Source organism: Moschus berezovskii, chromosome 2 (assembly GCF_049115385.1).
Source record: "Moschus berezovskii isolate FMDL1 chromosome 2, NW_MosBer_1.0, whole genome shotgun sequence".
Lineage (NCBI taxonomy): Eukaryota > Metazoa > Chordata > Mammalia > Artiodactyla > Moschidae > Moschus > Moschus berezovskii.
Genome location: NC_142461.1, coordinates 38,304,695 through 38,376,783, shown reverse-complemented (window position 1 = coordinate 38,376,783; position 72,089 = coordinate 38,304,695). Strand labels below are relative to the sequence as shown.

The window sequence follows — 72,089 nt, the reverse complement described above, 5'->3', positions numbered from 1 at the left end:
CCGCTCCAGCCAGCGTGCTTGTCACAGATAACCATCATGGGGCTCGAGCCAAGGGTGCAGCTGGATGTGGCAGGTAGGTTTGATAATTTCTTGGTTCACACTGGGGCTACCTACTCTGTCCTGACCTCCTACTCCAGAGCCTTCTCCTCCAAAACCTGTCCCATTTTGGGTGTTACAGGAAAACAAATACAAAAAGATTCACCTGAGCACTTCTTTGTTTCTGGGATGGACAAATATTTTCCCACCAGTTTCTGGTGGTCCCTGAGTGTCCTACTCCCTTATTGGGAAGAGATATCTTCCTGCCTTCAAAACCTTGCAGCTATTGCAGTACTGATAGAGGATGCTTTAAAACTCTTTCTTGGGAGCAAACTAATTATTTTTACCAGTCACCAAGTGAAACAACTCCTGAATTGGAGAAGCCACTTATGGAAGTCTGATCAAAGGATCCTCAGATAATCAAGTAGTGCTCTCTCCCTTTTCACTCTTAGCTAGAAACTTTGGATCATTGGAAAAAACCCTGAGACAGATTGTCAGAAAATCTTCTGACCAATCCTGAGGAAATCTGGTACACTGATGGAAGCAGCTTTGTCTTGCTTGGGAAAAAAAGAGCTGGATATGCAGTAGTCTCTAATTTTGAGACCATAGAGGCTAAACCTTTACCACCAGGTCCTTCAGTCCAATTAGTTGATCTCATAGCCCTGACTAGAGCTAGAGCTTGGAAAAGAAAGAGTATCCATTTACACTAACTCCAAGTATGCCTTTCTGGTGTACATGCACAGGCTGCTACTTGGAGAGAAAGAGGCCACTTGACCACCCGAGGGTCCCCAATCAAACAGGTGATCAAATCCTTAGGCTCTTGGAGGCAGTCCATCTGCCCGCTGAGGTTTCAGCCTCCCATTGTAAAGACACCAAAAAGAGAGCAGCATTACAGAACAATGACCTAAAAAGGGGTTGCCACCTTAGTTCTACAGACTAATTTGATAGAAACTCCTTCATATACTGAAGGTGAGACTCTTAAAGTTAAGAGTGAGGGCTTTCAAGAAGATCATATGGGGTGGTTCCAAAGGGAGGGACTCCTTTTTCTTCCTGGGAATCAATGGAAGTTGGTTAACTCCTTACATGTCATCACTCTTTTAGGAGAGAAGGCCCTCCAAAGATTACTAGAAATGTCCTTCAGAGGAACAGGGCTCCAAACGACTATAAAGCAAGTGGTCTCCTCTTGTCCCACGTGCCAAATAAACAACCCCCAAGGAGCTCGAAGACCCCAGCTGGTCCAGCCCATCCACCTGTGTGGGACCTTCCCAAGAGAGGACTGGAAGATAGACTTCACCCAGATGCCTGTTTCTCAAGGGTATAAATACCTATCAGTCATGACAGATACATTCATAGGATGGATTGAAGGCTTTCCCATCCAGACTGAGAAGGTTGAGGAGGTGGTAAAAAGCATTGCCCCATGAGATTATTCTAAGATTTGGTCTGCCCAGGTCATTACAAAGTGGCAATGGGGCATACTTTACTTCTAAGGTCACCCAAGGGTCTCCAGAGCATTGGGCATTACTTATTACTTCCATTGTGCCTGGAGGCCTCAGTCTTTAGGAAAAGTAGAAAGAGCCAACCAATTCTTAAAACCAGAAATAAAAAAGATAACCCAGGAGACCTCTCTTGGTTGGAAGGAGGCTTTACCAATGGCTTTCCTCTGCACCTGTATTGCCCGTAAGGAACAGGTTGGTCTTAGTCCTTATGGGAGGCCTTTTGTTTATGTCAATGACCTCTTCCTAGACCCAGAGGCTCAGACTCTCTGAACTTATACCGTGGCCATTGGGCAATTCCAACAAGAAATACACTTGTGGGGTGTCAACCAGAACCCAAAAGATTCTAAAGAGCCAACACTATGTGCCTCAGGGACTCAAGTCTTAAAGTCTGGAAAGATGGGTCCCCAAAGGCTGAAGTCCATCCCCCATGGAAGGGCCCCTACCCTGTAATATTTTCTACCCCCACAGCAGTCAAGTTACCAGGACATGACTCCTGGATTCACTACTCATGAGTCAAGTCATGAAAAAAAACGGAAGAGGACATTCAATACACCTGTGAGCCCCTGGGAGGTCTCAGTTACCTATTCAGGACTACAAATGAGTGCCATTCAAATAAACACCCCCAAAATTAAGTTTCTGGGGATAAGTTTTCTCAGGATAGCTCTAAAGAGCCAACATAACTTGGCAGGGATTGTGCTCCAAAACAGATAGGAGATAGATCTCTTGATCCCTGAACAAGGAAGGTCTTGAGCCATCTTGAATGAGATGTGTTGTTTCTGGGTAAATACCTCCTGCTGGCTTCCCTGGTGGCTCAGAGGTTAAAGCGTCTGCCTCCAATGCGGGAGACCCGGGTTCGATCCCTGGGTCGGGAAGATCCCCTGGAGAAGGAAATGGTAACCCACTCCAGTATTCTTGCCTGGAGAATCCCATGGACGGAGAAGCAGAGTCCACGGGTCGCAGAGTCGGACGACTGAGCGATGGAACAGAACGGAACGGAAGTTAAAAAAAAGTCTCACAGTCCTCAAGATAAACATTCAAATCGTATGGAATATCAAAGAATGAGTTGGAGAGTTCTCAGGGTGGCTACTATCTCTCTTTGGGGGATCTTTCTCCTGGCAAGGGGGTGGTTTGGAGTTGGCTAATTCCCCTACTAATCCCTGTTATCACCATATTGATGCTGCTTATGATTGCTCCATGTATTATCAACTGTTTAGCCCATTTTGTCTCTCCCCAGGTCAACAAGCTACAAAATGCAGTGCTAGTTCAACAAGGATATATAAAACTACACCCAACCACAGAAAATATTCCTCACCCTGAGATGCATGCTGCTATAAGGACTCTGAGGCTTGAGACTAGCAAGAGGGGGAGACCCAGTGACCCTCACCCTCCTTGCTCAGCAGGAAGTAGCCAGAGAGACTGACTGTAATGCCCCTACTCCCAAAGATTTGCCCTCCCATCTCTTGAGGGGGGAATGTTAGGTAGTTAGAATAGGAAAAGTGAGTCCAAAATGGCAGTGGTTAAAAGACAAAGAAGGGGGAAAGTCTGGAAAACAGAACAAAAGAAAAATCCATGGACTGGAGTGAGAACTTCAGGTGAAACAAACATGCCCTCTTCTTGGCTAGCCAAATTTTCATAGGGCAGGCTCAAGGAGGGAGCAGACAAACAAATAAAAAGAGGAAGCCAAGATGGATTGAGGCCTCTCCTTTGGGGTCAGTCCACCCTCATGCCTCGAGGGTATACTATTCTTTATTTGCTAAATAAAACTGAGCTGTAACAGAGCTGTAACACTGGTCTATAATTTCAAATCTTTGCTGTGGCAAGACAGAACAGAGGAAATTACAAACTCCCCCAACATATATACTTACTGGCAACTATGTATTTCATATATCTATATATACCTCTATCTAGCTTCCCTTGTGGTTCAGCTGGTAAAGAATGCCTGCAATGCGGGAGACCTGGGTTTGATCCCTGGGTTGGGAAGATCACCTGGAGAAGGGAAAGGCTACCCACTCCAGTATTCTGGCCTGGAGAATTCCATGGACTATCCATGGAGTTGCAAAGAGTCGGACACGACTGAGTGACTTTCATTTCATTCATCCATTCCTATATACAGAGAATAACTGCTACACATGCCAAATTTAGACAAGGGCACCTAGTGGATAGGCTGTCTAATCTCTACCATAGCTGGGGAGATGTTTTTAATCCCTGTTTTTAAAGAAAAGGAAAAAGAAATTCAGAAGGATTTGAGTGGCTTGCCTATAGTCTCATATCTAAATTTTTCTGACTTTTTAGCACATAACCTTCTATCATAACAGTCTGCTCAAAGAGCAAAACAAATGCCAATAACTTTCCTCAGTACTTTATGAAATGGTAAGCAAGCCATCACTTATTCAATAAATATTTAATTTATAATTGTATGTTCTACCTCATTCCAAAAAGAATGAAGAAGCTTATTAAAGCAAATAAAGTCAATAGACTATAAAAGAGAAAACAAAGTACAGAGAAAATAAAGGCAAAATATGTGAGTCAAGAGAGAAAAAATTACTAGAAGGTATGCAGAAAAGCTATATTGAAAATGTGGACCTAAAGACTTACAAAATAAGGGGAATCCTCCTTACCTTTTAGTCACAGTGTTAAATTATACATTCCCAGTATTTCATAAAGGTTCTTTAATTTTGTTCTTTTACTGTAATTGAATAGCTAGTCAAGCAACACATGAATAAGGAATTGAGGCTGATTTGCTGCTTTGATGTACTTGATTATTTCCATCCCTGTTGATTTGTTTTGGATTTATGGAAACTATGCTTCTTATCAAAATCATAAATACTTTCAGTTTTCAATTCATTTTTGTAGAATATGTACAAAATGCAATACATATTCAAATAATTTCAGAAAGACAGGTGCAATCCACTGCACAAACCCAGATAGTATGGCTGGACAAAGGGGAAGTGTTAGCTGGTAAGAAATGGCACAAAAAGAATTGGAAGCAGTGATTTAACTGGAGGCAAAACAAAGAAAAACAACAGTATTTGGTATATGAGGAGTGATAAGAATGTCACTAAATGGTGTCCAAAAGAATAAGACATACAAAAGGGGAAACAAAAACTCATACACAGACACTCATGTCATAGAATCCTGCCTATGCAGATACTAGAGTTAGGTTGCAATTGTGTCTAAAAGATCACAGCAAAGAGTAAAGAACGTTCATTACAGATTTTACAGTAAACTGGAAAAACATATCCTTTGTCCTAGATAAATTTTCCTGGTTTTGCTCTATTTGGAGGAGCAAACCTATGTGATATGAATATGTAATTTCTCTCCCTCTAAGAATCAAGAGTTTGCCATTTGGAAAAAATGTCTTTAATGTGTGTAATTGACTTTTGTCCTCCACAACCTCTCTGTTACAGCTCAGAAATTCATCAGGTGACAAGAATGACCTTTAAGCCTATCCAAGATTTTGGAATAAAGATTATGTTAGGTACAGATTTTCTGTTTGTATTCAAGCTTAGAGAAGTTCAAGAGAAAAACAACCTTCATGAGGAAGTGATGGTGCCGCAATCAAGGAAAGAAATGACATGGGATTTTAATTTTAATTCCGGTTACATATAGGTTATTATGAAAGGACCTTTCAAATGCCAGTTTGATCTCTGAAGGAAGGAAACACACAATAAGAGAGTCCATTTTATCGTTCTTACTCCCGTGAGGGTCTTCACATTTTACATTATTTTATTGTGTCACTTTTCACTTTTGATCTTTTCTTTTTAAGTTGGAACAGGAAAAAAAATGAAAATTTTTATTGTTTACAAAACTTTAATTCTCCTTTTATCTAGGTTTAGCAAACTCAGCAAATAATATGTTAAACTCACTCTAAAACCATGTGAATTTCAAGGGACATTAAATCTTTCTGATTTAGTCATACATTACTCATTGAAATATTATTTGTTGGAAAATGCCTGATGTCTAGAAATCTTATGCACCATTTTATCATCTTTTAAAAATTTGATTCAGCAAGTTGATTTTCATGGGTAGTAAATAAAGTTTATACCTGGAAAGGTGAAATCACAAAGTCTATCAATATGGTTATTATAGCTTATATCATCTGCTGTTTCCAAACAGACTTGATATGCTGGCAATAAAAGTGCTTTCTGTAGGGCTGCTGCTGCTAAGCTGCTTCAGTCATGGCTGACTCTGTGCGACCCCATAGAGGGCAGCCCACCAGAATCCCCCGTCCCTGGGATTCTCCAGGCAAGAACACTAGAGTGGGTTGCCATTTCCTTCTTCAATGCATGAAAGTGAAAAGTGAAAGTAAAGTCCCTCAGTCGTGTCCGACTCTTAGCAACCCAGGGACTGCAGCCTATCAGGCTCCTCCGCCCATGGGATTTTCCAGGCGAGAGCACTGGAGTGGGTTACCATTGCCTTCTCTGTTGAAAAGGGCAGTTAAAAATAAAGGCAAAAATTGAGGTAAAAAATTCACAGAAAATTTTTCTGATTTACAGAAAAAATAATTATATGTGGAGATTTATAAATGTATTAAATTTATTCAGCAATCTTGATTCCAGCTTGTGCTTCATCCAGCCCACCATTTTGCATGATGTACTCTGCATATAAGTTAAATAATCAGGGTGACACTATACAGCCTTGACGAACTCCTTTCATGATTTGGAACCAGTCTGTTGTTACATGTCCAGTGCTAACTAATAAAAAACTATTTTTATCCATGATTTCAAAAGGCAGAAATTAAACTATTTCTGTTAAGAAGTACTTTATAATAAGGTTCAAGTTTTCATTTATTTTGGAAACTATTGCTAAGCAAGGTAACCCTGGTTTGTTGGTTTCTTTGCTGTTAGCTTTTGCTCTCATAATATGCATGTACTATCTATCCAAGATGAAGATAAAACCAAGTGTCAGACTTCTTCCAAGTAAAATCATTTGATTTGACTTTTGCAATTTCCAGTGGTCATGTATGGATGTGAAAGTTGGACTGTGAAGAAAGCTGATCACCGAAGAATTGATGCTTTTGAACTGTGGTGTTGGAGAAGACTCTTGAGAGTCCCTTGGACTGCAAGGAGATCCAACCAGTCCATTCTAAAGGAGATCAATCCTGGGTGTTCATTGGAAGGACTGATGCTAAAGCTGAAACTCCAATACTTTGGCCACCTCATGCGACGAGTTGACTCACTGGAAAAGAGTCTGATGCTGGGAGGGATTGGGGGTGGGAGGAGATGGGGACGACAGAGAATGAGATGCCTGGATGGCATCACTGACTCGATGGACATGAGTTTGAGTGAACTCTGGGAGTTGGTGATGGACAGGCAGGCCTGGCGTGCTGTGATTCATGGGGTCGCAAAGAGTTGGACACGACTGAGTGATTGAACTGAACTGAACTGAATGGTGGTAAGAACAAAGCTATTCATTGCAGAATAAATTTATTCTGAGCTTTCTGACCACCAAGTCAGATTTTCCAGGCAAGAATACTGGAGTGGGTTGCCATTTCCTTCTCCAGGGGATCTTCCTGACCCAGGGATTGAACCCAGGTCTCCTGCATTGCAGGCAGACTCTACTATCTAAGCCACCAGGGAATCTCTGAAGTTATATTGTGTTGTGTTTTATTTGTTAAAACTAATGGAATTTGAATTTGGAATATTGAGACAAAAATCAACTGCAGAGATGCACTAATTTTACTGGTTTAATATTGGTAGATTTTATTTGCCATGTGATATTCAAGGACTACAACTTAACAAACTTGACAGATGAACTCTGAACTCATGTTGGTGAGGGGAAATAATGGAATGACTTAGATTACTATGGAGAATAAACTCTTTTTGCAATTAAAAGACATTCAGTCACTGGGTTAACTTACTCTCAGCTTTTCCCTCAACTTTCTCTGGCCTTCCCTACTTTTCTTGTCCCTACCCTTCCTTTCTCTTGGGGCTTTCTATTCCATCTCCCCTAATTTATGTTTCTTTCTAGTATTATCACTTTCTAACTTCCTATGATATTTACTTGTATATTTGATTATTTTTTTCTCCATCAACAGAGTATAAATCCATGAAGAATACTTCTTTTAAAAATATTTCGTTCACTGATGTGTCTAAACATAGCAGAGACCAAATAAATGATTTTTAAAAAGTGATAAGCTCAATAGTGTCTTTATAATATTTAATGTTATTGAAATAGACTCATTTGATGAAGAAAACTCCCTAGGCTCTTAAGAGCAGGAAATTCATGGCATGCATGTCACTATTTGCCCCTCCTGATGCTATAACATTCACACACTTTCTTCCAGTTCTAATCAAGAACAACATTCTTTTCTAATAAACATGGGCTGTATAATGCTGGCTAAAAAAAAAAAAAAGTGTTTCAGACAAACACTACCAATTGAAAAGAGTTTGTACCCATTTGCCATCTGGTTCTGAAAGAAGAGACATACTTCAAGGTTATCTTACCTGTAACTGTGGGAGTTTTCCCTTTATTAATACATCCCTATATTTGTTGGTTCATTAATACATTTGTAAAACTTTTATTGGTTACTTCAGTTCAGTTCAGTTCAGTCGCTCAGTCGTGTCCGACTCTCCGCGACCCCATGAATCACAGCACGCCAGGCCTCCCTGTCCATCACCAACTCCCAGAGTACACTCAAACTCATGTCCACAGAGTCGGTGATGCCATCCAGCCATCTCATTCTCCATCGTCCCCTTCTCCTCCCGCCCCCAACCTTTCCCAGCATCAGAGTCTTTTCCAGTGAGTTAACTCGACGCATGAGGTGGCCAAAGTATTGCAGTTTCAGCTTTAGCATCAGTCCCTCCAATGAACATCCAGGATTGATCTCCCTTAGAATGGACTGGTTGGATCTCCTTGCAATATAAGGGACTCTCAAGAGTCTTCTCCAACACCCCAGTTCAAAAGCATCGATTCTTCGGCGATCAGCTTTCTTCACAGTCCAACTCTCACATCCATACATGACCACGGGAAAAACCATTGCCTTGACTAAACGGACCTTGGTTGGCAAAGTAATGTCTCTGCTTTTTAATATACTATCAAGGTTGGTCATAACTTTCCTTCCAAGGAGCAAGCGTCTTTTAATTTCATGGCTGCAATCAGCATCTGCAGTGATTTTGGAGCCCAAAAAATTAAAGTCTGACACTGTTTCCACTGTTTTTCCATCTATTTCCCATGAAGTGATGGGACCAGATGCCATGATCTTTGTTTTCTGAATGTTGAGCTTCAAGCCAACCTTTTCACTCTCCTCTTTCACTTTCATCAAGAGGCTTTTGAGTTCCTCTTCACTTTCTGCCATAAGGGTAGTGTCATCTGCATATCTGAGGTTATTGATATTTCTCCCAGCAATCTTGACTCCAGCTTGTGCTTCTTCCAGCCCAGCGTTCCTCATGATGTACTCTGCATATAAGTTAAACAAGCAAGGTGACAATGTACAACCTTGATGTACACCTTTTCCTATTTGGAACCAGTCTGTTGTTCCATGTCCAGTTCTAACTGTTGCTTCCTGACCTGCATACAGGTTTCTCAAGAGGCAGGTCAGCTGGTCTGGGATTCCCATCTCTTTCAGAATGTTCCACAGTTTATTGTGATCCACACAGTCAAAGGCTTTGGCATAGTCAATGAAGCAGAAATAGATGTTTTTCTGGAACTCTCTTGCTTTCTCCATGATCCAGCGGATTATCGGGGACCAGCCTCGATATGGCCCAGGGTATCCTCGGGATGAACGGCGTCGGCGTCAGAGAGAGAGAGAGAAAGAGAGAGAGAGAGAGACAGAGGCTGATGATTCCTTGGTTTACGCAGGAAACCAATAAAACCCCAGCACGGGGTTTGCTCTGTTTACGTAGGCCGCAGGCACCCTCTCGAATCATTGGAGGTACCCCACTAGGGCACCCCCTCGAGTGGGTCTTAGAAGCCCAGGCAAATAAGTAAACGCAGAGGGCCCAGCGCTCCAGGGATCTCAACCAGAAAAAGGAGAATAGAGAAAAGGACGGAAAAAGAGAAAGAACGACATGGGGAGACCAAGCTTCAGTGAGCAAGGCCCAAAACTTTATTTTCCAGTGCTGTTTTTATACCCTAAGTTGTGCACATAAGAAATAGAGAAAGAGAGGTATAGAGTCACGCCAAAATCACGCGGGGTCAGCAGTCTTGACCCTTATCAGGATCAGGGCTCATTTTTGTATGTCTCGTGATATACAAAAGTTTTAGGTGGTTTACATCATCTTCTGGCCAGATGGCCTGCTAACAGTTTATGGCCCTTTCTCCTAACAAAGGTTAGTTAGCTAGAAAAAGTCTTATATTCTTTTAAGATGATTTTCCTAAAGTCAGGTGCTATTCTCCAAAGACACATGACAAAGTTACATTCCTATAAGGCAAGGGTGTAGTGAGCTACAAGAAAGGAATTTATTAACTTAAGATCTGATGTGGTTAAATCAAAGGCTACTACTTATTTTCTCTATATGTGATTAATATATTTCCAAGGATACAAATGATAGAGGAAACTTTGCAGCAAGCATTGATTCAACAATGAAATCTTTTTTAGTACTATTCTAATGACTTTAACTTCTTCAACAGATTTCTGTATTTTAGAATATTAGTCTTTCTGTCCTTGAATGGCTGGGAGGCTATAAACAGTCACACTCATAGTTGTAAGAGCCCGGACAAACTTGTCATGCAAGTTAGAATGCTATCAGAGGGGCTTGGATTGGAACACTCCTATTAAGCCAAGGAGAACTTTTTAACTACAGCTCTGAATTAATGTTTTCAGAGAAACGTGGTTGGGGGGAAGCCCCCGTAAGTATTAGAGGACTTGGTAAGAGGCGTAAGATAGTAAGGCAGTCAGACTCCGGTTTTCTTTGGGGTAGATGCTCAGGTAAGTCCAGGGGGTTCCTCGAGTCCTGATTAGCCTTTGCCCGTCAGGACTCTTCCCCAATTGACCTTTGCCACGGGTAGGATTTCCCTCGCTGGCTCCTGGCAGCGGATGTTGGCAATTTGATCTCTGGTGCCTCTGCCTTTTCTAAAACCTGCTTGAACATCTGGGAGTTCACGGTTTACATACTGCTGAAGCCTGGCTTGGAGAATTTTGAGCATGACTTTACTAGCATGTGAGATGAGTGCAATTGTGCGGTAGTTTGAGCATTCTTTGGCATTGCCTTTCTTTGGGATTGGAATGAAGACTGACCTCTTCCAGTCCTGTGGCCACTGCTGAGTTTTCCAAATCTGCTGGCATATTGAGTGCAGCACTTTCACAGCATCATCTTTAAGACTTGAAATAGCTCAACTGGAATTCCATCACTGCCACTAGCTTTGTTCGTAGTGATGCTTTCTAAGGCCCACTTGACTTCACATTCCAAGATGTCTGGCTTTAGGACAGTGATCACGTTATCGTGACTATCTTGGTCGTGAAGATCTTTTTTGTACAGTTCTTCTGTGTATTCCTGCCACCTCTTCTTAATATCTTCTGCTTCTGTTAGGTCCATACCATTTCTGTCCTTTATCGAGCCCATCTTTGCATGAAATGTTCCCTTGGAATCTCTAATTTTCTTGAAGAGGTCTCTTGTTTTTCCTATTCTGTTGTTTTCCTCTATTTCTTTGCATTGATCACTGAGGAAGTCTTTCTTATCTCTCCTTGCTCTTCTTTGGAACTCTGCATTCAGATGCTTATATCTTTCCTTTTCTCCTTTGCTTTTCACCTTTCTTCTTTTCACAGCTATTTGTAAGGCCTCCTCAGACAACCATTTTGCTCTTTTGCATTTCTTTTCCATGGGTATGGTCTTGGTCCCTGTCTCCTGTACAATGTCACGAACCTCCGTCCAGAGTTCATCAGGCACTCTATCAATCAGATCTAGTCCCTTAAATCTATTTCTCACTTCCACTGTATAATCATGAGGGATTTGATTGAGGTCATATCTGAATGGTCTAGTGGTTTTCCCTACTTCCTTCAATTTAAGTCTGAATTTGGCAATAAGGAGTTCATGGTCTGAGCCACAGTCAGCTCCTGGTCTTGTTTTCGCTAACTGTATACAGCTCCTCCATCTTTGGTTGCAAAGAATATAATCAATCTGATTTCGGTGTTGACCATCTGTTTTTTTATTAGTCACTTAAACATTCAGGATACAAGTGTTAATATTTATTTAGTGCCAACCTATATTAGGGACTGTTCTAGTCCTGAAGATACAGCTATGCTGTGATACAAACAAATATTTTATAGAATATTATAACTATAATAGGTACAAGGTGCTATAGGCACACATTGGTGAGTGTTTGTGGGTAGGTGAGGTGAGGAAAGGTCAGTAGAAGAAATAAGACTTGAATAAAGTCTCGAAGACGTAAAATCATTTTTCTGAATAGGTATTTTCATAACAATTTCAAGAGGTGATAATTATAATAAAAACCATGAGTTTGTTTATTTAGTCCTTATAATAAGTAAACCTTACATAGGCACTTTGTATGTTGTCTCATTTAATTCTTACAGCAGGACTCCCTATTCTGTTTTATATATAATATTAATATAATCAAAGTTACCCATGTAGGATGTGACAGAACAAGTCTGTGCCACTACATCTTTACAACACTTACCCTATACATCCTTCAGCAGAAGAATAATTAAAATATCAGGAGACAAAAACTGAAAATTTTCCTAGACGATCCTGTGTATCTTGATAATCTTTGAACTTTATCTTCTAGGCAGTGGGGAGTTATTACTGATTTAATCCAATATTACCAAAAAACTCAGAGGCTAGTAGTAAAGAAAAAGAGAAGAAAAATATTTGAATGCTTGCTACATGCAAAATAATTCACCTTCTTAATTTATTTTAATTTACAAAACAGCCTTAGTAAATGTCATTTTATAGAAAACAAACTTTGAGATTTACAAAGGTCAAATAACTGCACCATAGTCACACAGTTCAAAAGTGATAGCAGGAGGATTCTAACCTAAGCCTGACTTCAAAGCACCTGCCTGCCGTTTAAGGTATTCTTCCTAAGAAAGTCTAACTGATGACAGTGTAAAAGTAAGCAAGAGTGAGTATATGTTTGCCATTTGGCCACTTTTGCTGAACTGTATTTCCAATTAAGCTTTCCCAGTTGGAATTAAATGACTTACCACTAAGTATGCTTTTATAGATGAGTTATCAAAATGGCAACCCACTCCAGTATTCTTGCCTGGAAAATCCCATGGACAGAGGAGCCTGGTGGTCCAAGGGGTCACAGAGAGTCGGACACAACTGAGCGAATTTACTTACTTATCATTATTGAACTTTGAAAAAGTATAAAAATATTTCCCCCAATACATTTTTGCTTATCACTTTTAAGTTCACATTTTTTTTATTATACTACCAGGCATTACTGATTATATACTACTATTCTTACAGCAGTACACTTTTTCTCACCCTGCAGGATGAGGTGATATTCTCCTTCACAGGTTGGAGAAATAAACTAGGAAAAGACAACCTTTTTTGTCTTTTCAAGGATAGAAAAAGAAAAGCCTAACCTATTTGCTACTTGAATTCTTCTTTGCCACCTATATGATTATTGATGAAGGTATTTTACTATTATAATTTTAAATTTTCTTTATTGAAATACATTTATATAACAAGATTATGTAGTTTCAGGTGTTCTACACAGTGACTTGACATTTACATCCATCATGAAATTATTATCACCATAAATCTAGTAACCATCTGTCGACATACAAAGTTATTACAATATTATTGACCATATTCCTTATGCCATATTTACTTTGTAACTGGAAATTTGTGCCTCTTAATCCCTTTACCTATTAAGCAACCCCACCCCCACCCCTCACAGCTCTGGCAGCAATTTGTTTGTTCTCTGTATCTATGAGTCTCTTTGTTACCGAACTTTTAGTCGGACCCCAACAAGGTTTCTCCTACTGGTGTTGTGGCTGTCAATAGATGAAGACTGAGTTCCATTCAGAAGCAACTGGAAAGCCTTATTCTTTCATGGGAGAATGGAGAGGTGTGAGTTCATCCTCTAACAGGGGTCCACAACCCTGGGGATCTAATGCCTGATGGTCTGAGGTGGAGCTTATATAATAATAATAGAAATAAAGTGCACAATAAATGTATTACACTTGAATCATACTGAAACCACCTCCTGCCCCCATGGAAAAGTGTTCTTCCATGGAACTGGTCCCTGGGGCCATAAAGCTTGGGGACTGCTGCTCTAGGGCACTGGCTGTCCCCAACAGTCTGTGGGCGGGGGACTGCTTTATATGGGTCTCGTCAGCGGGGTCCTTACAGGGCGGGTGCAGTAGTGCTTACCTTCCAGATCACAGCGCTGGTTGTCATGCTGCCACACACGTCCCCCACCGCCATCTTGATTAGCAGTGTCTGTGCAGGTGCGCTGAGCTGAAGCATCCAGAGCAGCGGTCCTGGGCTGGGAGCTCTAATCCAACGTGTAAGGTGCAAGGTCTCTGAACACTAACCCCTACAAGCAAGTGAAACCCGACCAAGCACAAAACAAGAGGTTAGACCTTATCATCTAGACTCCAACTTACGTTTCCTTGGAATCATTAATGAGCTTTGGGCTGGTGTCAAAATTCCTTCTCTGCTTTTTGTCCTGATTCTTATTCTTGAGGGACGCTGAGGGCTCAGGTCCACCTTCTGTAACTCCCCACTGCTGATTGTGGGCACTGTTATAACCCCAGGGAGAGGAGCAGAGCATCTACCCAGGTGCATTTAGACATGTTTGAGTGTCCCCAGGTCTGAACCCTGATAGTTTCTCTCCCTGAGTGATTAGAAGCTTTATAGATTCTAACCTTTTGGTTAGAATGGTGGATAGTTCTGACAAAATGTGGTCCACTGGAGAAGGGAATGGCAAACAACTTCAGTATTCCTGCCTTGAGAACCCCATGAACAGTATGAAAAGAAAGAAAGATAGGACACTAAAAAGTGAACTCCTCAGGTCAGTAGGTGCCCAATATGCTACTGGAGAAAAAATGGAGAAATAACTCCAGAAAAAATGAAGAGACGGAGCCAAAGCAAAAACATCACACAGTTGTGGATGTGACTGGTGATGGAAGCCAAGTCAGATACTGTAGGCAGCAATATTTCATAGGAACCTGGAATGTTAGGTCCATGAATCAAGGCAAATTGGAAGTGGTCAAACAAGAGATGGCAAGAGTCAACGTTGACATTCTAGGAATCAGCGAACTAAAATGGGCTGGAATGGGTGAATTTAAATCAGTTGACCATTATATCTACTGCTGTGGGCAAGAATCCCTTAGAAGAAATGGAGTAGCCATCATAGTCAACAAAAGAGTCCAAAATGCTGTACTTGGATGCAATCTCAAAAACGACAGAATGATCTCTGTTCATTTCCAAGGCAAACCATTCAATATCACGGTAATCCAAGTCTATGCCCTGACCAGTAATGTTGAAGAAGCTGAAGTTGAATCAGTCGATGAAGACCTATAAGATCTTCTAGAATTAACACCCCCAAAAGATGTCCTTTTCATTATAGGGGACTGGAATGCAAAAGTAGGAAGTCAAGAAACACCTGGAGTAACTGGCAAATTTGGCCTTGGAGCACGGAATGAAGCAGGGTAAAGGCTAATAGAGTTTTGTCAAGAGAACACACTGGTCATAGCAATCACCCTCTTCCAACAACACAAGAGAAGACTACACGAGGACATCACCAGATGGTCAACACTGAAATCAGACTGATTATATTCTTTGCAGCCAAAGATGGAGAAGCTCTATACAGTCAGCAAAAATAAGACTGGGAGCTGACTGTGTCTCAGATCATGAACTCCTTATTGCCAAATTCAGACTTAAATTGAAGAAAGTGGGGAAAACCACTATACCATTCAGGTATGACCTAAATCAAATCCCTAACAATTATACAGTGGAAGTGAGATATAGATTTAAGGGACTAGATCTGATAGAGTGCCTGATGAACTATGGACAGAGGTTTGTGACATTGTACAGGAGACAGGGATCAAGATTATCCCTAAGAAAAAGAAATGCAAAAAAGCAAAATGGCTGTCTGAGGAAGACTTACAAATAGCTGTGAAAAGAAGAGAAACAAAAAGCAAAGGAGAAAAGGAAAGATATACATATTTGAATACAGAGTTCCAAAGAATAGCAAGGAGAGATGAGAAAGACTTCCTCAGTGATCAGTGCAAAGAAATAAAGAAAAACAATAGAATAGGAAAGACTAGAGATCTCTTCAAGAAAATTAGAGATATGAACAGAATATTTCATGCAAAGATGGGTTCAATAAAGGACAGAAATTATATGGACATAACAGAAGCAGAAGATATTAAGAAGAGGTGGCAAGAATACACAGAAAAACTGTACAAAAAATATCTTCATGACCCATATAATCATGATGATGTGATCACTCACCTAGAGCCCGACATTCTTGAATGTGAAGTCAAGTGGGCCTTAAGAAGCATCACTACGAACCAAGCTAGTGGAGGTGATGGAATTCCAGTTGAGCTATTTCAAATCCTAAAAGATGATGCTGTGAAAGTGTTGCACTCAATATGCCAGCAAATTTGGAACACTCAGCAGTGGCCACAGGAGTGGAAAAGGTCAGTTCTCATTCCAATCCCTAAGAAAGACAATACCAATAAGTGCTTAAACTATTGTACTGTTGCATTCCTCTCACATGCTAGTAAAGTAATGCTCAAAATTCTGTAAACCAAACTTCAACAATAGGTGAACCACGAAATTCCAGATGTTCAAGATGGTTTTAGAAAAGGCAGAGGAACCAGAGATCAAATTGCCAACATCCACTGGATCATGGAAAAAGAAGAGAGTTCCAGAAAAACATCTATTTCTGCTTTATTCACTATGCCAAAGCCTTTGACTGTGTGGATCACAATAAACTCTGGAAAATTCTTTAAGAGGTGAGAATACCAGACCACCTGACTTGTCTCTTGAGAAATCTGTATGCAGGTCAGGAAGCAATAGTTAGAACTGGACGTGGAACAACAGAATGGCTCCAAATAGGGAAAGAAGTACATCAAGGCTGAATATTGTCCTTGTGCTTATTTAATTTATACACAGAGTACATCATGAGGAACGCTGGGCTGGAAGAAACACAAGCTGGAATCAAGATTGCTGGGAGAAATATCAATAACCTCAGATATTCAGATAACACCACCCTTATGGCAGAAAGTAAAGAAAAACTGAAGAGCCTTTTGATGAAGGTGAAAGAGTAGAGTGAAAAAGTTGGCTTAAAACTCAACATTCAGAAAACTAAGATCATGGCATCTAGTCCCATCACTTCATGGCAAATAAATGGGGAAACAGTGGAAACAGTGGCTGACTTTATTTTTCTGGGCTCCAAAATCACTGCAGATGGTGACCGTAGCCATGAAATTAAAAAAGGCTTACTCCTTGGAAAGAAAGTTATAACCAACCTAGACAGCATATTAAAGAGCAGAGACATTACTTTGCCAACAAAGGTCCATCTAGTCAAGGCTATTGTTTTTCCAGTAGTCATGTATGGATGTGAGGGTTGGACTATAAAGAAAGCTGAATGATGAAGACTTTATGCTTTTGAACTGCGGAGTGTTGAAGAAGACTGTTGAGAGTCCCTTGGACTGCAAGGAGATCCAACCAGTCCATCCTAAAGGAGATCAGTCCTTGGTGTTCATTGGAAGGACTGATGTTGAAGCTGAAACTCCAATACTTTGGCCACCTGATGCGAAGAGCTGACTCATTTGAAAAGACCTTGATGCTGGGAAAGATTGAAGGCGGGAGGAGAAGGTGACAACATCGGATGAGATGGCTGGATGTCATCACTGACTCAACGGACATGAGTTTGAATAACCTCCGGGGGTTGTAATGGACAGGGAAGCCTGGCGTGCTGCAGTCCATGGGGTTGCAAAATGTCGCACACAACTGAGCAACTGAACTGAACCTTTTGGGACAAAGGACATCAGACAATATCAGGTACATGGGCCCATATCCCTGCAAGATAATAATGGTTATTAAGCATCCCAGGGAAGGTAGAGGCCATGTGACCCCAGGAAGGACCTACATTACCCTGCTTCACGGTTGTTCCATTGGGTTCTGGTAGCAAAATTGCATTTTTCAGAAGGCTGTCTGCATTTACTCTAATCAGGCCACTTGCATTGAGGAAAAACAACCTGATATGTTTTTGGCCAGTGCACAGATCCTCCCTGGTCAGCTAACATCATTTCAGTTCAGTTCAGTTCAGTTCAGTCTCTCAGTCGTGTCCGACTCTCCGCGACCCCATGAATCACAGCACGCCAGGCCTCCCTGTCCATTACCAACTCCCGGAGTTCACTCAAACTCATGTCCACAGAGTCAGTGATGCCATCCAGCCATCTCATTCTCTGTCGTCCCCTTCTCCTCCCACCCCCAACCTTTCCTAGCATCAGAGTCTTTTCCAGTGAGTCAACTTGTTGCATGAGGTGGCCAAAGTATTGGAGTTTCAGCTTTAGCATCAGTCCTTCCAATTAGGGCAAATCAATTATCTCCAAATCTCTACTGCTTGGCAAGGCATACAGTTACTTATCTTTTGCTGGTTTTTGAAAAAGGAGATTTATATCCAAGAGATTCACAAGAATAATGATCAAGGGGGAGGGGTATGAGGGGAGTTGTTCATTGTCTTGGATTGTCTTTCCAGGGGTTAGGGCCTGGATGCCTTCCTTACTTGAGTATGATGTACCCATGGAGCAGTCCCCTGAAACTTCAGGGAAACATGGGTGGTTCAGTTTAGTTCAGTCACTCAGTTGTGTCTGACTCTTTGGCACCCCATGGACTGCAGCATGCCAGGCTTCCCTGTCCATCACCAACTCCAGGACCTTGTTCAAACTCATGACCATTGAGTTGGAGATGCCATCCAACCATCTCATCCTCTGTTGTCCTCTTCTCTTCTTACCTTCAATCTTTCTCTGCATCAGGGTCATTTCCAGTGAGTCGGCTCTTTGCATCTGGTGGCCAAAGTTTTGGAGTTTCAGTGTCAGCATCAGTCCTTTCAATGAATATTCAGGGTTGGTTTCCTTTAGGATTGACTGGTTTGATCTCCTTGCAGACTAAGGGACTCTCAAGAGTCTTCTCCAATACCACAATTCAAAACCATCAATTCTTTGATTCTTAGATTTCTTTATGGGTGGTTAGGATCACCAAGTGCGGTCTGTTCCTGTTACGAGGGAGCTGATCTTGCAGGCTGTTGGTTTTCCCAGTTTTTTGGTGCACCCAGTCTCCCATGTGACCAGAGAGGGGCATGGAGCTGGTGCTGGCTCACTGGTGAGTGATGTGTCAGCGCATGACTGTCTACACAGCCTGGAATGTGCTGGGCTAGTGCCTACTTTCTGGTATGGTGGGTAACATCCTGGCACTAATTAGGCTAGAGGGAGGATTCCAAAATGGTTCTTATCTGTGCCAGTGTTACTGTTGTCAAATGTGCTGCTCAAATTGACTGCTGCCAGCATCTCTATCCTCAGGGGGAGTCCCAAGGTTCTTCTCTCTTTGGGAGGGTTTCCAAGATGAACAAATGGGTCTGACTAAGGCTTCTTTCAAACTACTGCCTCTGCACTGTAATTCAAAACATGTGAAATTTTGTTCACACCCTTTGAGAGCAGTCTTTGTTTTCTGTAGCTTTCTAGTTTCTTCTGAACATAAGCCTCACTATATTCTGGGGGCTTGTTTTCGTGGTGAAGGACACGTAGGCTGGAAATCCTGATATGCAGCTTGGAGTTCCTGCCCTTTAGGGAGGACTTTACAATTGTGCATGCATGCATACTCAGTCGTGTCCAACTCTTTTGTAACCATGGACTGTAGCCCACCAGTCTCCTCTGTCCATGGGATTATCCTGGCAGGAATACTGGAGTGGGTTGCCATTTCCTGCTCCAGGGGATCTTCCTGAACTGGAGATCAAACCCGTGTCTCCTGCATTGGCAGATGGATTCTTTACCACTGAGTCAGCAATATCCCTTCTATTTGTGGGTTGCTGATTACGGTCCTGACTATGTCATGTCTTTGCCCCTCCTGTTATCTCATTGTGATTCTTTCTTTATGTCTTTAGCAGTGGAAAATCTTTCCTGTTAGTTTTCAGGTTGTTTTCATAGTTGCTCTGTAGGTAGTTGTCATTTTGATGTGTGTGAAGAGTTGAATTCAGGATCTTCCTACTCTGCCATCTTGACTGCCCTAACCTCTATTATTTTTTTAAAAGTTCAAGTGTACTAGAAGTATTTCTAGTGCTTATTGGAGTATTTATGGACAACCTAAAGATCTGCCCCCAGAAAATATGAATTTATCTTTTCTCAGCGGGACCACCCCTATTTTTGCAGGCCTGGGACAAGAGTTCAAATTGAGGTCCACTTATCATAAATTCAAATAAATTTAAATTGATTAAAAGTTATCAGTCAAATTAGCAAACTATTACATAATGTATACTCTGGTACTCCCTTGACAAATATAGCTTCATAATAGCTTGGAAGGCCAAGTATACTTCTTGGACTCCTTGGTGATATGGTGGCCTGCCCTCCTTCAGTTCCCACCTCCAGTTCCATCCTGCCCTGCAGGGACCTTAACATTAATTCTATCCTCACTTTAAGCAAAACAAAACAAAAACAGCTGACTTTGGCCATCTCTTGGTGTTTGTTCTGTAGTCTTCCTTTAGGAGGGTAGACCTAGGAAAAATCCCACCTATTCCTGGAAGAAAGTTTGGGGCCATTTGGGCTAGGAAGTCCGGGGTCATGGGTATGCAGAGTGTGTAGGGGTGGGGGCTTTGTTTCCAGAAGTGGCATGCTCTGTTTCTGTGTAGATTCCTTGACTCTGGAAGAGAACCAGACTGTGAGGTCGACAGTGTGATGTACAGGACATGGGCAACGATGGCCCTAACCAAAGAGTGGTTCCGCCTCTCAGTGTCAAGGTAAAAGCAGACTCTGGCCACTCACGATGTAGGATCTGGCAAGTGAAGGACAAAGTAGGGTAGAACTAGTACTTTTTCCTACCATAAATTAATGAATAACCGAAAAAAAATGTATCTTGATATGAAGTTTCTGGAAAAATTCTCAGCAGGTGTTTTAAACCCCATCACCCTTCCTTTTGCACTGCCTCTCCTTAGCCTGGGGCTCACTCATCAAACTACAAAATTGAGATCATTGCTTGAATTATTCCATTGTTTTGCTCTTCCTTGGTTTCAAGAGAGTATAACTCTTTAGTTTGGATTCCAGATACTGGCTGTTTAATCTTTTTATTTTTTCGACTCGGTTTGTTAACTAAATCTTTGAATTCATAATTTTTCTCTTGACTTAGAATTTAAAGGAAGATATTTTTCCTTTACTCTTTTAAGTTTCAAGGTATATTTGCCACTGTGGAAAAAAACATGTAAATCCAGTTAGAGAAAAATATGTCAAGAGTTATTTTGGATATAATGTTGCTTGAGAAAAATAAAATTTTATTTCCCTAATTTGACAATCATTGTTTATTTAATTCATAAAGGAGAAAAATTAAGTTCTTGTGTGCTGTTTTAAATATACTTTAAGGCAAAAAATTAACACATAATATTATATTACATTAATATATGTCAGGAAGGTAACTTGAACATAGTTAAAAAACAAACTTGAAAATATTTGCTTTGCTGTGCAGGCTTTTCTACAGTTATTTTTAAAGACTGAGGAATTAAGCACCTGTCACTTTTGCCAGCTGGTTTGGATGTTAAAAATTACTGTTACTCTTTTGCCCGCTACTCTATTTTGCACCTGCTACAACTTGAGTCATGGGCATCTCACACATGGTAATTTAATAAGGCTATGTCCTATGTCGGAGAAGGCAATGGCAAGCCACTCCAGTACTCTTGCCTAGAAAATCCCATGGATGGAGGAGCCTGGTAGGCTGCAATCCGTGGGGTCCCTATGGGTCAGACACGACTGAGTGACTTCACTTTCACTTTTCACTTTCACACATTGGAGAAGGAAATGGCAACCCACTCCAGTGTTCTTGCCTGGAGAATCCCAGGGATGGGGGAGCCTGGTGGGCTTCCGTCTATGGGGTCACACAGAGTCGGACACGACTGAAGTGACTTAGCAGCAGCAGCAGCAGGTCCTAGGATGGTGTATTCAATATTATCCCATGGGGAGTTAAAGTAGTTTGATAAGGTCTTGAGGGAAAAATGTTAAATATCAAGCTTGAGAACTAAACATTCAGTGCCTTGTAGACATCACATTTTTCTAACTGAAAAGTATTAAAGGAGTGTCCAAGATGAGAAATTTAGCCACATGTTCCAAAACAAAAATGAGCCTTTTAGGATTGGATTTTTTTGTACCAATTGACTTCTCTACATGCTGACTTTTGTAATTTTTAAAAGCACATTTTATTTCCAAATGTAACAACCCAAATATGAATGTGTACTGAGAGCTGATCCATTCAGTATGTATTCATGAGTCACATAGGGCTATTTTAATTAATTTAAATGAGATACAATTAAAAATTCAGTTATGCAGTCACACTTGCCACATTTCAAGTTCTCAGTCACCAGATGTTGCTAGTGGTTACCATATAAGACAATATAGATAGAGATTTCCATTTTTACTGAAGTTTCTATGGGATAGTGCTGTGTTAAATTTCCAATTTCTGGTCTTAGGCTAACTTGACCTTAAAGATCTTGAGGCCATAGTAAATTTTCCTTAGAAAAATTTGGGAGAATGGCGTTGAAACATGTATATTATCATATGTGAAACAAATCACCAGTCCAGGTTCGATGCATGATACAGGATGCTCGGGGCTGGTGTACTGGGATGAACCAGAGGGATGGGATGGGGAGGGAGGAGGGAGGGGGCTCAAGATGGGGAACACATGTACACCCGGGGCAGATTCATGTCAATGTATGGCAAAACCAATACAATAATGTAAAGTAACTAGCCTCCAATTAAAATAAATAAATTTTTTAAAAAAAGAACTACAGAAATGGCATTTTAAGTTAAAGTCTGATTTTAAAACTTGATAATTTTGTTACTATAATGAATGCTGCTCTCAGATTTTTATTTTTCCTTTGGTAGGAAAAGTGTTTTTAGTAAAGTTACATTCTGGTCAACTTTCTTATCAATTGGTACACATTGGTACTTTTAATAATTCAGAATTGTACTTTTGAATATTTTCTGAAAAGAGTGAATAAAATGTTTCATAATTGTCAGAAAAAAAAAAAGAAAAATGATTGCAATGTCCCAACCTTATCTTGGCTATAGAGACTTAGGTCAAATTTAAAGCTGATGGCTACTGAAATCTGAATGACCTGTGCTAAATAAAGGGGCATGATGACCTGAAGTGCCCTACATCAGGACAAAGCTGTTCCAGCTTCCAAAAATGTATAGGCAGGCAGGTACTTTTCAGAGATTTTTAAATCCCATATATTTTAGAGGTATCTCTTTAGAGAGTAGAAGTATTTATTATTTCATCTCTTCTAAATATCCAGCTGCTAACTTGCAAATTCTGCTTCTATTCTTAAAATTAAAAAGTGATAGGATGTGATAGGATGAAGTAAGTTTACACTGTGAACTTATCTGTCAGTTGATCTTAACTATTCAGAACATGTGTTAAAAGATGGAACCAAGATTTTGGGACACGGACATACAAAGTAGGAGAGAGGATATTAATAGATAGTGTCTTGAGTAAGAGTGTCATTCCCAGAGAGGTTTTTTTAAGTAACAGCTGAAAGGTCACTTTATATTTTATCCTTGAAGACATTCAGTGAGACAGATCAAGAGCTTATTAGAATTTTCCAATAGGCCAGATTGTCACTAGAAGTGAAATAGTTCAAGTTATGCATACAATGATTTACACAAAGCTGAAGAAACATGCTTTCACCTAAATTGACTGGATGTTATTGTTTAGTTGTTGAGTCGTGTCTGACTCTTTTGAGACCCCATAGATTGTAGCCCTCCAGGCTCCTCTGTCTGTGGGATTTCCTAGGTAAGAATACTGGAGTGGGTTGCCACTTCCCTCTCCAGGGTACCTTCCCAACACAGGGATTGAATCCACATCTACGGCTTGCCACATGGATTCTTTACCACTGAGCCACCTGGGAAGGCCAAATTGCATGTATAATTTATATTAAACTATCTATATCTCAATTTCCTTAGTTTTCTATTTTGCTTTTTCAATAATATATGATTTTCATTGTTATTTAATTTGTTATTGCTCTATAGACTGTAATTATTTTCTTAAAATTTTATAGTTCATCAACATTAAGAAAAGAACTGGGATTTTGAAAAATTAGTTTCTCTCAGTTCAGTTCAGTTCAGTCGCTCAGTTGTGTCCGACTCTTTGCGACCCCATGAATCACAGCATGCCAGGCCTCCCTGTTCATCACCAACTCCCGGAGTTCACTCAAACTCATGTCCACAGAATCGGTGATGCCATCCAACCATCTCATTCTCTGTCGTCCCCGTCTCCTCCCACCCCCAATCACTCCCAGCATCAGAGTCTTTTCCAGTGAGTCAACTTATCGCATGACGCATGACGAGTTTCTCTAAGCAGGAAGATAAAAATGCGATGCAACATGAACATTCCAGACTGACTAAAATTATTTATTGACTTATTATTTTAATGATGTTCTTTGACCCATGATAGAAAATAAACAGCAGGGCTTAGATCTGAGATTGTCAGTATTTCACCATTATTGTCTAGATCAGCAGACACTTAGTTTGTGTGGTATGAATATAATTCAGAGAGAAACATAAAATGTATAAAAATTCAGGGAGTCCTTCAGTTTAAAATAGTACAAATTGTTTTGTTTTTCTAAATGATGATAAACAGATTTGGACAGTTAGTCATGGGTGTTCTTAAAATAAGGTTCAGCCAGTCTTCATAAACAATGCTTGATCTATAAAGGAAAAGGGAAAAAGAGTTAGATATTGATTGAATCTTTTCAGAAAGAAAATAGGGAAGGAAATAATGTAAAGTGAAAAAGAAGAAAAAAGCACAAAATGAATCATCAATTCCAAGGGATGGCATTTCCTTGCTGCACAAACCTGGTTTCAAGTGCTGTACTTTGGACTGTGATAATATGCTTTTCTAGAGCAGTGATTATTAAAAACTACTTTAATACAGTTTAGAGTTATTCAAAGAACCTAGGATAATGTTTTTATTATTCTTATATTTCAATTAAATCTATTAATTATTCTCTGATTTCTTGACTCTCCATTGCATAATTATAGTACAGATAAAGATATGGTCTATTTGTTGTTTAGCTTCTAAGTCATTTCTGACTCCTTTGTGACTCCATGGACTATAACCTGCCTGGCTCCTGTGTCCATGGCATTTTCCAGGTAAGAATTCTGGAGCATGTTGCCATTTCATTTTCTACAGGATCTTCCTGACTCAGGGACTGAACCCACATCTCCTGCATTGGCAGATGGGTTCTTTACCACTGAGCCACCAGGGAAGCCTTGATATGGTCTATAAATGGGAGCAAAACCTCAAAAGTTTTTGCTTGTACACTTATACAAAAATAATCTATTTCTAAAAAACCCATCTCAAGGAGTTGAAATAATATAACTCATTAATATTCATATAATATTAATTATATTAATGTGTTCTGGCTAATATGAATAATTATTTATTCTATTAATAATTAATATGAATAACTCTTTACATTAAATACAATGTTGAGAAAGCCTTATATATTAAAGAGGGAACAGATAGATACCTTGAGAGCTCCATTTAGTTAGACATGATGTGCTTGACAAAAGCTGTAGGGATAATACAGTTTAGAGTTAGAAAAGAGTCAAATTTAATAAAAGAATAGTATGGTAAGTTAACTTAATTCTAATTAATCTTAGCTGTAACTCTAGAGTTTATTTATTTAAACTCTGTATAGCCCACTATTCTTAATACTAGATTTATGGCTTTCCCCCTGATTTTGTAAGTTTAGCTTTGTAAGTGTTACATTCGCATGGTTAAATGTTTTTCTTGAAAGTATGAAAGAGTTTATAACAAAAAATGTTCCTCACCGCTGTCTCCTAGCTATCTGGTTCCTCTTTATAGCTAAGTTGGTGGAGTTATTATGCTTGCTTAGCAAGCATACAAGAGTGGGTAGCCTTTCCTTTCTTCAGGGGGTCTTTGAAATCCAGGGATGCAACCCAGGGATTGAACCCGGGTCTTCCACATTGCAGGCAAATTCTTTACCATCTAAACCACAAGGGAAGCCCCCCCAAATACAAATATATGTTATATAGTTTTTAGTTTTACACAAATGGTGGCAGTTCTACAAACCCTTTTGCTCTTATTTTTCTTACTGCACAATGTACTTAGAAATATTACCATAACCATAAATAAGGGTGTCCTCGTTCTTTTTTAGAGCTGTGGGGAATGTCATTGTGTAGCTGTACCAAAATCTATTTGATGCATTCTATATTGTTGGACATTGTTCTTTGTTGTCGTTGTTTAGTTGCTAATTGTGTCTGACTCTTTGTGACCCTATGGACAGTTGCCTGCCAGGCTCCTCTGTTCATGGAATTCTCCAGGCAAGAAAACTGGAGTGGGTTGCTATTTCCTTTTCCAGGTGACCTTCCCACTTATGGAAGTAACTGAATGTAAAATGTTGTTTATAGAAAAAAGTAAAGTTTAACCAAGATTGTCAGTGCAGATATGCTTGGTTGAGCATTTTCTTTTTCTCCTATCCTTTCCTGTCCTCTTCTCTTCTCTTTTTTATTTCTTTTCCCTCCCTTCTTCTCCCCTCTGTGTTTCTTTTCTTACTTTATCCAAGTTATTAGACTTTGTAAGTCCATACTGACATCAAAGCTATCAACATAGTTTATTGAGATGGGGTGAGATTAGTCTTTTTGGGAGGGTGGATAAATTTCTGTTTATTGCAACATTTCAAATTTACAAGTTATATCATGTAGTTTTATATTGTATCTTTATTTTAGGGTGGTGCATTGCTTTTCAGACCCTCTGGGTGAAGCTGCTATAAACTGGTGGCAAGAAATAGTTAATCGGATGCTATGAGATAAATTGTTGGAGAAGACTCTTGAGAGTCCCTTATACTGCAAGGAGATCCAACCAGTCCATTCTAAAGGAGATCAATCCTGGATGTTCATTGGAGGGACTGATGCTAAAGCTGAAACTGCAATACTTTGGCCACCTCATGCGACGAGTTGACTCACTGGAAAAGACTCTGATGCTGGGAAAGGTTGGGGGCGGGAGGAGAAGGGGACGACGGAAAATGAGATGGCTGGATGGCATCACCGACTCTGTGGACATGAGTTTGAGTGTACTCTGGGAGTTGGTGACGGACAGGGAGGCCTGGCGTGCTGTGATTCATGGGGTCGCGGAGAGTCGGACACGGCTGAGCGACTGAACTGAACTGAACTGAACTGAAGCAAGAACACTAGATAAGGAGAACTATATTTTAGCACTAGCCTTGCTGTTAATGATGTGACCTTCACTAAGTAGCTAAACATCTTCGGCACTCAGATTCCTCATTTTCATCACTGCTTGCTGTAAAGGATTTTGTGATATCTCCAACTGTAATATTAAAGAATTAATATTAAATTTAACATTTATTCTGACACAAATGCTGTCTTACAGAGTTGTTGTGAAGATCTAGTAAGATGGATGATTCATGTTTATATATGGCAGAAACCAATACAATCTTGTAAAGCAATTTTCCCCCAATTAAAAATTAAAAAAAAATTTTTTAAAGATTTAATGAAAAAGTAAAAACACATTTTAGTCTGTATAACAATGCACAAAAATGTTAAAACCCACTGAAATAAAGTTTATGTTTATAGTCAGATCCTTAGGGTTATTGTGTAATTGGTTGATAATAAATAATGTGTGTATGTTCAATAAGAGAGTAGAGAAAAATAAGTTGTTTTAAACTCAAAAGGCATCCACCATCAACTCAATCAGTTCAGGGTTGCTATAACCACCAGAGCACATGAAATTATACCTTCATAGTTGATGCAGCCATTGGAGTCTTCTTGACCTGCCATCAGGGCTTCCACTTCTTCTTCTTTCATCTTTTCACCTGATGAAACAAAACTCTTTGTTCAAGAAGAAAGCCAGAGATTATTCTCAAAATTCCACTGTAAGTGGTAAGATTTGGACTCCTGGAGACCTCTTGTAGGATAGACACCAAGACTTTCCTGTTCCTTTGGCAGGAAGTTTGCCAATAAATTGTCTTTGAATAAATGAATTAAATGCATATTATACCTGATCATCCACACTCTATCCTGTAAGAACTACAGTGCCCTATGTTACTTATTCATAACCAATAATTCAAGTTATTAAGACCATTTCCCCCAAATAAACTCACTGACATTGAGGCTAATTGAAATGGTCATTAACTTTTGACTATTACTTTTCATTTTCCCTTTGTAGTCTTTCCCCCTACTTATTTTGGTTATAACATGATTCCCCTAAGTCATGCTCCTTCCTACATACTCTGTCCTATTAACTCCACTGAAGTGAATTTTTCTTACCTAATGTGGCTAGAACATGACGAAGTTCAGCACCCATCACAGTGCCATTGCCTTCCTTGTCAAAGACACGCAGACCCTCAACAAAGTCTTCATAAGTACCCTGGTCCTTGTTGTTGGAAATAGCTTGCATCATAGGCAGAAATTGTTCAAACTCAATTTTCTTGGCATTCATCTCTGAAAGAAATTTCAATTTGGAGAGTTATCAGCTGTCATAAAATGCTACCATTGAGTTACAAATTAAGCTTGAAAGTTCATTCTGGATCATCAGAAAGATCTTCATACAGCTTAAATTTCAGTTGGTAAATGGCTGATGACAGAAAGTTTGTAACAAAGCATGACCTCTGGAGTCCTAGTGCTTGAGCATTTATCCTTAATTCACCATTTACAAATATGTGATCATGGGCAAGTTTCTTAACCTCTTTGTGCCTCAACTTTTTAATCTTTCAAAAGAGATACTTTGTAGTGCTTTGTGAACATTAAATGAGGTAATAATACACAGTCTATTACAGTACCTGGGACAAACTGAGTGCTTGATCAGTGTTAGCTACTATTTTATTAGTATTGTAAATTAACAAACACTATAGATACTAGGGAAACAGTATAGAAATATACTGATAACAAACCTATTGGCATATAAATATAGCAAAACCTAGCTGAACTTTAATATGTACTCCACCATTGTTTGAACTTTTACAGAGCTTTCAATTTATTTAAATTTTAATAAAAAAAAAAAGAAACCTATGAGAAGAATGTGCATGTTAAATACTTTGTGATCTCCTGACTTTGTGGTTTCAGAAGTCTGGGGATGATAAGAATTTCTTTAGTAACCTTCTGACAAGGTAAATGGTATTCATAGCAAAGGTATAAAACAGACTAATCAGATGTACACAAATAGATAAAGTTATGTACCCATAAATCAAAATTCATTTACCAGTCTTTCCTCATAGTGTAGAAATCTAGTACGTTGAGTAATATTGAGAAAATTAAATTTGAATGCTAAATAAATGAACATTTATCTAATAATTCCATTGAAGACAGAAGTTTGATAAGTTAGAAAATGGCATCTAAGAATGAATTTGACTAACTGAGCTCTCACTTTATCTGATGCTCTTAGCTACTTTTTGAATGAGTTATGTGGACATTTTTGTCCAAAGGAACTATAATTTGAGGAAAATTCCGCCAGACTGATTCAGAGGTAGTTTTTTTTTTTTCCTAATCAAATATTCTTCTTTTGTAACAAAGGAACATAGTCTTTTTTAGAAGAAAGAGATTGCCTTCCCAGCCTTATTTTCCATATGGTAAAGATAAACTGAGATAGCTACTTGAAAAAAACTTCAGTTTTGTTCAGAGTGGTGTTTTCCTGAAGACTATTATACTTTGCCATGAACAATGGGATTAGAAAAAATTTCCTTGTTGTTGACTAATGACTAGATTACTCTACCCAGCAATGACCTCTGCGGTCTTGCCACTTATATATTTCACTACCTTTTGCCTTAGGATTTTCCTTGGGCAACCAAATGCAGGTTTTGGCTTAAGATTATTAATTCTTTCTAGAATTTTTATTAAGGTATCAGCTGTCTATTTTTAATTAAGATAACCAAGTTTCCTTTAAGGTGGTTACAGAAGCAGGGTATATTTAGATAGCATGATGATGAGGATATTAGTATTAGGTATTATTTCCTTTCATTAACATGAAATTATGCTTATGATTTCTCAGATTTCCTCCATAATTTATCTTATGGAGGAAAAACTGAGACTAGATAGCCAAGAAACATAGTTACCATCAGGAGTAAATTAAATCCTATTCTATGGAACTTGTTTCTCAATAACCTTCTCTCTCCTATACATACACACTCTCCCACACATGCACACACACTCCCAGCTCCTTGGAAAAACATGTGGTTACCTTCGTTGCTGGGGTTTCCCAGCACCTTCTTGACCTCTGCATTGGTGGGATTTGTGCCCAGAGCCCGAAGGACATCACCAACCTGGCTTAAGGTGATCTTGGATTCACCTGTTCTGTCGAACAGGAGAAACGCCTCCTTGAATTCTGCAAGAAGCAAGAAACATTTGGTTGCCTTTTTTCTGCCTCAAACTTATAAAGGAACCCAAACTTCATCAAGGATCCAATCTAGTTCAAACTCTCCTCTCTTTTATAACTTTTGCCAGTCTCTTAAGTTGCAATCTTTGGAATTTCCCTTTTCTGAGTTCAATGTCAACCCTCTTTAGACATTTCTTTTTGGGACTGTTTTAAAGCTGCTGCTGCTAAGTCACTTCAGTCGTGTCCGACTCTGTGCGACCCCATAGACGGCAGCACACCAGGCTCCCCCGTCCCTGGTATTCTCCAGGCAAGAACAGTGGAGTGGAGTGGAGTGGTTGCCATTTCCTTCTCCAATGCATGAAAGTGAAAAGTGAAAGTGAAGTCGCTCAGTCGTGTCTGACTCTTCATGACCCCATGGACTGCAGCCTACCGGGCTCCTCCGCCCATGGGATTTTCCAGACAAGAGGACTGGAGTGGGGTGTCAGTGCCTTCTCTGTATTTTAAAGCAGCATTTCTAATTTCAAGTCATATGTTATTATTTATTAGATATGGGAATTGAGAATCCTCACCATATTTGTTCATATCTCCTTCATCTGCCTTGGAAACAGGACTGGGTTAAGAAATTCTGATGCCTGGAGAAATCTTAAGAATTCCTCATAAAATCCCTCATATAATTAACAAAGTTAATAAAATTTCAAGAAAACAAACATTCAGTTGGGGTTGTGTCACGTGAGGTTAACCCAAACTTCTCAAGTTTTATAGAAAAACTTCTCTTGAGGTACAAACTTCCTAGACTCTCTTCTAAACTAATTTTCTTCAGGAGTAACTTCAGTTTTCACGAAAATTTTAGAAAGATGGCACAAATATCTAAGTTCTCTGGTGTCCTTTAACCACTGATGCATGACTTTAATAGGCTCCTAGTGTAACAGAGTCAGAGGAAGCATATTTATTTGAATCTATTGCTATAGTGATTGCTTTAAACTTCATATTTTTCAAGTACTACATATGATAACATGTTGCTATATTAGTTTTATTTTGCAGGTATATATTTTAACTTAAAATTTTGTGGAGATAATTGTAGATTCACATGCAATATTATAAAATGCAAAGAGATCTCTTAAATACTCTGTCTGGGGGAAATACTATTTCCCCCAATATTAGCATTTTTCAAAATTATCTTATATGATACATATATGTATATAATCATAACCAGAATATTCACATAACCAGAATATTCACATTGACAGAATCTACCTATTTTACTCAGATTGCCCTAGTTTTACTTGTATTCATGGGTGTATGTAAGTATACATTTTAAAAGTGTTGTCTGTTTTTATAACAGTCACTCTGTTGGTTGTGTGCGTGTGTGCTAAGTCACTTCAGTCTTGTCCAACTCTTTGTGACCCTATGGACTGTAACCCACCAGGCTCCTCTGTCAGTGGGATTCTCTAAGCAAGAATACTGAAGTGGGTTGCCTTGCCCTCCTCCAGGTAATCTTCCCCACACAGGGATTGAACCCACATCCCTTATGTCTCCTGCACTAGCAGGTGAGTTTTTTTTTTTTTTTTTTTAACCACTAATGCCACCTGGGAAGCCCCATTCTATGGCTTACTTGCTCTAAATTTGGTCACTTTCCTTTGATAGAATTGATTTTGCCTTTCAGGATTACATTAACCCCAAATTAAGAAGTGCACACCAAAAAGACAGAAAGAGGTGCTACTATGGATTCATGGGGTTGCGGAGAGTCGGACACGACTGAGCGACTGAACTGAACTGAACTGAAAGACATTACCGGAGAAGGCAATGGCAACCCACTCGAGTACTCTTGCCCAGAAAATCCCATGGATGGAGGAGCCTGGTAGGCTGCAGTCCATGGGGTCGCAAAGAGTTGGATATGACTGAGCGACTTCACTTTCACTTTTCACTTAAAGACATTTTAATTGAAACTACAAAGCTAAAATAAATCACTTTTTCTGGAGAATCTAAAAGTACTGATGGTGATCTGTTGAAGTTTAATACCAACACTCAAAAACTCATTTGTGAATGAGCTGTTAGAAGTGAAAGCATTCTTTTTAGGCCATTAGTGGCCTCAGATCAAGAGATACTATAATATCTAAGTAGATGACTCAGAAAAATATCTTAACCATCCCTTCATCCTCTAATTCAAGACTGAAGTGAAGTGAAGTGAAGTCACTCAGTCGTGTCTGACTCTTTGCGACCTCATGGACTGTAGCCTGCCAGGTTCCTCCGTCCTTTGGATTCTCCAGGCAAGCATACTGGAGTGGGTTGCCATTTCCTTCAGACATTAAATTCACAATCAACATAGATCATGTTACCAATCTTTGCTGAAATGTCCCCCTCAAATTCTATTCAAATTGACATCACAGATAATTTCCCTTACCTAAAAGACATGCTGTAGGTCCTGTGGGGGTCATTAGTCAAATATAATTTTTCATTTTTCTAAGGGAATTGTGAAACTGAACTGCTCTTATTACTGGCTCGAGGCTTTCAAGATTGCTCAGAGGGCTCCCTATTACCCTGGTCAGATGCTGATATAGAAATAGGGTTTTATGGGCTGTAATGGAATCTCTTTAACATTAAGTCTTTTGTTGACTTAAAGGCCAATAACAGAAAGATATTGCTCTTCTTACTCCAGATTTTTAAAGCTTAGTTAGTCCCTTGAAGAGTCTAAAACATGGGTTAGCCAATGACTGTCTACAAGCTGGCCACCTCTTTTTGTAAATAACGTTTGATTGGAATATAGCCATGCCCATTCATTTATGTATTGTCTATGGTGTTGGAGAAGACTCTTGAGAGTCCCTTATACTGCAAGGAGATCCAACCAGTCCATTCTAAAGGAGATCAATCCTGGATGTTCATTGGAGGGACTGATGCTAAAGCTGAAACTCCAATACTTTGGTCACCTCATGCGTCGAGTTGACTCACTGGAAAAGACTCTGGTGCTGGGAAAGGTTGGGGGCAGGAGGAGAAGGGGACAACGGAGAATGAGATGGCTGGATGGCATCACCGACTCTGTGGACATGAGTTTGAGTGTACTCCGGGAGTTGGTGATGGACAGGGAGGCCTGGCGTGCTGTGATTCATGGGGTCGCGGAGAGTCGGACACGACTGAGCGACTGAACTGAACTGAACTGAACTGAACTGATGGCTGTTTTCATACCTCAGGGACAGAACTGAGTTGTTTCCACAGAGACTGTAGTGCCAACAAATGCTTAGATATTTACTATTTAGCCCTCTAGGAAAAATTTGCCAGCCCCTAGTCTAGAACAACACTGTTCTAGGATTTTTTGTGATGATTGAAATGTTCTGTATACAGGTTTCCCAAAAGAGTAGTAGCTACCAGCTGCCTATGGCTTTTGAGCATTAAAATATGACTAGTGCAAAGCAGAAAGTAGACTTTTAAATGCATTTATTTTTACTTAATTACAGGTTAAATTTTAAAAGCCACATGTGTCTAGTGTCAACTTTTCTGGATGGCACAGTACTTAACACCCTTAGAATGCTATAATTTTCTGGTGTTCTTGTCTTTACTCCGAACTTGTGATACATTCAAATAGAGCAGCTGTGAGAAAAACTAATCATTGAAGAAGGAAACAAACAAAGTATGCCTTTATTTATTTCTTAAAATATAAGATTTCCTTTTAATTTAAAAGTCTTTCAAAGGATTTTTAAGGCTTTGGTTGCTTGGTTCTACCATAGTTTAGCAGTCATAATGACACTGTAAGTTATTTGAGAGGACTGGGATACAGTAGCAGATATTGTAGCAGCATCATTAGTTAAAATAGATTAAAAATCAAGCAAACCATAGCAGAATTACCAACTGTTTTCAAAGAAAAACTAGTCCTTTTAGTACAATGTCAAATGATCTTGAGCTGAGTCATCAAATCATCTAATTTGTCTACATGAAGGCATTGACCATGAAGTAGATATGTATAAGTCTGTACTATAGCATATATCCTTTTATTTTCTTTCCTTTTTTGAAATATTTTAACTGATGTACAAATGTGAGATATTCTCAAAACTCAAGAAAAGCTGAAAAATGTTGACTCCTTTAGGTATAGAACGGAGTATAATTATAATTATATTCTTATGAGTATCTTCACAATTATTTTTATATTATATATCATAAAATATATAATAACACATATTTTTATGAACAATACAACTAAAATTTTATTATTTTATTCCATTCTTTCTGTAGATGTATTTTTGTCTCAATTTATTTAAGTGTATAACTCTTTTCCATAAAACATTTTGTCCAACACTTTCCAGTAAAAAGCAAGATTCATAGGCCATGGGATCTCTTAGATCTAAAGACCTGAAGAAGAAACAATGAAAGTGTTAGTGAAACTATTCAGATTCTTTTGAATCTCTAGAGCTTGAAGTCTTGTAATTAGAAACTGTTTCTATGAAATAAATTCTTAATTAATTCAGCTATTTTTGATTTTGATGCTATCATTAATTCTTTGGATCTTTGAGTCAGTCTCAACATCCCTCTGGGAGCCTGTCCTGCATCTCTAAAGATGGAAATGTCTAAGGTTCCTTCCACAGATTTTTTTTTTTTTAATAAATCATTTCCCCCTCTATCTCGGATTGTACTTTTCCCCTAGATCCACTTCACCCTCTATTTCTCTCAACTCACTGTGGTGCCTATTGAAATCATGTGTATTTGGTAACTGGGCAGTTTTATAATCAATTGTATTTTCTAAAGTGAGCCATATAGACTTGCCAAATTTCTATTTAGGGATTTGATGAACAAATCAGCCATCCAAGATCCACATCCTTTTTGGGGGTATATGTATGGTATTACCTACTGTATTAAATTAGTTCTATTTAGAAATCACAATACAAGGAATTATTTTGTGGTGTTTAGCTTTTGTCTGCTTAAACCTTTTATTACTGATTTTAGATGAAGGGTTCATGTTGAGAGCATTTATATTTAGAGGGGTTGAGAGCATTTATATTTAGAGTGACAGCGCCAGTGGGGATAATTAGAAAGAGCTAATCTCATCTCAAGGGAGTTGGTTTTCTCACATGCCATCTTTATGAGTGTGCACATATTAACAATTATATGGTTTAAACTTACCATCCTGCTGTGCCTTAGAGAACTCGATCTGTTAGAAAGAAATTAACCACAAAGAATATTTTAACCAAACAAAAATGTCCTGATTTTTTAAATGTATCCAAGCTCATTCCCTGAGTAATCGTCAAAGTAAGCTCAAAAAGTATGCCTACTTTTCAGAGTTCAGGCATAGCTTGGATACTCATGGTTCGAGCCACACAGTAACATGCCTTGGAGATGAGTATTATTTCAGAAACTGAGCAGTGCTCTGCCTACCTCTGAAGTAGAGAAGCTCAGTTCACTTACCAGCAATCTGCTCAGCACTGAAGGACTGCAATGGTGAGAGAAAGGAAGAAAGAAAGAAACAACTAGTACTCTTTCAAATGCATTGACAGAAGGGAGTGTTCTCTGCTCTGAGGTTTTTAGGAAGCCATGTTGGTGTCAGAGAATAAGAAGTTTGCCTTAGGATACTTTTGAATCTAGGAAAAATAAAGAGCTATTGCAAAACATAGTTAGGGAATGTCTCTCTGTATCTTAACCCATGAGTCAATAATTTAACAAACGTTAAATCAAATTCTTCCTGGAACAATATCATAATCCATGGTGCATTTAAGATATGTCTAGTATAGATACACTGTATTAAGAACTACAGACACACTGCATTAAAAAGATCACGTTAAGTCTTCTATTTAACCAGTATGTTTTACCCAATGAATCAAAAGTAGTTTATTTAATTTTAATTATCAGCATCATTGGATTTTTTTAAGGTGTAATATTTTTCTATAATTGCAAGTTTTTCCCCCTAAATTTAGATATAATACACTTTATGAGATATAGAAAGTTGGTGAAGCATAAAGTACTTCTTTTGCAAGTAAGATGTATTTCTCTAGTTGGCATAATTGCTTGAATTAACCTTGTCTATCCTCAACACACCTCGATAAAAACCAAAAGTAGATTCTACAGACTCATACTGAGTATGTTCTCTCCTCAGTTTCATTCCTATCTACTATCATATCTGCCTATAAATTACAGTTTTCTCATAGGACCCACCATGATGGAGCTGCTGGGCTGCAGACAGTGGCGAAGCTGAAGAGTGAGTTGAGGGCCGCTCCAATCCCTGAGTGGGTCCTCCCTTACTGAGGCTGCCTTTTATTTCTGGAGAAGCTGTGACCTCACAGCAAGCATCAGGTTCCAGAGAGAAGTAGCCACTCCTCTTGGAGGGTTTTTTAACTTTCTTAGGGCAAAGGGAAGGAGAGATCTGTACCCTGAGGTCTATTTTTAGGAAATCAGAACCTAAGAGTGGATGGCCATGGTGAGACCAACGCCTATCAGTACTTTTATGGTCTTTACCCCTGAGATAGTCTCTTGGAGTGTCTTCCTTGAAGAAAATTCTTATTTGTTCTGTGGCAGAGGGGTTAGAATTTCTCGAAAGACTCTGACTGACCTCTTCTCTTAGTGAATTATGGACTTTGCAAGCTTTAAGTCAGCAGTTTGGGTATAAATGGAACTTACTGGATGGGACTGGTTTGGGGTTTCAAATGGCAACTGCTATAGAAGGAAGAGCCTCTGGAACTCTGTCCCCTGTGGTAAAGTTCAGAGGACTTGAAAGGGACACACACATTCCATGTGCTTCTTAAGGTCCTACAAGTGAAAATCTCGTCAGTTTGTGAAATCTCCAACTAAAGACCATTCTTTTGAACATTGTACTCTCAGAAGCATAGAATTCATTTAAGCTAGGGATGGTTTTCATCTCCATTTTTAGTATTCTTCCTTAGTATTCTTACCTTACGGGTAGGTATTTGATTCCTTCCTTGTTCTCTTTAGGAGAAGGAAATGGCAACCCACTCCAGTATTCTTGCCTGGAAAATTCCATGGACAGAGGAGCCTGGCAGGCCACAGTCCATGGGGTCGCAAAGAGTTGGACTCAACTGAGTGACTGAGCATGCACTGTTCTCTTTATAGTGGCTGACTAGTCATATTTTTTGAATTTATGAAATTCTTCTAGGAGGGAAAGCTGATGGGTCATTTTGTGTTCTTTTCCCTCTCATTCTATACCTATTCTTTTAAAATTTATAAACGTTGCTTACTTTCTTACTAGAACATGCTGTTTCCCTTTCTGTCATGTCGAACATTTTGTGACTCAGACTGAGAACCAAAAGAATCCAAAGTAAAGACTGTGAAATGCAAAGTTGTAATTTAGAATTTTAAAGGTGTCCATGGGATTGGTATTAAATATTCATGGCAGCGTATGTGAAAATAGGTAATTTCCTATTTCCTACACTTCCTAGAATGATATTGGGAAAAGATCAGTCTAGATGCCCACTAAAACTCAGACATGTTTGTCAGTTTTCTATATACTTAAAAGCAACTCAAAGGCATAATAAATGTTAGAGATAAATTCCAATTTAAGTACTGTTTTAGCAACTATTTTTAAGAAAATGATCATGAAAAGCATAGTATCTCTCTATGACAGATGTATACTTTGCAACTTTCCCCAAGCCATTTGGAAAGAAATCAACATTTAAATGTATGTCATTTTTTTTTTTTTTTTGTCCAAAGTCTGCAAGTAGTGAAGAAAATCTGATAGAATCTGAGTCCCAAAATGAGGATTGAAAGTATAACTTAAACAGTATTAGAAACCATATAAACATATTTTCATGAATAGATTGACATTTTGAAAGATTGTTGGGAAATAGAAGTTAATAAAACAATTTAAATCTTCTCAATCATTAGGGAAAAATGAAAGAAAGGGACCAAGGTGGGAATTTATCACCTTTGATAACTGTAATTTGGAGTCTCATGACTTTTGATGCACAAATTAAAGCCACTACAGCATACCATCTTTCTTTGTTTTAGTTTTAGGTATAGTGTCATTAAATTTGAATTGCCCTATGATCAGTATTGAGAACTATCATATTCTTTGGTAAATCATCAAAGTTACCCTATATAATACCCATCATATACCCTTCATAATGCTCATTTTCTTTTTTTCAAATAGAAAAATGAGTCCTTGAATACATATACAATGTGTGTAAAATCTGTCATGTAAACTGGAAAGTCATTTTAATAGCTGTATTTATGTCATAAACAAGTTATTCATAGCCACTTGCATACTATGTAAAAGTTTATTATTTATTAAAATACAATGGAGGCAGTTATCACACTACTTCACTCTAGTTTTTAATCCATATATTTATCACATAGAGAATGAAAGTTTGATTTTTTTAATGCTTATTGAGGAAAGTAAACATCACTTCATTGGAAATAGATGGGGAACCAGTAGACACAGTGTCAGACTTTATTTTTTGGGGGCTCCAAAATCACTGTGGATGCTGATTGCAGCCATGAAATTAAAAGACGCTTACTCCTTGGAAGGAAAGTTATGACAAACCTAGATAGTATATTAAAAAGCAGAGACATTACTTTGCCAACAAAGGTCCGTCTAGTCAAGGCTATGGTTTTTCCAGTGGTCATGTATGGATGTGAGAGTTGGACTGTGAAGAGAGCTGATAGCCAAAGAATTGATGCTTTTGAACTGTGGTGCTGGAGAAGACTCTTGAGAGTCCCTTGGATTGCAAGGAGATCCAACCAGTCCATTCTAAAGGAGATCAATCCTGGGTGTTCATTGGAAGGACTGATGCTAAAGCTGAAACTGCAATACTTTGGCCACCTCATGCGAAGAGTTGACTCACTGGAAAAGACTCTGATGTTGGGAGGGATTGGGGGTGGGAGGAGAAGGGGACGACAGAGAATGAGATGACTGGATGGCATCACTGACTCGATGGACATGAGTTTGAGTGAACTCCGGGAGTTGGTGATGGACAGGGAGGCCTGGTGTGCTGTGATTCATGGGGTCACAAAGAGTCGGACACGACTGAGTGACTGAACTGAACTGAACTGAAACATTTTAAAAAGTTATTGATAATGGTAGAGAAGGCTATAGTCTAGTCTAGTCTAGAGAATAAATTGTAGTTTAAAAGTCAAAAGACCTAGACACTGGCCTCATAGAATAAATGGAAGATGATATTTATTCTCTGGTACACTTTTTCACTTTGACAAATGGTAAAAACTTTCACTTGTATCTCTTCCTGGGTATTATAATGATGAAGTAATCAACGCTTTGCACAAAGGCATATATGAATACAAAATGTCAGCTGATTTTGGACTCCATTTGCTATGGCATCATTTTATTTTGATAAATAAAATATTTCTTCTATCTGGAATGTTCTCCTGTCATCTCTGTTTTTTGGAAATTAATTATCCTTCAAACCCTTGAAAGAACCTTTTCTATTTGTCTAACTCCTTTATCCCACTTCAGTGTGTTTAGCCTTCCTGATTGTAAACTTCTGGGAAGCACAGGCTGCTCCTGGAGACTGGTTCCCTTGGTCCATGATGTGAACTTGAGTGTGAGCCAACCTCTCCCTCCTGGAGTGCTGCCCCTGTCTTATTCCTAGATTGTGTTCCCCATGATCCTATGCAATACCTTGTCTACATTAGATACTCAACAGAAGTTTCATTAAATTAAAATATTTAGAACAGGGACTTCCCAGGTGGTGCTGGTGGATAAGAATCTGCCTGCCAATGCAGGAGACCTAGGTTCGATCCCTGGGTCAGGAAGATACCCTGGAGAAGGAAACAGCAACCCACTCCAGTATTCTTGCCTGGAAATCCCATGGACAGAGGAGACTGGCAGGCTACATCCATGGGGTCGCAAAGAGTCAGACACAACTGAAGTGACTTAGCACATAGCACAGCACAGAACAGGTGTATAGTAAGTTCCTCCTTCAAACATGTTTCCTCCTCTAGAATATTATCTTCCTGGAGGGGAGAGTCCTTGTCAGTTCCTTTAAAGAGCTTACATTCTAGAGGAAGGGGCACTCATGCACTCATTCTCCTTTGGAACTGCATCTCCAGCACCTAGAACTGCCAGGCACATAGTTAGTAGGCATGCTCATTTAAAATTATTGATATTATGTGCATGCGTGCACACTAAATCACTTCAACAGTGTTTGACTCTTTGCGACTCTGTGGACTGTAAGCTTACCAGGCTCCTCTGTCTATGGATTCTCAGGCAAGAATATTGGAGTGGGTTGCCATGCCCATCTCCAGGGGATCTTCCTGACCCAGAGAACGAACCTGCATCTCCTGCGTATCCTGCCCTTCAGGCAGATTCTTTCCCGCTGAGCCAAAGGGAAGCCCTTATTGATATGTATGCCTTTATCTTTCCAGAACATTTCTTTAGATTTTATATAAATGTTATGATCAGGACTTCTAATTGACCATCCCCTATTTTTTTGAAGCTTTTTTTTTCATTTTAGTCTACATACTAAAATGACTGTTGGTAAAATAACTACATTCCACATTTTTATGATTCATGTAGTAAACAGTACTGGATTTAAATATATAGTAGACAAGATACTGGCACTAAAAAAGATTTTTATTGCAATGTTTTCAGATTGTTTCTCACTTTGAGAAATATTTTTCTAATAGTAATCATGAGGTTTGACTGATTAAAGACAAAACAAAGCAGATGGTATATAGAAAGAGTTGATTTATAGGAAAAATATTAACATGCATTTACTCAAACAGGCTGTCGGACTGATGTATGTTGATCTTTAGTATAATACGAAAAGCTATAATTAAAGATGATCTGGGAGATATGTGATGTTGAGTGCTGAGGGCTAATGCCCTAAGAAGGAAGATAGACTGTAGTTTTTAAAGAGCTTAATCATCACTGCTAGATACAAAGAAGAATGACTGATGAGGTTAAGGAAAGACCTTTACTCTAACCACTTTTCAATCTAGAAAACGTCATTGCATGTTTGTTGATTTAATGCCTGGCAGGGAGAACAAAGATCTGGATGTAAGCAAACCCTAACGAAAACTTAATTATATTTACTCCAACCTTAGAGTTATGAGGAATTATTCTAAAAGGCAGGCAGAAGTACCATTTTGGAACTCTGAGGGTTTTGTGCTTCAGAATAGTTCACTTAATCTAATTTATTTTATTGCACTTTTTATTTCAACAAAGGATATATTTAGCCTGGTGACTCTACTATGGTGTAAAAAGGAGAAATTAAGAGCAATGAGAATATAGTACCAGCCTGAGTTGTCTAATATAAGAGAGAAGAGATGGTTATATTGGATAAATTGATCCGAACAGAAGAAGAAATGAGTAATTCTGTGCTTAGGATGCCTAGACTAGTCACCTGAATTCACTCACATTAGAGCAAAGACTGGATTATTAAAACAATACATTTTAGACCCACAGGAATTAACAGGGAAGTTTAAGTGAATTTTAATAAAAATGTTAAAATGTGACCTAAGTCTGTACTTCTTTGGATTTCTCATCAGCTTTCCCATTGTCAATAGTTGATAAACAAATCTAAGATTTCTTGAGTTGCTCCTGTTCTACTTTGTGCATTTGTGCATAATTTAATTAAAAATCCAAGCTGCGTTTATGTTCTTTCCTTCCTCTTTTTATTTTTAAAATAACATGATTAGAATAAAAGTCTTTGTGTATGTATTTTAAGGAATTGTAAATATCTTCTTTTTCCTACTTTTCTGGAGTAGAACTTCCTTTTTTAACGACAGGGATATGTGAATATTGACATTATTATTTTGGTGATTTCAGGTCTTTTGACAGGGTGGAAAAAGTCCTAGATGGGGCTTGAGGCATTCAAAATTTTGTCCTGGTGCTTCTGTAATGAATCATGTCTTTTGATTAAGTAACTTCTCTTATCTGGGTTATCAGTTCAGTTCAGTTACTCAGTCATGTCTGCTCTTTGCGACCCCATGGACTGTGGCACACCAGGCTTCCCTGTCCATCACCAACTCCCGGAGCCTAATCAAACTCATGTCCACCGTGTTGGTGATGCCATCCAGTCATTTCATCTACTGTCATCCCCTTCTCCCACCTTCAATCCTTCCCAGCATCAGGGTCTTTTCCAATGAGTCAACTCTTCACATGAGGTGACCAAAGTATTGGAGTTTCAGCTTCAACATCAGTCATTCCAATGAACACCCAGGACTGATCTCCTTTAGGACGGACTGGTTGGATCTCCTTGCAGTCCAAGGGACTCTCAAGAGTCTTCTCCAGCACCACAGTTCAAAAGCATCAATTTTTCGGTGCTCAACTTTCTTTATAGTCCAACTCTCACATCCATACATGACTACTGGAAAAATCATAGCTTTGACTAGATGGACCTTTGTTGGTAAAGTAATGTCTCTGGGTTATAGCTTCCTCAAATAAGAAATATTATTCTGCGTGGTTTCTAGGATTGCTTGTCGTTCTGTAATGTTTTGAGTTTTTCATCCTTTTCTTGGTAGTATCTACAGCAAGTCGCATTTTCCCATGGAAAATAGTTGCTAACAATTTGATATATTACTTTGAACCAGTTTAGATAAAGAGGAGTTGAGCAAAACAAAATTTCATAACAGTTCTAATGAATGTTTTATATCTTACTTATATCAGAAGGTGGTATGTCACTGGGTACATAACTATGTACAAAGAGCCTCACTTGCCACAGTGAAAGGAAGAAGGTCAAGTTGAATAAGATGTAGTTTTATCTTAAGGAAAAAATTTTCTGCTCTGGCTTCAATCCACTATTATTGATTTATGATCAAGATGACAAGAGTTTATTATCTATATAACTGACATTTTCACCAGTATAATTGAAGCCATTACTACTTGTATATTGTAAGTTTTGCCTTCCAGATTCTGATTTGGGAGGAGAAACAAAATGTAGAACTTGATATAGGAACAAATTATAGAAGATCTCCTTTTCATATAAAAAGTATTCTAGTATGAAGAGAAGAAGAAAAAAATGTAGTATCAGCAGACTAAATATAATCCTTGCCACAATTTCCATGAGTCAGATGGTGCTTAATGCTGGGTAATTATGGAAAGGCTTCTAAAGACAACTTGCCAGGGGGTTCATTCGCAGCACTAAAATGTCGAGAGGCTAAATTTGGCACTGTCACTTTGTGGTCTCCTTGTCTTGTAAAAATTTCATTATTTTTAAAATTAAAAGTGCTATTCACTAATTAGTGGTAAACATTCTTATTCCTTTCCAAACTGCCTTTACTTTGCAAAGACATTATCTAGTTAAATATTTAAAATATAATTTTAGACAGAGTTACAGAAGGCCCTTTAATATTTTCTCACTTCACTCCACCTGTTCTCTTCTTTTACAGGGTAGATGTTTCAAAGTGGAAACTCGACACCAATACTCAGTGATGGTCTCAAATAATTTTTGATTTGCTTCTGAAGTTATAATCATGCCACAAATGGATGAATATTGCAACTGGTTGACATTCTAGTTGTATTAAAAGGCCAGGGTAAAATAAGACAGCTTCTTAAAATTATATGAAGAAAACTTAGAAGCAACTTACATCTAATTCTAATTAGAAATTGACTATATGTCTCCTTTCCCTCTTTCTTTTCCTCAGACTAGTTACTATTTAATCATTATACACGTGGCATTATGTTTCTTTATATCACTCCAAAGAATATTTGGTTGAGATTTCCAGTTATTTGTAAACAAAACACAAACCCATACTGTTCTTAGAATATTAGTCTGATGGCAAAATTTGCATGTCAGGTTTGACATAAGTGTATGTTTAATTAAACAAAAGTAAAATTATTTTAAAATTCAATAAGTTTCACTACTTTTAACAACATTTAAATATACTTTGGTATAATTTTTTCCAGCTTTATTGAAATATGATTGACACATAATATTGTATAAGTTTAATGTGTACAACATGATTATTTAACATGTGATGATTTTGATGATTACCACAATAAGTTTAGTTGGTTAATATAACCATCATATTGCATAGTTATCTTTTTTGTGGTGAAAACCACAAAATTTGTTCTCTTAGCAATTTTCAAGTATACAACATGGTACTGTTAACTATAGTCATTATATTGTATTTTAGATCCTTAGAACTCAGTAATCTTTTAACTGCACGTTTGGACCCTCTGATAATATTCACTCTTTTCTCCCATCCCCACCCCACCTTGGCAATTACCGGTCTACTCTCATAACAGCATTTTTAATATCCATGTTCCATTTACAACTTTTTATGGGAAGCTGGACCAAAGTGACTAGGGTGTCTTTCTGGGATCCTAATATCTCACCTTCCATCTGTAAATGAGAAGACCCAACCTGTCAGCAACAGGTGCTAAGATAAGGGAAAGCTGAGGAAAACAGAACAGCAATGAGTTGCCAAGATGAAAGGTCTGGATGAACTAGCTCTAATGTGTGCCTGTTACCCCCTCCCCTGGCTGCAGAGGGCAACATGAGAGTCACTCTTACACTGATCACTCTTACCTTCATTCTTAAGAGCAAAAAAGTCTTCTTTTCACATTCTTAGAAACAGCAACTTACCCTTTATAACAGGAGGTAGTTTAGGAAGCAGTTAATACAGTTGATTCTGGATTTATCCTGGTGGGTTATATCCTAGATCTATCACATACTTGTTATTTGAACATGGGCTTGACATTGAACCTCATTTAGGCTTGGTTTCTTGCAAAATGTAGCTAAAAACAACCTGAGTGTAATGTTTTGACTATTAAATATTGTAATTAAGCGCAGAATAAATTAATAATAAATATTGATTATTAAAAGAGCTTTATAATATTCAAACCTTTTCACAAGCTATAAGCTCATTTATTTTTCCAACAATTCTTCTAAGTGGGACTGAGTTTGTATTAACTTTGTTAGTGAAAGTCGTTCAGTCGTGTCAACTCTTTGCAACCCCATGGGCTATGCAGTCCATGGAATTCTCCAGGTCAAAATACTGGAGTGGATAGCCTTTCCCTTCTCCAGGGGATCTTCCCAACCCAGGGATTTAACTCAGGTCTCCTGCATTGCAGGCGGATTCTTTACTAGCTGAGCCACAAGGGAAGTCCTAGCTTTGTTAGGGATGAGAAAAAATAATTTATAGATTAACACCAACAATCCTATACCTGGACCAGAACAAGTCAGATGTTGCAATCAACACATAATATTTGTCTCCACTAAATACTCATCAGTAAAGAGATACATTTATTGGGAATGCTATATTTCCACCTTGTCCATTAAATTGAAAGTTTAAGTTTCCCAAACACATGGTCAATTGTTGTTGTGAGACTTGTTATCAACGAGTTTCTGTCAATGCATTCTGTACCTTTACAACTTTTTAAAAATGTTGCCCACAGTATATTGTCAGGGATGACCTGACTGAGTGATCACTACAACAAGAATTAAAATTTAAGCAGCACAATGACAGACATATTCAAAGTCTCATCACCTCAGAGCAATCCCGACATACCAGCTAAGGCATGCATCATGCAAAAAATTTGCTTAAAGTGAAGATCTTTTAAAATCTAGGCAAATGATCATCTCATTGCTTATCTACTTCTGTTATTTCATTTGGTTGTAGTTTTGGGCAACAGGTGTTAAATCTTGTTTGTATTTGCAGCTAAACTCATGGTGGGTTTTACTTTCTACATTTGCAATTCTGTCAGGCAATGTTCTAAAGTGTCACTCTCTGAAAGCAAAGAGTGCTTAGAACCACCCAGGACAATAGCTTGAATGCTCAGATATCAGCATAGCTGATGTTTGAAAAGGATACTCATAGAAAATCCATGGGGCAAGGGCATATCAAGTAAGCCATCCCTCAGAAAATATCAAAGGTTTGATGTCAGAACAGCCAAAGAAATGTCCTAAACAAATAACCAATAAAGCGGGAAATCAAGTTGGAAAACACATTTAAGAAATTGATAAAACTAATTCATATTGTTCAGTTTATGGAGAGTCAAATATATGGCTAGTAACATAACTGGGATAGTATTGAGGGATTAAATATTATGATTGATATGATTTATACTACACAAAGATAGTTCCACTTAAACTTCAGCCCTACTCAAAGTATAAAGAACAGCTAGATTTCTAATCTTATATGATTTATGAAATACAGTGTAAAATCCAATTAAGTTTTTTCCTTTATTGAGTTTTCAGAAAGTTAATGAACGCATATAATAGCTCTATTAATTTCTTTAAAGTTCATTTTCTCTGCTTAAAAAAAGTTTATAACTTATATGAGGTAATATATCTAGAAATATCATTGAGTGATTAAAAACATCATAATATGAAATGTTTTAATGCACATCTTAATTAGCCTTCTTACCTATTGGGATGAAATTAGATATTATAAATTTCTCAAGTTGCATCACATTCTTTGACTATGTTATCATATGTATAAATATGTACTGATTTCATATTGTTGAATACATATCATTAAAGTCATTTAAATTATTTTACAAAAACATATTTCAATTCTGTTTTTCTCTTTTTTCTCTTTCTATTAAGAATGAGCTCTCTGAATGAAAGATAATGTTCTTCTAGATTCATTTAACGTCCCTTTTTGGTTTGTGTCCCTTATTAAAATCCATCACCTCTCTCATTCTACAATGAAATAGTGAAGATGGAGTATATCCTATCCTTACAGAGACTCTCTAGGAGAAATTCCTTTTTTTTTTCCTTTGTACTAGCTCACAGTAGCATTAATTCAAGATACAGATGAAAGGATAAACCAGTTTTCAAGATATAGAAAAGCATCACTTCTCTGCTACAAAGAAGCAATCAGTTTAATTTTTGGATTTAAAAAATGATTCCTTACTTGTCTTTCTTGGAGACTTTTACCTGCCAAACAAATTTTATTTCCTTACTTATTCTTACACAGTTCCTTGAGGAAGAAAATTAATGCCTGTTTTCATTAGTGGGATACTTCATTTTCTCCTTAAGAAGGCACATTTTTTCCTGTCCAAATGCTTGTAGTCCCAGATACATAAGGGTGATATTGTCTTATAAATCATAATAAATATAAAGAGGAATCGCTTTGACGGTGATTCATATCTTTAGTGTTAATATAAAATGGAGAGTCAAAGAATAGAGGCAGTTGAAATTATTGTAGTGTCTGTAATCTTGCTTATTGTATAATGTAGTCAGTGTCCATGTATAAGATACATTAACCAGTATTGCTAGAGATGAAAAATTTGATTTTCTCCTAATGAACTATATGCATACAGTCCTCAAGATACAAAAACATTTATTGGAAGACATAACATTCATTTCTTCTCCTAAGTGGATATTCATTAAGAATAGTTCCTAACCAATATTAGATTCTATGATGAACTTTTTTCAAATATGACTTCAGTGACTTACAAACTCAAGATAAAATATCTATTATGATCTTCTACTTTGAAATATAAAATTTCATGTTTAACTGGACTACTGTAAAAAATTTAAATATATTTACTTAATATTATCACATACATCTAAGGGTAACCTAATTCAATATTTTTGTCAAAATATTTTAAGTATCTATAATTAAAATAGTCAAAGAATTATTTATTTATAGGTTAACTTGATTGTTGCAAGTGAACAACATATGAAATACTAACAAGGATAAAGTTAGCAAAATTCTGATTTATTTAGCATAGAACTGTTGGCTTTAGTGAAATGATCACCTCCTAGGCACTTTCAGCTACTAGTTTTCCATATAAGGCAGGGTTCCCTTGATGAAGATTTTCAAACTGTCATTTGGACCAATCAGAGCCCAGTGAATGAAGAGACAGTGCACATTTGATAGGTCATATCATTGAGAAGTAACAGGCACATCCATAGCATCATTTTTCCAAAAGCAGATAACCTTTCAGCAGTCGAGAACTTTGATCACAGCAAAGTATTGACACAAAAATCAATCACATTCTCCTTAGTTCAAGATCAGTATGCAAGGAAGAGTTCAAAGACATAAGCTCAAAGCCATATAACTAACAAGTTTTACAATATTGGTGGTGGTGGGGTTAGTTTCATTTAGAAGCAACTCACATTCTGAATTAAATGCTGTATATAAATAAGCAAGATGACAGTTATAGTCACTGAAACACTTGAGTGCATAGTTGTCTGCACTGAGATCTCATTTAGTGTTGTATCAAATTTTATTAAGCAAAGCTGAAGGGGGAATTAACTTGAGTTGCAAAAATCTCTTTTTCAGATGAAATAAAGCAGCTGTCAAATACATCTAGGACAACTGGGTCATCAGCTGTTTTTAAACTTTTGGAAACAAGTAGGGACTGAAACTTTCTTTTTAATGTAGCTTTAAGGAAGAGTACCAGTTTAAAGAAACCATTGGTTTAGGTTTAAATGTTTGTAAAACATAGACTTTGACAATTCAGGGAAAAAAATAAACAGAAAACAAAGAGTACAGCAAATACAGGTTTCAAATATAATGCCATACTCGTAATAGTTTTACTGAAATTATATGCTGCAGTTTTGTTTTAAATTTTTTAAAATCAGGATTCTCCTCTCAGTTTGCTTAGTAATTACATTCCTCTCAATGAAAAACATGCCCCTCTGCAAGTCCCTAGTGTTCCCCACTGTTAAGAGACGTTTCAGTGACCAAACAATTCACCCTTTTTGTTACCTTGATGGCAGAGAGGTCAATCTTTTCTTCTTTGGGTGGGGCGGGTGCAGGTGCTGGGGCAGGGGCCGGGGCGGGGGCAGCAGCAGCAGCAGGTTTCTTTACGTCCTTCTTTGGTGCCATTTTGTTTTAAAGGATGGGTTAAAAAAAAGAGAGAGAGAGAAGGAGCACCTCCAAAAGAACCTGTCAAAGTGATTCTTGGAAGAGGAGTGGTGGTTCGGTTGATCCACAGCCCAGTGTCTTGAAGGTGGACCCGGAGTGTTAAACGGTATAAGGGCATGCATATATATTTCACTTAGTGCCTAACAGAATCTTGACACTTGGGGCTGGATTGGACAGTTCCCTAGTCCCGGGGGATGGCATTCCGGCTCAGACTATAAATGGAATCAAAAGGGTCAGGGCTTCATCAATTTTTTTAACTCCTCTTGCTTTCCACCCCACCCCCCTGCCCCCGCCACCTCCATATATAAAGGAGAAAGAAGTATGACAAAGCCAGCCAGCTTTAGATCCTTTGGTGACAGTAAAGTAGATTGACTGATACTTTCTCTTCATAGAATTACAGTTCTGCTGAAGTTGTAAATCATTTTCTTTTTTTTCCCTATGCCTAAGAAACTTTAGTGAAGGATTTGGTTTCAACTTGGAATTTTGGCAGAGTATCACCAACTTTCACCCAGCTTCTTTGTGCATGCTCCTCCTCTCTTGCCATAATTTGCAAGAAAATGTTTGTCAGCAAAGAGGTAGTGGTGTTTAAAAATAAAAAGCAGACGTATAAGGAAAGCCCATTAAGTCTTAAAGTGGCTTCCCTTCTAGGGAGCACAAACTCTGACTCCCTCTCTCTTAAAGGTGAACAGTATGCTAAAAAGAATAATTCACAGCTACTTTCTATCACTTAACTTTTTTCTATAATGAAAAATATCAAATGGGGTGGAAATAACAGGAAGATTTACCCTCTTGCTAAACTTTTTCTAAGAGTAAAGTAACTTTCAACCACAGTAGATACTTAATCTATTTTACTTCCTAAATGGAACCAAGTCTAATTATTTATCATCTAATTTTTTAATCCATACTAGGGAGATAAGATAAAATTTTAAATTTACTTAAATGACCAGAGAGATAAAGAGAGAAAAGGACTTTATCATTAGGTGGAAATTTTGGTGAGTAACTTGTAAGTTTTTCCATTTCTGTCTTTGACTTTCTCAGTTTACAAGACTAGACTCTCATATTAAGAAACATGATTAGCCAATGTACCATCCTCACTCCTGTTAATTTGTGAGATATCTAATTACTGAATAGTTATTAATTAGTAAAAAAAAATCCAGTAGCAATTCTGAGATTTTAAAAGAGCATATTTACACATTGTTGTTGCTCAGTTGCTCAGTCACGTCAGACTCGAACTGCAGCATGCCAGGCTTCCCTGTCCTTCACTGTCTCACAGAGTTTGCTCAAGCTCAGGTCCATTGAGTCGGTGATGCCATCCAACCATCTTATCCTCTGTCACCCCTTCTCGCCCTGCCCTCCATCTTTCCCAGCATCAGCGTCTTTTCCAATGAGTTGGCTCTTTACATCAGGTAGCCAAGGTATTGGAGTTTTTACATGTTATATATATTTACACATTAGATATATAAGATCATATATATATTTATATGTATACAAATACTTATATATATGTATATATATATAAAATGTGTAAACAGACGATATATATTCTAATCGTTGAATATAATTGTACTTATAGATTTTAGCCATTTTCTTTTGGTCTGATTAAAAGCATTCCCCAACTTAGTCACTGTTTCTCTCCATAGCTAAGAAGGATTGAGACTCATGTTAGCAATAATTCATTAAGTCATAGCTGACCCACAGTTAGTCTGATTTCACATGGTTGCCTGATCCACTGGATTATATTATCCGTATAGGTTCAAGAGAAGCTTTTTTATTACTCCCTTCTCCTTGCTGCTCCACATCAAGGACTCAATCATTCCTTAAATTATGCTACTCATTTCTTATGGACAAGAGAGTCATGAGAATCTGAAGATATTTTACCTAAGTATATTGCTTGTCTCAAATTAAAATAATTAGAATTCAAAAAATAATGCTATATTTATAATAGAAACTGTTTTTGTAAATAGCAGAAATTTTGTCTACCAGTTTGTTTTCCTTTGGATTATCAAAGAAAGTACTGAGTGATGGATATGTTCTTCCTTTAACTCATAGCCTGTATTAATATTTTGCTTCATGTGCAGAAATCCCTTAAAATCTGTGACAGCCTTACAAGTAAAAGAGCTTTATGGGCTCTGAGCAAATCAATCTGAAATTGGAATACTTTATTTCATGTTAAGGGGGAAATGGCTTGATTTCACTATTTGTCTAAATCCTTTTTTGTTATCAAATAAATATCATGGTTTATGAATTCACAGAGGAAAAATATATTGGTGTAGACTTTTCTGCTTGAAAAGTGGAAATCACAAAGGTATAATGTCATTCATATCTTATCAAGGGTACATGCTGTCAAAACATGACATTACTCATGATATTAATGTTGACCAAGAGGCTGAGATGGTGTTTGACAGGCTGTTCCTCAAAACCCATAACCTAGTCTAATCACGTGAAAAATCCAAGCCCCAACTGAGGGATACTGTACAAAATTCCCGAAGAGCACTTTAAAAAATAGTCAAGATTATTAAAATCAGGGAAAGTCTGAGAAACTTTCACAGCCTAGAGGATACTAAGGAAACATGATGAGTAAACGTAATGTGGTATCCAAGATGGAATCCTAGAATAAAAAAGGGACATTGGGTAGAAACTAAGGAAATCTGAATAAAGCATCAGTTCAGTTCAGTTCAGTTCAGTCGCTCAGTCATGTCCGACTCTTTGTGACCCCATGAATCACAGCACGCCAGGCCTGCCTGTCCATTACCAACTCCCGGAGTTCACTCAAACTCATGTCCATCGAGTCGGTGATGTCATCCAGCCATCTCATTCTCTGTCGTCCCCGTCTCCTCCCACCCCCAGTCCCTCCTAGCATCAGACTCTTTTCCAGTGAGTCAACTCAACGCATGAGGTGGCCAAAGTATTGGAGTTTCAGCTTTAGCATCAGTCCTTCCAATGAACATAGACTTTAGCTAATACTAGTATATCAGAATTGGTTCATTAATTGTGACAAATGTACCATATTAAACTAAGATGCTAACAATAGAAGAAACTGGGTGTGGAGTACATGGGATCTCCCCTTTACTTTTCTATAAATCTACAACTATCCTAAAATAAATACTTTATTTAAAAATTCCAAGAATGAAAAAGCCTAAAACTAATTCACCCTGAAACTTCAAAGAAAGGAATTGTAAGATCTCATTCCTACTTAGTCAACAATCATTGTGTTTTGATCAGGCATATTATAGAAGGGAAGGCTAAACATGCACACAATTTACAGCACTGAGGCCTTTTCTGAAATGGTTAGTCTATTGGACATGATGTATATGTTACTTTAATAGATGTTACTAACCAGACAGAGAAATTATCTGTGGAGAAAGAAGAATTTAGAGCCTTTCTATAACTATGATCTTGAGTAATTTAATATAGTAATTAAAATCAAAGTTAAATTTCTCTCCTGACTCTTTCTTTTAATAGGCCATGTGACAAGATTTACTTGTAAGGAGAAAGAAGGGCAACAGCTGAGGAGTCATGTTCTCAGTGACAGCTGATTTGCCCATGAGCAGATCTCCAAGTGTTCTTCATGCTTAACTGTACCATTTGCTGTATAAGTTTTTTTGAGGCTTACCAAAGTGCAGGGGAATGGTAGAGAAGGGATAAATTCACTACTAAAGGTGGACTGTCACATCATACCTTCTAAACCCTTTGTATTTTTTTTTTTTACTACATGGTCAAGATTTGATACACATCAATCTTTTTCTTATGTAATGGTGTAGGTTTTTAGGTTCTTTCAGACTAAAATAAAGTATTTGTTGTCTGTTTGGAAATTTAGAGCCTGGGAAATGAGAGGAAGCAGTATTTCCCCTTCTCTGCCCTGGTCCTTATAATAGCCTAACAAGCTCATCCACTGATCAGGCAACCATGGGGATTTATTTATCACACATACTGATCACCTATAATATGCTGCTGCTGCTGCTGCTAAGTCACTTCAGTCGTGTCCGACTCTTTGTGACCCCATAGACGGAAGCCCACCAGGCTTCCTCTTCCCTGGGATTCTCCATGCAAGAACAATGGAGTGGGTTGCCATTTCCTTCTCCAATGTGTGAAAGTGAAAAGTGAAAGTGAGGTAGCTCAGTCGTGTCTGACCCTTAGCGACCTCACGGACTGCAGCCTACCAGGCTCCTCCATCCATGCTAGGCACTTTTATAATAGCATTCACTATGCTTATTGAGTGAACAAGATGGATTTGGTTCCTGTTCTCTTGGAGTTTTGCTGGAGATGGGGGCTGTGGAAAACAGTAATCAAGTAAATGAAAGGATGACAAATTGTCACAAGTGATTAAAAAAAACCAAGTGCTGTGAAAATAATTATTTGAAGTGGAGTGGACACCCACTTTTTTATCTGAGGAGATGCCATTTTAGCTTAAAAGGAGACTCTTTCCTTGTACTCGATTTATACTTTTAGATTTTCTGAAACTTAGAACAGAAGAAGTAATGATATTATAAAATTTGTAATTATATGGAATTTAACCATTTACAAAATGAGTCCAAAGTGTAAAATGTGTATATCCTTCAACTCTGCAATGCTAATTTTTCACGATGAGTAATAACTCTAAACCCTGGTTGGATATTAAAATTGCTAGTGGAGATTTTTATTAAATTCCCATGCCTGGGTTCAAGAAATTCTGATCTAATGGGTGGTGTGGGGAAGTGGCAACAGAGTGTGGGCAGCAGTATTTTTTTAAAAGTTCCACGGATGATTCTTATGTAAAGCTAGTTTTGAGAAAACACTAGCCATAGTGAACGGAGAAGGCAATGGCAAACCACTCCAGTACTCTTGCCTGGAAAATCCCATGGATGGAGGAGCCTGGTAGGCTGTACTCCATAGGTTCGTTAAAGGTCGGACATGACTGAGCGACTTCACTTTCACTTTTCACTTTCACACATGGAGAAGGAAATGGCAACCCACTCCAGTGTTCTTGCCTGGAGAATCCCAGGGACGGGGGAGCCTGGTGGTCTACCGTCTATGGGGTCACAAAGAGTCGGACACGACTGAAGTGACTTAGCAGCAGCAGCAGCCATAGTGAAACACTTATGCCTACGAACCAAGATCCTGTACAAGGGTATTATTGCAGCATTGTTTCTAACAGGAAAAAGATGACAACAAAAATGCCTATCAATGAATATTGGTTAAATTGACATGGTCCACGTGGTGTTTTTCTATGCAGTTCCATGGGAAAAGGAAAGATCTGTAAGAAATGAAAATAGCAAGTTTCAGAATATGATACCATATATGTAAATATATCCACAAAAATCTCACCTGTTCAGACAGGTGTGAAATGAGTTATGGGGACTGCAGAAATTTCAAGGGACTTCCCAAAAGGCCCAGCAGGTAAAGAATCTGCCTGCAATGCAGGGGATGCAAGGGATGCAGCCTTGATCCCTGGGTTGGGAAGACCCCCTAGAGAAGGGCATGGCAACCTACTCTAGTATTCTTGCTGGGAAAATCCCATGACAGAGGAGCCTGGTTGGCTACAATCCATGGGGTTGCAAAGAGTCAGACATGACTGAAATGACTGAGCATACGCAGAAAGCTCAAGCTGAGTGCTGATGGAGGGATCGTAGAGAAAGATTAGGAAGACCACTTCCCATTATGCCTCTTCTGAACACAGTAGCTGGTTATCATGATTTAGGATATGACTTGAAAGATGATGTTCCTTTGCTTCTCAAAATGCTCATGGCTGTGTATGTTGCAGAAGAAAGGTAATAGTATAGGAGGGCTTGAGATCTGCGGAGAGAAGCTACAGAGACTCACTTTTACAATCTCATTTACTGTGATGCTCTCTTTGATGGCACTACTCCTTCCTCTCTACCCTTTCTCATTTGTGCCTGAATTGTCGATCTCGGGAATACATACTCTCCACGCACACACACACACACACACGCACACCCTTACAAGGACACACCTACTCTGTCTCACACACACACACACACACACACACACAGCTACAAGGACACACATACTCATACACACATTTCTTCAGCAACCAAACATAGCCCTGAAGAATTAGATCATGCTAAGAGCTTCAAAATCACTGCGGATGCTGATTGCAGCCATGAAATTAAAAGACGCTTACTCCTTGAAAGGAAAGTTATGAGCAACCTAGGTAGTATATTAAAAAGCAGAGACATTACTTTGCCAACCAAGGTCCATCTAGTCAAGGCTATGGTTTTTCCCATGGTCATGTATGGATGTGAGAGTTGGACTGTGAAGAAGGCTGATCGCTGAAGAATTGATGCTTTTGAACTGTGGTGCTGGAGAAGACTCTTGAGAGTCCCTTGGACTGCAAGGAGATCCAACCAGTCCATCCTAAAGGAGATCAGTCCTGGGTGTTCATTGGAAGGACTGATGCTAAAGCTGAAACTCCAATACTTTGGCCACCTCATGCGACGAGTTGACTCACTGGAAAAGAGTTTGATGCTAGGAGGAATTGGGGGTAGGAGGAGACGGGGACAACAGAGAATGAGATGGCTGGATGACATCACCGACTCGATGGACATGAGTTTGAGTGAACTCCAGGAGTTGGTGATGGACAGGGAGGCCTGGTGTGCTGTGGTTCATGGGGTTGCAAAGAGCTGGACACGACTGAGCGACAGAACTGAACATGCTATCTAGGTTGGTCATAACTTTCCTTCCAAGGAGTAAGCGTCTTTTAATTTCATGGCTGCAATCAGCATCCGCAGTGATTTTGGAGCCCCGAAATAAAGTCTGACATTGTTTCCACTGTTTCTCCATCTATTTCCCATGAAATGATGGGACCAGATGCCATGATCTTAGTTTTCTGAATGTTGAGCTTTAAGCCAACTTTTTCACTCTCCTCTTTCACTTTCATCAAGAGGCTCTTTAGTATCAATGGAGATGAGTTTTGAATGCTTATAATATTCTTTAGGAGTGAAAGAGAGGAAGAGACTTGGGAGTTTCGAAGTACCAGAGAATGAAATGACAAAAAATTGTAATAAGAGTTGTAATGGACTTAGCTCTTGGACCTTTATTTTTTGATTTTTAGAGAAAGAGAAATGAATAAAATGCAGAAATGATTGTTTGGGCTGGATTTCTTTAACTGACATGACTGAAGTGACTTAGCATGCATGCATGCATTGGAGAAGGAAATGACAACCCACTCTAGTATTCTTGCCTGGAGAGGTCCCTGGTGGACTGCCGTCTATGGGGTCACACAGAGTTGGACATGACTGACGCGACTTAGCAGCAGCAGCCCCAACGCTCAGTGTTGTGGCTGATTTATATTAGATGCTCAAAATTTACAATGAATAGATAAATTTGGATAATAACATGTAATAATTAAATGAGTTTTATTTTAAACCACAAGGAAAAACAAATTGACTTTTATAAAGTCAGTTTAATTAAAAATGTGTCAGCTAGCAAGTGAGTAAATGCAAAAACCTTCAGCAGAATTTTTGAATTTCTGTTTTATATTAGGGCTGGGAGCTAATTTGGTATACCTATTTCTTAGGTATAGGTTATATTGTTGCTGAATTCAGAGTCAAATCTTTCCATAAGCCATGGACAGAGAGTAAAGGTTTACTTTATATTCCTTTTTTGATGATAATACAGTATACAGAGCCTCTTGTATATATTACTGTGAACTGGGTTTATCGCAAGCTGTTTAAAGAGGAATTACTCACTTTAGACATAGAATGAGTAAAAATGATATTACTTATGAATCTTGAAAAACTGTGTGTGTGTTCAGTTACTAAGTCATGTCTGACTCTTGGCAACCCTGTGGGGTGCATCATGCCAGGCTCCCGTGTCCTTCAATATCTCCAAGAGTTGCAATCAAATTAGCTAAAAAATATTTTTGAGGTTAATCCTTTGTCAGTTGCTTCATTTGCTATTATTTTCTCCCATTCTGAAGGCTGTCTTTTCACCTTGCATATAGTTTCCTTTGCTGTGCAGAAGCTTTTAATTTTAATTAGGTCCCATTTGTTTATTTTTGCTTTTATTTCCAATATTCTGGGAGGTGGGTCATGGAGGATCCTGCTGTGATTTATGTCAGAGAGTGTTTTGCCTATGTTCTCCTCTGAGATTTTCATAGTTTCTGGTCTTACATTTAGATCTTTAATCCCTTTTGAGTTTATTTTTGTGTACGGTGTTAGGGAGTGTTCTAGTTTCATTCTTTTACAAGTGTTTGACCATTTTTCCCAACCTAGATGTCCATAAGAAAGCTGTGGTACATATACACAATAGAGTATTACTCAGCAATTAAAAAGAATACATTTGAATCAGTTCTAATGAGGTGGATGAAACTGGAGCCTATTATACAGAGTGAAGTAAGCCAGAAAGAAAAACACCAATACAGTATACTAATGCATATATATGGAATTTAGAAAGATGGTAACTATAACCCTGTATGTGAGACAGCAAAAGAGACACAGATGTATAGAACAGTCTTTTGGACTTTTTGGGAGAGGGTGAGGGTGGGATGATTTGGGAGAATGGCATTGAAACGTATATTATCATATGTGAAACGAATCACCAGTCGAGGTTCAACGCATGATACAGGATGCTTGGGGCTGATGTACTGGGGTGAACCAGAGGGATATGATGGGGAGGGAGGTGGAAGGGGGGTTGAAGATGGAGAACACATGTACACCCGGGGCGGATTCATGTCAATGTATGGCAAAACCAATACAATAATGTAATTAGCCTCCAATTAAGATAAATAAATTAAAAAAATAATTTAAAAAAACTAGGTAAAAAATATATTCTCAGGAAATTTTATTCAACAAACATTAACTATTTACCAAGTCTTGTGTACCATGCTGGGCACTCTGAATACAGTTGTGAGCAAAAACTTGAGGTTATAGTCTGTTGAGGGAGAAAAACACTGGTGCATCACCCACATAAATCTAAAATTATACTGAGATGGGTATTTGAAAGAGTATATAAACAGGGTTATGAGAACGTGGAGTTGGAAAAACTTGAGGGTATCAGTGAAGTCTTCCCTAAGGAAAGGATAATTGGGTTGAGAACAGGAAGAGAGGCAGTGATATATGAAGGGAGCAGGGATGAAGATTCTAGTCAACAGAAATGGCAGTACACAAGCCATCATAATGAGGGTTGCCATACACAACAACAAAATATCTGTATAAATAAGTATTAAAGCAAATGAAAAAAATTAAATGGGGGCTACAATTAAAAAGAAATTGAAAGTGGCCCCATCAATTGTCCATAACAAATCAAAAAGACATTTGAATTTCAAAGATTTGCCTTCTTGGCTGAGTCTGTATCTGCAAAGTAACTTAGAAATCCCATCTGTCCAGCCAACTGGAATAAAAGTAGACAACAGAAAACTCAGAGAAATCTTGAGAATGTAAAGTGTGTAATGGATTTGCCTATCTTTATTCTTGTGGAAAGGAGGTAAAAGTGAAAGTTACTCAGTTGTGTCCTACTCTTTGCGACCTCATGGACTACAAAGTCCATGGAATTCTCTGGGCCAGAATGCTGGAGTGGGTAGCTGTTCGCTTCTCCAGGGGATTTTCCCAACCCAGGGATCGAACCCAGGTCTTCTGCATTGCAGGTGGATTATTTACCACCTGAGCCACCAGGGAGGCCCTGTGGAAAAGAAGCGACAGGTAATATTACTCCAGCTTCATAGCAAGGACTTTGAAAAAGAAACACAGATGTATAGAACTGTCTTTTGGACTCTGTGGGAGAGGGTGAGGGTGGGATGATTTGGGAGAATGGCATTGAAACATGTATATTACCATATGTGAAATGAATCGCCAGTCCAGGTTCGATGCATGATACAGGATGCTTGTGGCTGGTGCACTGGGATGACCCAGAGGGATGGGATGGGGAGGGAGGTGGGAGGGGGGTTCAAGATGGGGAACACACGCACACCTGGGGCGGATTCATGTCAATGTATGGCAAAACCAATACACTATTGTAAAGTAATTAGCCTCCAATTAAATAAATAAACTAAAAAAAAAAAAAAAACATTGACCTCATCAGCTCCCAAAACTCAATGTGTTTTCTTGCCTCTTACTAATTATTTTGCCCAAGTAATCAGAAAATTTTTGTGTGTGTGTGCATGTGTGTTCCCTGCAGATATAATTCCTCAGAAGCATAGACAATGATTTTATATTTCCCCATATATAGGGACCATTAAAAGTTTTTAATAAAGTCTTATTGAATTAGAATGGAATTTGTTGTCATAACTCCCTTATACAATCCTGAAGAAAATTTGTTAATTAATTGAGTACAATTGACTCTTCATATCTATGGGTTCTGAATCCTTGGATTCAACCAACTGTGGATCAAAAATATTTGAAAAAAATTCCAGAAATTTCCAAAAAGCAAAACTTGAACTTGCTCCAACACTTTTGGAGAAGGAAATGGCAATCCTCCCCAGTATTCTTGCTTGGTAAATCCCATGGACAGAGGAGCCTGGTGGGCTACAGTCAATGAGGTCACAAAAGAGTCTGACATGACTTAGCCACTAAATAACACAGCAACAATTTACATAGAATTTCCATTGAATTAGGTATTATAAGTAATCTAGAGGTGATTTAAAATATATGGGAGGATGCACATAGGTTATATGCAGATTGTTGTTCAGTCATTAAGCTGTGTCCGACTCTTTGTGACCCTATGGACTACAGCACACCAGGCTATAGTATATGCAAATAACACAGCATTTTATTGGAGACTGGAGCATCTGCAGAGTTTGGTATCTTTGGAGAAGGAGGGGTTCCTGAATCATTCTCCCTTGGAGACTGAAAGATGACTGTATGTAGTAAACAATAATTGCGAAAATTTTAATTTTTCCATGTGAAATGTCTTTTTCATTTGTGATAATTATTTTTTGGTGTAACAAAGTACTATATTAGGTTTAGAAGTTTGCCTCAATTTCCTTTGTTATGCCTCTTTAGGTAAAATAAGAATTAGCTTGGATGTGTGAAGAATTACTGTGTGTATGTGTGTGGGTAAAGAGCACAATGTTAATAATAGTTATTTCTGAGTGATAAAGTATGAATTAGTTTCCTTTTGCTAACATATATTTTCTATTTTTCTTCTGTGGTTGCAGTTTGGTTATGTAATACATAAATGATAAAATAATTTAAAAAGCCAACAATAAGGATTTGATATGGGTTCAATACCAAGAGTTCACATAAAAGCCCACTTGTTAAACTTTCAATTAAGATTCAGGAATTTTTCTCCTTTATGCTTATATAGCTAAGCTCATATCTGTGTGATGACTACATGAAAACTTGCCAATGAAGTCACTTGGAATAAGAGGGCTTCACCTAATTCCATGCCCCAACAGCTACTTTTCTGAATTTTAGTTGACATATCCACAAGGTCCCAACATTTGCTTATTATAGCTCTTCTATTACCTACAATTTTTCTCCTTGTTTGAGCTTTGTCTATAAATTACAATCCACATTTGGTGGGTAAGAATTGTTTGGAAATCATATCTTCTCATTGGCTTTTCCCACTTAAAAAATTGAATGAAAAGTAGAGTTCATGTTTCTGAGTCTCTCAAGCCTTCATAAGTAGCATGCATTAAATCATCCATTTCTCCAATCACAATTTGCCCCAACAAGAATAAGATTAGTTAGGTAATGATTGCGTAGTTCATACAGCCCAACCTCAAAGCTAAAGCAAGCAGTGAATTGTTGAATTATTTCTCCATGAGAATATTAACTAGGTAAGTCTGGTTTACTTCCAAGGAAGGAAGGAAGAAATAAAGGAAGGAATAGAGGAAAGAAGGAAGTTACCATTGACAGTTATTTTAGTTTTAGAGAGGCTTAAATACAAAAATGAGAGAAATTGATAAGGCACAATCCATCATCTCTTTTTACTGCAAAGTTCTATGAATTTTACTGCAAAGTTCTATGAATTCTTATGCATTCTTCAGCATTATTATGGTGGTCATCTGTTGATGGTTATTGAGTATTATCTTCATCAAAACTTGCCACAATTTTGAGGTAGAGATATATCCTACTATCCATTTTACAGACCAAAAGACTCAGCAAGGCAAAATAATGTACTAGTTACACATAGTAAAAGTGTCAAAAACAGACATAGAACCTGGTTTTGATAATTAAAAGCCTAAGCTCTTAACTATTGCTTCCTACTGACTGACAAAAGAAAACTTACATGTGAAAAACTATGTGGATTACACATCAACTGTCCACTTATGTTTGAATTAAATCTTGTTGATTCATTTGAATGCTATGTTTCAGAGGAGAGACTCAAAGAGGGAAAAGAACTACCCGAAAACACAGAGTGGAACAGAGTATACGGCAGTGAAAGGATCAGACTCCTGGCATGTTTCTTAATGCTTTAATGAATGGGAGTGTGCATTTTATTTTTATTTATTTACTTGTCGACTCACCATGAGGCATGAGGGATCTGAGTTCTCCAACCAGGGATCAAACCCATGCCCTCTGCATTGGGAGTGCAGAGTCTTAACCATTGGACCACTAAGAAAGTCATTCTCCTGGCATTTATTATCCAGAGAAAAACATTTATGTGATCTTTCAATAATGGAGTCATGACCTATGGAACTTGTGAGATGAACTCATAACATTGTTCAACAAGGTGGGTTTGACCTAATTCCTACCTGCCTCCCTTCACTGCTTTTAGCTTTGCATGTAATGCTGTAGTCATGCTGACCATCCCACCTTAGGGGTGTATTTTGTTGTATGTAGGCTGTTGTTGCTATATCTTTGTGTGCAATAGTTTTCCACACACCTTTTCATTACAGTCTCCTGGGATCACTGAGGTTTCAGTCTTTAGTGTTACCTCTTTAGAAAGACCTTCCCCAGTCATGTTATCATAAGGAGTCCCTATTTCAGTCATTATCTAGGCCAGTATTTGGTTTGATTTTCCTCATAGCCTTTATAGATTTCACATTTTATAATCTGCCTTCTAATGTATTTTAGGAAGTGTGTTTCTCCATGAGATCAGGGACTCATCTGTCTGGTTCTACAGCAAACCTTAAGCTCTCAACTCATGGTCAGTTCAAAACAAACATTTATTTATTGAACTAATGAATAAATAAGTGAGTGGTATGGGTTTTGGCATTGGTTGAACTGTGGTGTTGGAGAAGACTCTTGAGAGTCCCTTATACTGCAAGGAGACCCAACCAGTCCATTCTAAAGGAGATCAATCCTGGATGTTCATTGGAGGGACTGATGCTAAAGCTGAAACTCCAATACTTTGGCCACCTCACGCGACGGGTTGACTCACTGGAAAAGACTCTGATGCTTGGAAAGGTTGGGGGCGGGAGGAGAAGGGGACAACGGAAAATGAGATGGCTGGATGGCATCACCGACTCTGTGGACATGAGTTTGAGTGTACTCCGGGAGTTGGTGATGGACAGGGAGGCCTGGCGTGCTGTGATTCATGGGGTCGCGGAGAGTCGGACACGACTGAGCGACTGAACTGAACTGAACTGAACTGAATCGTAATTAAATGACTGAGGCAGTTTGGAGCTCTAATTTTTGAGAGCTTGGAAGAACTTGGATAGCTAGATTAGAAAGGCAATGAATAAAGAATTGACTATCAGAACCCATTCTGAGATGATAAAGACTTTGGCATTATTTAGTGGAAGGAAGGGAAAACAGTGGCTAAAAAACAATTTTGATTATGTAAAATATAACAAGAGAACATTCATCAGTGGTTCTTAATATGAAACTAAGTAGGATGACTAAAGAGATTTTCTGATAAAAATAAATACTTCACTAACTGGGGATTAAGAGATACTCTTTAAAAGTGTTCTGAAATGTTGTAAACTGTTTCTTTTTAAGAGCAGATAGGTATTTAAGTGTAAGCTTTTTAAGGGACTAGGAGTGGATAATAAAGATGATTTTTTTTTTCTTTTTGATATTTACACTCCTTTCATCATTAAGTTTTTAACCAGTGTTATTTATTTAACTCTCAGTAAATCTCATCCTTGTGTAAATAGGAGCTGGTGTTTTTTTCTTCTACTGCTCTTAGAGTTACCTTACTAGAGGTCATGCCACATCCAGGGCAAGCCGGGATCAGTGCTTAGGAATCCTGCCTTCAGAGGGAGATGGTGAGCCATGTGGAAAAGGAGTCAGCCTGATTCTTTGCATGGTTAGCGTGCTGCTTCCCTTGGGGGTGGGGTGTAAGGTTTCTTAAGGAAGGACATTTATAATGATTAAAATTGCTCAGAGCTTGCTTCATTGTGTAATTCTGATACTGTAATATGTGATTTTGGCAAGAGGGGAGTATGAAAGGGACAGAAAATCCCAGACGGTGACACAGAAGGGCACAGGGTGTAGACGCTATCTCCAGTAAAGGGACTGTGGCAGCAGAAGCACAGGAGCCAATTGGTCAGACTCTGGGTCAGAAATGCCTCCTGGTCATCTCTGGAGAAGGACAGCCGAAAGCACAAATGCCCAAGGACAATGACTGTGTTAGCTCCCTGTCATTCTATAATACTTACCATCGTTCCAAGAACAAACTGGCAAAACAAGCATTTGCTCTTTTTCTGGGAAATAAAGTGCAAAGTAACTCCCAGGGCAAAAATGTTAAGAAGAAATGCTAATTATGTGCCTACTTTAAAAACCAGTAATTCTACTGCTATAAACATACCTTACCACAATGTCTACATGTGGGCATCAACCTTCTTAGCAACATTATTCATAGTAGCACAAAGCTGAAAACAATTCAGACATCCATCAACAGTAGAGAGGACATTAAAGCACAGTATCTTCATATAATGACACATTACTCAGCATTAAGAAGGAACAAACTACAGGTATACATAATAACGCAATCAGTCTCATGTAGTGTTGCGTTAAAGAATGCTGATAAAAAAAAGCCTGTATATATAATATGATTCTATTTATATAAAGTTCAAGACCAAGTGAAATGAACTGATTGCATAAGAAGATAGGGTGGCAGTTAACTCGGAGAGGAGGGTGGGGTAGTGGTGGTGAGTGGAGAGATTGGTAGCTGCGTGAATATATTTGTGATTATTCATCAAGCTGTACACTTATTCTGGCACCGTCTCAAATATATAACTTAATAAAAAGCTCAGTAATGAAAAGAAGTAATACTGCCCTTCAAAGTAAAATGAGTGAGAGTAGACTGACTCAATGGACACGAATTTGAGTTAATTCCAAGAGACTGTGAAGGACAGGGAAGCCTGTTGTGTTGCAGTCCATGGGGTTACAAAGAGTCGGCCACGACTTAGCAACTGAGCCACAGATGAAGTTGAAGGGACTGAGGGCTGCTGTTTTAGGGGCTTCATGGGGCATGAGTGTGGCCGTCTCCATTTGGAGGATGGGCAGCAACTGCAGGGACAGGAATAGCTGTGGCTGACAGTGCATTTGCTACTTCTCCCTATCAAGGTTTTCTAATTCAGGCCAGGAGAGTATCTGTGACTCCAGGAGGCCACACTGTGGCACGTTAAACATTCTCTAGGGACTGGCAGCCTTAGCCTGTGTGTTTGGAGGAGTTCTAGAAGACAGGATAGCACAAAGAGCATGGTGGGCCCACTCCAAAATGGCACCAGGGTCTAAAAGACGCCAGACACCTGTTCCCCATAATAATAAACTTCAATGTGAGATTTCTAGCTTTTAAATTGCCCCATACATTCTTGTATATCACACAACTGTGGGCTTTTCTGACATGGAGGAAGTTAGGACCATGAAAGCTGGGAAGAAGGCGAAATGGAACTGCAATGGCCTCTTTCTCAGCTTGTAATGAACTATTTGCAGTCAAGACCAAGCACGCTTATTGATTCTCATCAAGTGAGATTCTTTGCAGAGTGAAAGGATCGCCTGCCCCGAGGTGAGCCCCACGGGACTGTTCCTGCCACACTCTTTCAAACAAACAGATTAAACTCCTCATAAGATGCTTCTTCTGACACATCCGCACTGTATATATGAAAATCCCCTTGGTGTCCTTTTGGCAGTTAAGATGCTTGTAGCTTCAGTGCAGCGCAGCCTGTGTACCAGCTGGCAAGGTGATTTTTTTTTTCCTTCCCAGGAATGTGTAAAGGAAGAATTAGATTGCTGTTTGTTGAAATAGACTGTATATCTCACAAGTCCCATTTCAATAATCTTCTGGAGGCGAGAATGAATTTTGGATTGGAAAGGGCATTACAACGTGGCTAAATAAATAGCATGAGGCCCCTCGGCACCTAGCCAGCAAGCTGAGCTACAATGTGACTTCCAGCCTTTACATTTCACAGTCTCTTTCTTCAGCAAACAGAGTCTGAAAGGTCTTACACAGAGGCAGAATTTTAAGTCTGAACACTCAGGAAACTTGGTCTTCGAACTCCAAAGCTGTCGCACAACCCCCTGAGAAGTGTCAGAAACTTTCCAACTAAACTTTTTATGTCTTCAGTAACTGTTAAATCCAATATGCCTTAGGTTTCCCCTCAAATTCAGTCTTTGAGCTACATATATATTCCTGTACATTTCTCCAACTTTAAGACTGGACTCTACCATCAGAGGCGTGTGAAGACCCTCTATAGGGCTGTGCGTTGATACTGCAAGTCTAGAAATCCAAGATCCTGGTAGAGGGAGAGAGACCTTTGGTTGGGGCTTGGAGGAGTGGGAAATCTGAGTGCTCAGGTTTGATGTGTGGTTTGGTCTCATTTCTTTGTTGTTGTTGTTTAGTTGCTAAGTTGTGTCCAATTCTTTGTGACTTTATGGACTGCTGCATGCCAGGCTTCCCTGTCCTTCACTATCTCCCTGAGCTTGCTCAAACTCGTGTCAGTGATACCATCCAACCATCTCATCTTCTGTCTCCCCGTTATCCTCCTGCCCTCAATCTTTCCCAGAATCAGGGTCTTTTCCATTGAGTCGGTTCTTCTCATCAGGTGGCCAAAGTATTGGATCTTCAGCTTCAGCATCAGTCCTTCCAGTGAATATTCAAGATTGATTTCCTTTATGATTGACTGGTTTAATCTCCTTTCTGTCCCATTTCTTTCCTCAGTTTATATTTCTTTAGGTGTGAAGGAAAGGGAGTATCTAAAGCAGGCCTTGTGTGTGAGTGGAATTCTTTTTATAGTTTGTCTTCTCACAATGAACCTATTTTTCCTAGAATATTGAAGGAAAATGGATGAACTCCCACCTTATCTCCTGCTAACCTCCTCCTCACACAGTGGACTCTTGTCATTTGGCTCTTCAGCTTATTCATTATGCTTCTGTACCTCAGGACCTTTGGAAATGCTATTCTCTCTCCCTGCACCGACCTTTCTGCCTTTCTTTGAGTGACTATATTTTCCTGTCCTTCAACTATTAGCTTAGATGTCATCTCCTCAGAGAAACCTTATCTATCACACTATCCAAAGTAGGTTTTCCTTCCCCTATTCCTTATTGCAACACTTCATTTGATGGACTCATGGCATTTATAAGAATTTGAGCTATTTATTTACTTGATTATTGTGCAATTTTACCTATTATAATGTAAATCCTGAGAGGCAGCATTCATGGCTATCTTGTTTACTGTTATAGTTCTCTAACATGAAATAGTATCTAATATATAGTATTATACTCAATAAATATTTGTTGAATAAATAAATGAATAGACTTTTGGGTGATACATTTTTCTTTGTACTGTGCAAGGTTTTTTTCTGAGGCTAGTGTCTTAGATATTTTTCTCTCTTAGAGACTTATAATCCTTTTTCAAAATATTAATTAATTAATTCATATTTGACTGTGCTGGGTCTCTGTTGCTGTGCGGGCTTTCTCTAGTTGTGTTGAGCAGGGATACTCTCTTGTTGTGGAGCATATTTCTCATTACAGTGGCTTCTCTTGTAGAACACAGGCTCTAGGGTAGGCTTCAGTCATGGCACATGGGTTTAGTCACCTTGCGGCATGTGGATCTTCCCAGACCAGGGAATGAACCTGTGTTTCTTGCATTGGCAGGCAGATTCTTGATCACTGGGCCACTAGGGAAGTCCTGCTGCTGCTAAGTCACTTCAGTCGTGTCCGACTCTGTGTGACCCCATAGATGGCCTCCTACCAGGCTCCCCCGTCCCTGGAATTCTCCAGGCAAGAACACTGGAGTGGGTTGCCATTGCCTTCTCCAATGCATGAAAGTGAAAAGTGAAAGTGAAGTCGCTCAGTCGTGTCCGACTCTTAGCGACCCCATGGACTGCAGGCCACCAGGTTCCTCCATCCATGGGATTTTCTAGGCAAGAGTACTGGAGTGGGTTGCCATTTCCTTCTCCAAGGGAAGTCCTATAATCCTTTAAATAGGAAAAGTAAATGACAGTTGTTCAGTTGTGTCCAAATGTTAGAGATCCCATGGACTGTTGCCCCCCCCAGGCTCCTCCATCCATGGGATTTTCCAGGCAAGAAGACTGGAGTGGGTTGCCATTTCCTTCTCCAGGGGATCTTCCTGACCCAGAGATTGAACCCTGGTCTCCTGCCTTGCAGGCAGACTTTTACTGTCTGAGCCACCAGGGAAGTCAAGAGAAACATATATTACAGTTTTGGAGATAGGAAGAAAGAGAGTTGGTCTTATTTATCTTTCCAGCCTTGTATTAGTCACCTGTTGCTGCATCACAAACTACCCCAACATGTGTAACAGCCTGAAGCAACAATAAACATTCATCTCACATAGTTTCCATGAATTAGGAACACATAACCAGCTTAAATGAGTATTTCTGGCTCAGAGACTCTCATGAAGTTTTAACTAAGATGTTGTCTGGGGCTGTAGTCATCTGCAAAGGCCCCGGTGGTTCATGCCTATGGCTAGCTAGTAGGGATGTTGACAGGAGCTCTCAGTTCCCTGCCATGTGGGTTTTCTGTGTGGCTGGATGAGTGTTTTCACAAAATGACTGCTGGCTTCCCACAGAGCAAGTGATTCAAGACAGAAAGCTGAAGCTGCAAAGGCTTTCATAGCTTAGCCTCAGGTGTCACACACTTTTATTCTCAATATAGTTATTTATGTCAGTCCTATTTGATGCGGGAGGGGACTACATCCGGTGTGAAAACCAGGAGGGAAGAATCATTGGAGGCCATTTTGGGGGCCAGCTTCTTCAAATCCCAACGTGGTTGTGTTTTTGGGTTTCTGGGGTTTTTCATCTTGCTTCTGTTTCTCTCCTTCAGTCAGCTAACAGCAACATCAACTCTCTCATAAGGAGAAATCTCAGGACCCAGAGACAATGTAATAGACATCTGCATGTGAGAAAAAAACATCGTTTGTGCTTACTATAATCAATTTCTGCATGCACAGAGCTCTCCTTGGACCCATCTCTGTGCATACACAAAGGAAAAACACACAGGAAGTTTTCCAGTAAGATAATACTTATTTTGAAAAAAATAAAAGAATCTGTTTTTTCCCCTCATGAACCTAAGGTCTGGTTTTGTGCTGTGACTTACACAATTTCCAGCCATCAGATATACACAGCAATTTTAATTAAAAAAAAAACCAACATGCTGTTAACTTTTAACTTTCATAGTCTGGGTGGATGCCTATCAGACTTGAAACCTATTCAACACAAACCAGACAATTCTTTCACTTTCACAAATGGGCAGTTTTATCCCTTTCTTCTTCTCTCTCTTTCTTTTTTAAGTATTTGCATTTGTTAAAATTTATTCTGGCTATTAAGTTTAATGCCTAATACATAGAATAGGTATTTTAATCCTTTACCTACTTGTGTTTGTTATAATCCATTTCCAGAACTATTCTATAAATGTTGTCCCTATGGACCTAACTACTGTTGTTAAATTTATATCCTGCTTATATGTGAAATGCTTTTGGAATTTAAAAAATATCCACACTCCAATAATACCTACACAAGTTATTTTTCCTTAAAAGGTTCAAAACTCATAAGATCCTCCTTTAACAATGGAGTATCAAGTGACATTTTATATCATAAAAATACCATTTATTGTGATTCTCATTTACATGATTTTGTGGCTTCTGCTGCTGCTGCTGCTAAGTCACTTCAGTCGTGTCCGACTCTGGGCTTTGCTAAAGATAATTTTAGAGTACTACCAGAAAATTAAAACCAAGAACTCTGATCCAGTGCTTGTGGGAATGTACATTTATGGTATAACTACTTTGTGGATTGGAGTTGAAATTGTGTATTTTCTATGGACCAGTAATTCCAGTCCTGGGTATACATATATTACCTCATATGCAAAAATGTGTACTGCAACGTTGTTAGAGTGAAAAATTCAAAAAACATAAAAGCAAAAGCACAGATGGATGACAACATAAACCATTACCAACATAAAATATTGATATAATTCATACAACACAATATTCTACAGAAGCACAAATCAATAAAATAGTACATACATCAACTTAGGTGAATCTCACAAGCATTACGCTGAAAGATAAAAAGCAGCTTATACAAGCATACACAGTGTCTGACTCCATTTATAAAGCCTAAAACATCCAACCAGTATTATATTGTCTATGGTCTAAACAGACAGAATAAAAATACAATTATATAAATGAAAATTACAAACCTCAAATTTAATATAGAAATTTTCCTTCTAAGATCAATCTAGGGTGGGTAGATAGAGGGATTTAATTATAGTTGTAATGTTTTATTTCTTGAGCTATATGGTACTTATATGGATTTTTGTTTTACTATTTGTACTTTGCAAAACAACTTATAATTTTAAAAATTCGGGTGAAGTGGTGAGAAATTTTGAGAATCATAGTTTGGCTACTTGAGAGTGAGAACTGAGATACAGTTATTAATATAACAACAGTCAACATGTGTGCCAACACCATTTTATGTGATTTTTTAAATTGGAGTTTCCATAATTTTATATATACCTCTGCTGCTGACAACATTGATTTCTCCTTTTATCCAAGTGATCATTTTGACTAAAATCAAATGTGCCCCTTTCTCTCTTTGATCTGTAAAACTGCATTGGTTGCATCAAGTCATTTTTGGTCTAATGTTTTGTATGGCTATAATGCTTGGTTGAAGTATAAAAGCTTGAGTGTTAAAAATAAAGACCTTGAAGAAGAAATCTAGGTTCACAAAAGGGAGAATTAAAATTTTCTAAACTGCTTCCCCACATATTCTAAATAATCTTTAAAGCACAAACATTTAACAGTTATTTGCTCTTCTGCTCTTTCTGTTTGCCTTTCCAGTGTTACAGAATGGTTCAGGAAAAGAAAGTGGAGAAAAGATAAAGAAGGGACACTCCAAGGGGGTCTGTTCTGTTCTGTTCTGTTCAGTCACTCAGTCGTGTCCGACTCTTTGTGACCCCATGGACTGTAGCCTACCAGGCTTCTCCGTCCATGGGATTCTCCAGGCAAGAATACTGGAGTGGGTTACCATTTCCTTCTCCAGGGGATCTTCCCGACCCAGGGATCGAACCCAGGTCTCCCGCATTGGAGGCAGACGCTTTAACCTCTGAGCCACCAGGGAAGCCCCCCAAGGGGGTCTAGTTTTTTTTTTCCCTGTGTGTGGTAGAGTTACTGCACTTTTATCACCAGGCAAGTGCTCAGAGAGTTGCAGATTAAATTTCTGCAAGTACTTTGAAAGTTCTCTCATATAGTCTGTGAGCATACTACTCTTAGTTGGAGAAATACAGGTTTTGACACTGGGTATTGGCTATACTGGAGTGGCTGTCTTATTCCAATGACTATATTTAAATCTCTATGATCTTAAGAAAATGACATATCAATATTATGGGGTGAAATTTCTAGCATTCTACCTGTCAGCAATACGGTAAACAAACAGACAAAACAAAAACCAAACCCCACAAAAGAAAAAAAGGAAATAAATCCCAGATGCAAAGATATAGTTGTCCCATTTCATTAAATCATTGGTTCTCAACCTTGACTGCACATTGGAATTACTTGGGGAGTTGTAAAAAAAACACTGATGCTTGGTCTCATTCCCAGAGATTCTGATTACAGCCTGGGCATCAGAATTTTTTTTAAATTATTTATTTTTAATCAAAGGATAATTGCTTTACAATATTGTGTTGGTTTCTGCCATATATCAACATGAATCAGCCATAGGTATACATATGTTCCCTCCCTCTTGAACCTTCCTCCCACCTGTTCCCAACCCTCTAGATTGTTCAGTCAGTTCAGTTCAGTCGCTCAGTCGTGTCCGACTCTCCGCGACCCCATTGTTAGAGTCCCAATTCATTTCCCTGAGTCATACAGCAAATTATCATTGGCTATCTGTTTTACATGGGCTTCCCTGGTGGCTCAGAGGTTAAAGCGTCTGCCTCCAATGCGGGAGACTGGGGTTTGATCCCTGGGTCGGGAAGATCCCCTGGAGAAGGAAATGGTAACCCACTCCAGTATTCTTGCCTGGAGAATCCTATGGACGGAGAAGCCTGGTAGGCTACAGTCCACGGGGTCGCAAAGAGTCGGACACGACTGAGAGACGGAATGGATCTGTTTTACATATGGTAGTTGTATATGTTTCCATGCTGCTGCTGCTGCTGCTGTTGCTAAGTTGCTTCAGTCGTGTCCGACTCTGTGTGACCCCATAGATGGCAGCCCACCAGGCTCCGCCGTCCCTGGGATTCTCCAGGCAAGAACACTGGAGTGGGTTGCCATTGCCTTCTCCAATGCATGAAAGTGAAAATTGAAAGTGAAGTCGCTCAGTCGTGTCCGACTCAGCGACCCCATGGACTGCAGCCTACCAGGCTCCTCCATCCATGGGATTTTCCAAGCAAGAGTACTGGAGTGGGGTGCCATTGCCTTCTCCGATGTTTCCATGCTACTCACTACTGTCTCCATACCCTCCACCCCTACAGCCATCACTTTGTTCTCTCTGTCTGCTCTCCATTGCTTCTGGACATCAGAATTTTAAAGAATCTTCCAGGTGATTCTAATGTAAAGTTTATGAACTACCTACTGCATTAAATTAAAAAAAAAAATTTTTTTTTTCTGTGTGAGAGGGCTTGAAAGTACAATTCAAAACTTACTGACTCTCAATTCACATATATTCCTACCCACCATTGAACCAGTTTATACAGATTAAAGGTAACTAATTAAATCAGTGCTATTGCTTGCCAGACCCATGCACACAGAAATGAGAGTTGGCAGCCAGGATGCAAGGGAGAAGGAATAATGTACATTTCCCCCTCTCCTTGAAGAAGAGTCAGACATGACTTAGTGACTAAACAGTAACTAATGAGTAGAAGAAAAATCTTATAATTGGTGTCTGTGGGTTAAAAGCATCTGTGAAATGGTGTCATGAGTACTTAGCAGTGCTTTGGACATAGTGAGCATTGAATATATATTCACTGAATAAATGGATGAATACATGAGTAAATGAAGGGAGCTTTGGAAACAAGGAATACTCAGTGAAAGTATCATGTTGGTGAGAACTAAAATCATCTAGCGATTCTACAACACTTCCGAAAAA

General features: G+C 38.7%; 1 protein-coding gene across 1 annotated transcript; it reads right to left on the bottom strand.

Annotated features, from left to right (window-relative positions):
• Window positions 1–24,042: 24,042 nt before the first annotated feature.
• Window positions 24,043–48,883, bottom strand: MYL1 (myosin light chain 1). Its single transcript, XM_055398935.2, has 7 exons — window positions 48,563–48,883; window positions 35,111–35,138; window positions 29,870–30,013; window positions 27,964–28,137; window positions 27,432–27,509; window positions 25,185–25,227; window positions 24,043–24,359 (listed from the first exon to the last, which is right to left on the bottom strand). The coding sequence occupies exons 1-6, from the start codon at window positions 48,680–48,682 to the stop codon at window positions 25,199–25,201; spliced, it is 573 nt and encodes a 190-aa protein (XP_055254910.1). The 5' UTR covers window positions 48,683–48,883; the 3' UTR covers window positions 24,043–24,359; window positions 25,185–25,198.
• Window positions 48,884–72,089: the final 23,206 nt, after the last annotated feature.

What these genes read in the sequence shown, in the direction of transcription:
- MYL1 (XM_055398935.2), bottom strand. Translation starts at nt 48,682, where the DNA reads ATGGCACCAAAGAAGGACGTAAAGAAACCTGCTGCTGCTGCTGCCCCC. An exon ending in CTCTAAGGCACAGCAGGATG is followed by an intron (nt 30,014 to 35,110) that starts GTAAGTTTAAAC and finishes TGCTTCTTGCAG; the next exon opens with AATTCAAGGAGGCGTTTCTC. An exon ending in TGGCTGCATCAACTATGAAG is followed by an intron (nt 25,228 to 27,431) that starts GTATAATTTCAT and finishes TTATCCCTACAG; the next exon opens with CTTTTGTCAAGCACATCATG.